The sequence below is a fragment of the Culex pipiens genome, chromosome 2 (genome assembly GCF_016801865.2).
Source record: "Culex pipiens pallens isolate TS chromosome 2, TS_CPP_V2, whole genome shotgun sequence".
Taxonomy (NCBI): Eukaryota; Metazoa; Arthropoda; class Insecta; order Diptera; family Culicidae; genus Culex; species Culex pipiens.
Window position 1 is genome coordinate 214,469,475 of NC_068938.1, and position 60,948 is coordinate 214,530,422.

Genomic DNA, 60,948 nt, shown 5'->3' on the forward strand with positions numbered 1-60,948 from the left:
CCCGGAGTGGCCATTGCCCTGCGGAAGGTTCTTCCGGGAGGACATTTACGGAACCATACAAATTTGGGCAATATGGGTATCAAAATTCATGGTTTTCGATACTGGTGATGAAAATGGCCATTTTGGCAGGATTGGCCACACCCGGAGTGGCCATTGCCCTGCGGAAGGTTCTTCCGGGAGGACATTTACGGAACCATACAAATTTGGGCAATATGGGTATCAAAATTCATGGTTTTTCATACTGGTGATGAAAATGGCCATTTTGACAGGATTGGCCACACCCGGAGTGGCCATTGCCCTGAGGGAAGGTTCTACCGGGAGGACATTTTCGGAGCCATACAAATTTGGGCAATATGGGTATCACAATTCATGGGTTTTGATACTGGTGATGAAAATGGCCATTTTGGCAGGATTGGCCACACCCGGAGTGGCCATTGCCCTGCGGAAGGTTCTTCCGGGAAGACATTTACGGAACCATACAAATTTGGGCAATATGGGTATCAAAATTCATGGTTTTCGATACTGGTGATGAAAATGGCCATTTTGGCAGGATTGGCCACACCCGGAGTGGCCGTTGCCCTGCGGAAGGTTCTTCCGGGAGGACATTTACGGAACCATACAAATTTGGGCAATATGGGTATCAAAATTCATGGTTTTTCATACTGGTGATGAAAATGGCCATTTTGACAGGATTGGCCACACCCGGAGTGGCCATTGCCCTGAGGGAAGGTTCTACCGGGAGGACATTTTCGGAGCCATACAAATTTGGGCAATATGGGTATCACAATTCATGGGTTTTGATACTGGTGATGAAAATGGCCATTTTGGCAGGATTGGCCACACCCGGAGTGGCCATTGCCCTGCGGAAGGTTCTTCCGGGAGGACATTTACGGAACCATACAAATTTGGGCAATATGGGTATCAAAATTCATGGTTTTCGATACTGGTGATGAAAATGGCCATTTTGGCAGGATTGGCCACACCCGGAGTGGCCAATGCCCTGCGGAAGGTTCTTCCGGGAGGACATTTACGGAACCATACAAATTTGGGCAATATGGGTATCAAAATTCATGGTTTTTGATACTGGTGATGAAAATGGCCATTTTGGCAGGATTGGCCACACCCGGAGTGGCCATTGCCCTGCGGAAGGTTCTTCCGGGAGGACATTTACGGAACCATACAAATTTGGGCAATATGGGTATCAAAATTCATGGTTTTCGATACTGGTGATGAAAATGGCCATTTTGGCAGGATTGGCCACACCCGGAGTGGCCATTGCCCTGCGGAAGGTTCTTCCGGGAGGACATTTACGGAACCATACAAATTTGGGCAATATGGGTATCAAAATTCATGGTTTTTGATACTGGTAATGAAAATGGCCATTTTGGCAGGATTGGCCACCTTTGGAGTGGCCAGTGCCCTGGGAAAGGTTCTCCAGGGAGGACATTTATGGAACCATACAAATTGGGGCAATATGGGTATCAAAATTCATGGTTTTTGATACTGGTAATGAAAATGGCCATTTTGACAGGATTGGCCACACCTGGAGTGGCCATTGCCCTGAGGGAAGGTTCTCCCGGGAGGACATATACGGAACCATTCAAATTGGGGCAATATGGGTATCAAAATTCATGATTTTTGATACTGATAATGAAAATGGCCATTTTGACAGGATTGGCCACACCCGGAGTTTTCCGAACCATACTTGATTTGGCAATATTTTCGTTTTTTGGTAATTTATTTCCACAGAGGTGCCAATTATTGAAAACATTAAATTAGAATTAATTATTTATGATTAAATAAATTGGCAAAGAATTAAAAATATAAATAAAAATGGATTTACTTTTTAGAGTTTTGTACAAAGTTCTTTGTCATATTGGTCATGTAGAACATAACCACCTGCACCTTTTTTTGTATCTATTCTACTTCAAAGTTTGGTTACAGCTTTCAACAGATTACCAACAGATGTCAAGCAATTAATAACATGATTGGCGGTTTGTAGGTAATTTCATTCAAACATTCCGATCGTAAATTTGTTTTAAATTGTGAAAATCGGCAAATTTAATGGGCATTGGTTTAAATCCTTAACCTGCCAATTATGCCTTATTTTGTGAAATCTACTTTGATTAAAATTCTAAAACTTAAACTTATACTTGCAATATTTCAAATAATGATGAGAAAATGATTCTTAAGATTAGTTTAGGCCTAAAATCAATCAAATTTGCTGAAATTTAAGTGTTATCTCAAGAAAAATCCAGATTTTTTTGAAAAAAAAAATATAAAAAGAATTTTCGAAATTTTCAAGCAAGCAGAAGCAATTATTTTAAAAACATCGTTACAGTTCTGCTAAATAATTTTAAACAAATAAAAGGCTGCCCTATTTTTCTGACCTGTTTCCTAAAAATAAAAATATTTTTTTTAAGATGATTTATTCACAATTCCTTGATTTTCTGGGATACCTTAATACATTTTGTTTCTGGGATACCTCATACAATTCTTCTTAAAAATAAGAAAAACATCTAAGCGTTATTCTCTAGATTAGTTTTTGTCGCATGACATAAAAAGATTTTTCTATCGGATGAAAATTTGCATAACATTTTTTTAATAATTTTTTTTAAGCGATTTGGCAAACTGATCAAGTAAATTAGCAAGAAATGAAATTCTTTTTTTAATTAATATATGGCATTCAAATTAAGGAAAATGTTTTATTTAATTATTTTTTTTTTTAATTAAACCATTTTAAAACAAAGTTTTATTTTTTTATCTCCATTGATAAAAGTTTCTGAGAATTTTTTTCAGCGTCACCATAAGTTATATTACCATAGGCAATTCATTACAAGTATAAGTACAAGTGAAATGAAATAATGTATAAAATAAGACAATAAAAACCTAGCAATTAATTACTATTAAATGAATAGTTTTTTTTATGCACTAATCTTATACTATATTATTTATTTAGACTAGACTTAATTAAGACTTTAAATTATCTGGCCTAAATTTTCAATATGTTTAATCTAAAAGGTACACAGATGGTAATATTCAAAAGGAAATGGTGACAAATTTTGTGTCAAAAAATGTGTGATATTACATCAGTAATTGGTGAATTTTCATCACATTCTGATGAATTTCCATCAGGTTCACATTTTAAAACATTTTTTGAGTAATATTTCTAAAAAAAGAAGTAATATTAAAAAAACCAAATTTTTAACTTTCCAAAATTCAACTTTTTTTGCTGTGTACCACGAAATACTTCGTTCAAAAAATGGAAAGTAATCAATGAATATATGAGCATATTTTTTCCTAAGGTTTGACGTCTTTTTTTAAACTGTTAACCCAAAAATCGAATTTTACAAAAGTGTTTTCTAAATATTTTACGATCGATTTTTCAAGTTGGTCAATGACATTTTAATAATAAATACATATACAAAATATTGGGAACGTTAGACATTAAATGATTATTTGTCCCGAATTATTTTTTTGATTGTTAGCAGGACTACAAAAAAGGCAAGTCATTTCACCATTCTCATTAAATACTGAATAATGAAGAGTTGAATTTTGTTTATCGAGGATTATTAAAAAAAAACGTTTCTATTTAAGAAAGTAACAGATATTCCTAAATAAAATTGAAAAACCACGTTAGATATATTATGGCAACGATTCCTGAATGCAATAAAAATGTCAAGGTTGTGCATAACTTGATGTGTTCCAAGTTTTTATCAAACAATACTATGCTTAAAGGGACAACATACAGGTTGTGTTCAGAAAAGTTTTGCCTCTTCTTCTAAACGCATTAGTTTCATTATTACTTTTCGCAAGAAAACGTAACGAAACAAACAAGAGTTGATAACCAGACATACAAAATTGAAAATAATAAATACTTTTGTAGTGAAAAGCAAAAATAGCAATTCACATTGCAGTCAGATGATTTTCCTCAGTTATCAAAATGATGTCACTATAAATACACTTCAAATGAGCAAAATTTCCATTATCTAAATCTTATGCATTCTTTAAAAAGCGACGATGAAAACTTTATCAAATATAAACCGCTATTAACAATCCCCAGCTCGACTGTGTTTTATGTAGGAGAAAATGTAACTTTAGATATCAACTAAATCGTTAAACTCAAATAAGCCAAAAAGTATTAAAAAAGCAAACCGCAATGAATCCAGATAACCACATGAAATCATAAGATCAAAACAAAGCCAACATTAAGGAAGCGTGATAATTTCTTCTAAATAAATATACAACAAAATGCTTCATTTCCACAGTTTTATTAAGTCATTATTTTTCGTGTTTGTCACACACACAGTTTAAAATGTCCACATTTATGTCTCGTTTATTGTCCTCGTCCGTCATTGTTTTTGTCCGTCCAAGCGCCTTAAAGCTAAGTTGGCTCCCGGGGCGGCTCGATCTCCCTCAAACCGGTACAGATTGCAGGAAACCACGCAGCCCCGGAACAGCCGGGGAACAGTTTAGAGCTCCATTACTCCGACCAGGCGAATCCTCCATGGTATGGTGAACGCGTCCAGCTTCGTAAAGATACCAACCACTGTAATTTCTATTAAATTTGTTGCCAGAAACGGGACGCTAACGCATCCGTTTTTGACAACAAATTGGGTCGGTTCTGTACAGCATGATGCCGTGGTTGGAAAACTGCATGGTTGTTAAGGGGTTCTGCAAGTAGAGAAGAGAAAAATAAGTGTTGATTAGATATTTATTACATATTTTGAACAATTCGATGAAAGGTTCTAAAATTTAAAAAAAAACAGTAGGAACTCAACCCAAATAGTACATAAATTTTAAGGTTATATCAAGACGATAGCATGAAGAACACATGCACAAACATGGCTTCTATGTATCGAAATTCCACTTCAAATTCACAATGTTTAGACAATTTGAATTGCTTTACAGTTTAATTCGTTAGCCAACTGGGACTTTTGTTCACACACCTTCCACAACTATAAAAATTACTAAGAATTTGACCATATTTGTTGCTTTATGTTTAAATTAACTACGACGCAATAACACACTATGGACGCCATTTTGAAATCAACAACAATAACTTTCAACAAAACACACATTAAATTATCCTTTAAACACTTTGAATTCCACTGTTTCAACCAAACGGCATAAATCACCACAAAATACTTACAGTTTTCCAACGCTGGACGGGGATGCCGGGACAGGCCCTCCTGGGTATCGATTACTTCCGGCAAAACACGGCCAGAAGAGAGCGAGTGTCAACACTCGTTGCCGGTACGCAGAGAAATGAGAAATAGCGAGAGCGGATGGGCAGTTTTATACTGCGCTGCTCACGAGAGAGCGATGACTACCTCCAAAGCAGAATCAGTGCAGTGTTGCCAGCCGCCTAGGAAGATGGGATTTTGGCTTGGACATAAAAATGTTCAATTTTCATTTTTTTTTCGCTGTGAATTGATGTTTGTTTTAATATTGACGATTTTTTAGTCATCAAAAATAAGCTTATTTTTTATAATTTGCTAATACAAATCTAGCGTTTTTTTTTTTTAAAGTCCTATAGGATTTTGTGATTCATAGGTTTATAGGGCCTTTAACAAAAACTCTAGAAATAATTCAATATATTACTTCATTATTTCATTTAACTTTTTACAAAATCAATGAAAAGAACAAACAAATGTCTAGATTCAAAGAAAAATACAGGTTTGGTGATTTTACTTGTTTTATGTGATGTTTGCAAATGTTTTGAGGAATAAGACATGATTAAGCTGTACAAAAGCCCACATACTATTGAAAACAAACAAAAATCAAGCAAAAAAAATTAAAAATGATTGAAGAAAGATATAAAGACGGGGAAATATTTTAAATCCAATAATTTAGATTAATGTTGATGCCAATTATTCAAAGATAACTACTTGTGAAGCATGTTTTTTGGTTCAACAATTTACCATTGCCATTATTTGAATAAAATTACTTAAATCACGTTTGGCAACACTGCCCAAGCAGACTCTCAGAGAATGTCATTCTCCAAGAAGAAGAGGTAGAGAAATTGAGTAGCATAAATGTTGGCTAACAATGTTCCAGTAGGTAGCCGCGGTTAATTTATACCAAATATTGCCATACTGCGATGGAATTAGACGAGATTAAAGACTATTGGGACGAATGGAAAACGAAACCATTAGATGAACTGTCTTTTTTTAGGAAACGTAAAGCACATAAAATGGAAATTCTAGTGTAAAGGCACATTTTTTAAAACTGAAACGACACATTTTCAAACTTGACACGTATTTTGAAACACACAATTTATGTTACCTTAACACCTGAACTCCCAAGCTCGAGAAAAAGAGGGAGTTTCCATACAAATTCGTCCTTTTTCTCGAGCATGGGAATTTAGGTGTTAAAGAAAACTGCTAATCTCAAAAGGGCAACAAGAGGTTTCGTTTAAAAAACGGATCTGAAATATGTAAAATTTCAGGTTACACCTAAAATAGATTAGATTATTTTGATCAAGACAAGATTGAAAAAATATCAATATTTGGTTAAGAATGAAAAAGAACTGATTTTTTTCATCACACCTTTTTAACTAAAAAAGTCAGAAAATTGGGAGCTCCATAATTGCTTAGTTATTATAAGATTTTGTTTTGTCTTATTTTTTGTAAATTTTTTAATATGTGCTGCTGAATATAAAAACTATTTATGCAGTCAATAATAGTCTAAACAAACACTTATCTAGAAGCAAAATAAGAGTTTGCCTATAAAACAATATTTTAGAGTTGGCCTTATTATTAAATTTTAAATAAATAAAACAAGTAACACGGAAATGTTATCCAATATTTTGAAAACTCAAATATCAAAATTTCGGTGCAAAATTGTTTTGCTTTTTTTTAATGTCGTTTAAAAAAATGAAGTATGTATTCTTTTACTCAAATCAAAAATTAAAAAAAAATGTCAAGGACATGAAAATCACATTCCTATTAAAAAGGTGTTTAAAAAATGTATTTAAAGTTGTCTGATTGCAATGAAATTTCGAGGCTTTTAGAACAAATATTTTTATGGCCCCTGATGTTTCGTACCGATTTTGAAGGGGGTTCAAAAAAAAAATTTGCAACGCCCCACTTCAAGCACTATTTCTAAGAAAAACTTCAAAAATCAACCTTAAATTGTGAACTAAGGCCGATGCAAATATTTTTCAAGGTTTTTCGACCTCGGCTCTGGTTTGGGTCGAGGGGGGGGGACAAAAAAATAAAAAAATATAAATATTTAAAGAACAAGCCATAATTTCAACATTCGCATCGAAAAAGTGTTTTAAAATGCATTTTACACTTGTACAGTTGTTTTGTAATCACAAGTTTCCAAAAAATGTAAGATTTGACGAAAACAAAAATTTTAGCGAAAAAAAAACTTTTTGCGATAATAAACATCGAAAATTTTCAAAAATTCTAAAGATTTTCAAATCAACCCAAACATGCTGAAAATGATTCTAAACGCAGGGGAATGCATTTTAAATTGATTTCAGCTGAAATTCCCTTAAATTCCCATTTAAATTTTCCAGTTTCTTGAAAAAACATTTTTTTTGCCCCCTGTTGCCCCAACATTGAAGGGGGGGGAGACAAAAACTTTAAATAAAATTTGTACCAGCCTAATTAAAAAAGAATATTTTTGTGCACGTAAATTTTTAACCTTCGCCAAAAAGGGTTCTGTTCCATTAACCTCAATATCTTTGATGACCAACAGCAATCGATTCCGAGCTGTAACGCCATTGACACAGCATTGTTTCGAAATGTTGCTGAAAATGTACAACGAGGAAAAAAATGAAACCCCTTCGATAAGCCCAAACCCAAACCAAACTCCCTCAAAACTTCCAGGTCACTGAACGGCACTCATTCGGCACCGAAATCGAACCCTTTGGGCCTTCTCATTGTTCGATTGCTGGGCTTTTCATTTTTATTCTGTTGTTGCTTCATTTTCAGTTCGATTAACATCATCAGGTTGGGAGGGGAAAATTCGTTTCCACTTAAATGGGCACTCCCGGCTTTTGGACTTTTCCGCTCCGGGTGATGTCGATATGATGGAAAAGATTTTTTTTTTTTGTTTTTGCTTGAGGGAAATTTTGTCGATACTGGTTTCATTGCCATTTAAAGTTTGTGTTTAAAATTACTAAATTTTATGTATGAATAACAGAATTATGCTGAAGCACCTATTTAACCCTCTTCACTTCAATATATCATACTCACATACCTTGTCAAGTGATAAATCAAGATCTAAAATTATCCTTTCAGAACCAACGGCATCCTTTGAAAAACGATCATTCCCTTTCTCGCTAACTCGCGAATAAGTGAGAAATGGTGCTCCATAAATATTACCCCACTTCCTCCCAAACTTTTGGAAAATTTTCCCGCCAAAAACTCGCCCTCAGCAATGAGTAATGTTCTCGTTTCTTGCCGAGACCTTCACTAACAAGAAACTTGTGCCTTTTGCTTCCTCGAGATACTACATTCACCGAGGTTCTGGCCCCCAAAATCTTCCATCCCCGGCCAAAATTTGCATCCGCCCCGGCAAGATTTCCAGCACACCAAAGAAAAAAAAGAAGAAATAAAAACTTATGGCTGCTGACAGTGGGACCATCCCATCCCCCTTCCTGACCTCACCCACAACGACTTCCCCAAAATGCGAATGCAGTTTTTCACTCAATAGGGCCACTCATCATAGCTTCTAGCTTTTTCGCTCTCCTCACAAAACGAAACAGCCACTTTGACCCTCCAGACCTCCCCAGCATATCCTACCCTTAACTTTTCATATTTATGTATGCGCGCATAAAAATATGCAAATTGGATACTTGTGAAAGACGGCCAAAGTGAATTCCTGCTTCTCCGGTTTCTTCTTCTTCTTCGTCTTATTTTCAACATTAACAGCCAGCATCCATTTGGCGCGTTGAGAGGACCAACTTTTGCCCTGGGTTCAAGAAATGCATCCCGTGAGGACGACCCCCTCGTGGTGGCCGGTGGAGGTCGAGGCGGGCCAAACTTTTCTGCTTAAGCAAATATTACACCAACTAAACTCGGGTAGGACTGCTGTCCTCTAAGGCAGCTGGGTTGGGAAAGCTTATTTTTACTAGATTTTCAATATTTATTTATTTTAACACTTTTTTTTAACTTAACATTGATTGTTTAACTGACACACAAACAAAAAATTATCTTCCCAGTTTCAGAAAATGAATTAAATAAGTTTTTGCTCAATGTACCACAGTTAGAGCGTCCAATTTGCTGGTGTTACACAAATATCGGGAAACGAGAATTTTTCAAAAAAGTTAGGTAAATCCCGACAAATTCCTATGAAATTTAAAATACATTGGAAATTGTTCAGATCCTGGTTCTAAATAATATTTTAAAACAAAATTGTATAGGGGTAATTCTCCGCCAACTCACACAGCAGTTGCCCCGACCCCTCTTCAATTTGCGTGAAACTTTGTCCTAAGGGGTAACTTTTGTCCCTGATCACGAATCCGAGGTCCGTTTTTTGATATCTCGTGACGGAGGGGCGGTACGACCCTTTCCATTTTTGAACATGCGAAAAAAGAGGTGTTTTTCAATAATTTGCAGCCTGAAACGGTGATGAGATAGAAATTTGGTGTCAAAGGGACTTTTATGTAAAATTAGACGCCCGATTTGATGGCGTACTCAGAATTCTGAAAAAAACGTATTTTTCATCGAAAAAAACACTAAAAAAGTTTTAAAAATTCTCCCATTTTCCGTTACTCGACTGTAAAAATTTTTGGAACATGTCATTTTATGGGAAATTTAATGTTCTTTTCGAATCTACATTGACCCAGAAGGGTCATTTTTTCATTTAGAACAAAAATTTTCAATTTAAAATTTCGTGTTTTTTCTAACTTTGCAGGGTTATTTTTTAGAGTGTAACAATGTTCTACAAAGTTGTAGAGCAGATAATTACAAAAATTTTGATATATAGACATAAGGGGTTTGCTTATAAACATCACGAGTTATCGCGATTTTACGAAAAAAAGTGTTTTTTTCGATGAAAAATACGTTTTTTCGGAATTCTGAGTACGCCATCAAATCGGGCGTCTAATTTTACATAAAAGTCCCTTTGACAAAAATTTCTATCTCATCACCGTTTCAGGCTGCAAATTATTGAAAAACACCTCTTTTTTCGCATGTTCAAAAATGGAAGGGGTCGTACCGCCCCTCCGTCACGAGATATCAAAAAACGGACCTCGGATTCGTGATCAGGGACAAAAGTTACCCCTTAGGACAAAGTTTCACGCAAATTGAAGAGGGGTCGGGGCAACTTTTCCCGATTTCGTGTGAGTTGGTAGAGAATTACCCATAGGACCGCATGTAAAAACTCATACACTTCAAGAAAATGTATATAAATTTTATATTTTTTTTTTATTTGTATCACAGTGTTTGAAGAATTAATTGGTACCGTAAAACGGGGTGACTTTTATAAGTTTGAGATTTTTCCGCAAAATGAAGATTAGAAATTAAATACGTACGAAATGGTAAGGAATCATACTGACCGTGCTAGAGAAGTGTTGAAAGTACTGCTAGAAGATGTTTTCATAAAATTTTGAAAAATTAGTTAACTATAATTAAGCAACTCTCTACGAAATCGGCCGATTTTGACCATTTTTATTTTTTGTATTTTTTTATTTGACTCAAACTTTGTGGGGGCCTTTCCTATGACCAAATAAGCTATTTTGCGTCATTGGTTCACCCATACAAGTCTCCATACAATTTTGGCTGCTTTCCAAACAAAAATGGTATGTAAATATTTAAACAGCTTTAACTTTAGAGTGAATTTTCTGATCAATTTGGTGTCTTCGGCAAAGTTGTAGGTATTGTTGAGGACTTTTGAGAAAACATTGGCACACGGTAAAAAAAATTGCAGATTTTTTAATCAACTTTTTTTTTCACTAAAACTCAATTTTCCAAAATAAGTATTTTTTGATTTTCGAGATTTTTTGATATGTTTTAGGGGACAAAAATCCGCATTTTTTGAGCCATAGAGAAACATGGTCAAAAAATCTGCCGTCGAGTTATGTATTTTTGAAAAAATATTGATTTTTGGAAAAAATCGAAGTTGCATGCAAAAACAAGTTTGACATTATTTTTCAATGCAAAATTGAATTTGCAATCTAAAAGTACTTTACAGATTTTTTGATAAAGAGCTCCGTTTTCAAAATTTAGCCACCGAAAGTTTGATTTTAGCGAAATATTTGCAGTTTTTCAATTTTTTAAAAAAGTGACCATGAGTGACCATTTCTAAAAATATTTTTTCTGAAAAGTTCAGAAAATTTGCTATAAAATTGTCTAAGAGACATTGAAGATTGGACCTCGGATTGCTGAGATAGAGCCGCTTTAAGAAAAAGAAACACGAAAATTGAAGTTTTCTTAATCTCACGAAATTAACCCACCATTTTCTAATGACGATATCTCAGCAACTAATGGTCCAATTTTCAATAATAATACATGAAACATTCGTGAAATTTTCCGATCTCTTCGAAAAAAATATTTTGAATTTTTTAAATCAAGACTAACATTTTAAAAGGGCCAAACATTGAATATTACGCCCATTTAAAATGCTAGTCTTGATTTAAAAATTTAAACAGCTGTAATTTATAACTCGGTGGCAGATTTTTTGACCATGTTTCTCTATAGCTCAAAAGTTGCGGATTTTTGTCCCCTAAAACATATCAAAAAATCTCGAAAATAAAAAAATACATATTTTGGGAAATTGAGTTTCAGTGAAAAAAAAGTTGATAAAAAAATCTGCAAATTTTTTTTTCCGTGTACCTATTTTTTTCTCAAAAGTCCTCAACAATACCTACAACTTTGCCGATTGATCAGAAAATTCACTCAAAAGTTATAGCTGTTTGAATATTTACATACCATTTTTGTATGGACAGCAGCCAAAATTGTATGGAGACTTGTATGGGTGAACCAATGACGCAAAAAAGCTTATTTCGACGCCAACATTTCAAAAAGCATCATGTACAAACCATGCGTTTTGAGAAAAACGCATTTGAATGTTGAGCATCTATTTTCAATTCCCATTTTAATATAAAAACAAAATAAGATGTTCTAATGATAACAAACAATGAAAAACGTTGCTTTTATTGATACTTGATCATCCATATTCAATAAAACATTATTTCCGTAATTTTATTTGAGAAAAACAAACATAACTTCTTTTGAAATCACCAACGTCTATATCACCCTGCTGTCATTGAGGGGGACGCTTTGTTATGATTCGTTTTTCTTCGCCGAATGTACATGGCGCTTTGTTCATGTTGCTTTTATTTCGTCACGAGGTTTATGTAGTCTTTTGTTTGACAGGTTGACAGGGCTATATAAACATGGACTGCTGATGGCACAGATTTTGTTAATGTTACTTTATTTAAAATCATGATTAAACAGACTTTACTGAAGTAACTTTTGCTCATTTTTGGTGGAGAGGTAGCTTATTAGGAGTACTTTCAGAATATGCAATAACCCAGAAAGTGTCAAAATGTACATGATGCCTTTTGAAATGTTACCGTCGATTTGGTCATAGGGAAGGCTCCCACAAAGTTTAAGCCAAATCAAAAAATACAAGTAAAATCCATTTCCGGTTTTGGTAGAGAATTGCTCAATTAAGAAAATGTTGATTAATAGCATTATTTTTATATTATTATTTAATATAGTGCCATGATTTTTTTTATCGTTTTGATGCATTTTCGGATTCTTTGGGCAACTTGTCACTAGGAGAAGGTAAAATAAGTTTGTAAATAATATATATTATGTGTTTTTGAAACATAATTCAAAAAAATCTTCATATTCAGAGGCATTTTCAGTAGAACAAATTTCATATCTTGACTTTTTTTTGATAAGGTCCTATAAACAAATGTAAACATTGAGTGTATCCCTTTCACACCTTATGTCAAAGTCCATCGGAGTAAGCGGGATACACTCAATGTTTACATTTGTTTATAGGACCTTATCAAAAAAAAAGTCAAGATATAAAATATGAAATTTTTTGGTTTGTGCTTCGAATCCTGTAATATAAATTGAATTTTGTATAAACAAAACTAGTTTCAACGAATTTCAAACGAAACTCTGACTTTTTAACATTTTTTACTAAAATTTATATGTATTTTGCTAAGAAAAGTTTATAAACATAGTTCTCTTTTTATCAAACTTTAGGGAGCGGCCGTGGCTGACTGGTTACGGTGTTCGCTTTGTAAGCGAATGGTCCTGGGTTCGATTCCCATCTGCTCCCAACGAAAAAGTATTGGAATTATAAATCTTGAAACTCTGAACATGAACGAAAAATCAAACGCGCTCGAGTCGGGGTTCGATCCCCCGTCCTTTGGATTGGTAAGCAAAAATGCTAACCACTAGGCCATCACGGCTTGGTGAGATATGACTGGAATTAGGAATACTGTTACTATCAACTATATACGCGCTGGGTCCTTGTCCATTTGGCAAGGGTTCGGAAGTTCTAAATAACGTTTGAACCCGATTGGTGCAAACGTTCTTCAGGGCGGGGCTTGTCGATAAAGCTGAAGTACCTCGCGCTCGGCAAGCCAGCGTAGAAATGGGTCACCGAAGCTCGACAGAGCTAACACCTTCCAAATGCCTATGCGAGTTATTTGCATGTATAGAGTGTAGATCTAAAAATACATGGAAACAACTCAATTTGTAAGAAGTGACCGCGTGGTCCCGTTTGGTTGGTTGTACACACACACATACACACACACAGTTCTCTTTTTATCAAACTTTGTTTTTTTTTTCTTATCAACTATATCAGCAATAGATGATACGTTTGACTTAAACATACAATTTTGAACACTTTAAATCTGATTTAACATGAAAAACTTTGACTATCATAGTCACCCCAGAATTCCAAATTAGAATTTTCAACGCAACTATTTTTAACACTTTTGAAAAAAAACTCTTTTTCAAAGAAAGTGCATGGACCTTGTGTGGCCTACCCCAGTACATGTTTTAAAGATAAAAGTCTTGAGAAAAACCTTACCAGTTGGAAAATATTCTAAAAATAAATTGAAATCTTATCAATGTCACCCCGGTTTACGGTACCACTATTTGTGGAGTGCTTTAAAGGGCAAAGGGCAACAAAAATTAAAAAAAATGTATGTTGAATTTGCCATAACAGTGCAAAAGTAAATATCCTTAACCTGTTTAGAAAAGATTTTGGATTTTTCCATATCTATTGAATCAATGTTAAAATAAGTGTTGAAATTGTTAATAAAAAATCAAAGTTTAATAAAATTTGATTTGCAAACTTTTCCCAAATGTCAACATATTAGTACCGATCCGTAACAAATGCATCGAAATATCTGCCAACATTGGAACCGGACAATTTTCTAAATATTTTATCATACAATACACGGTAAAAAAATGTGTAAATTTGGACGGTTTTAAATTGGAATTTGGAAGGTTTAGATTTGAAATTTTATGATGTAATATTACCACAATTTAGACTCAAAAAGGGGCATTATAACAGAAAAGTTGTAAATTTACATATTTTTAGATGGGAAGTTACACATTTCGAGACTTTTTAACCCCAGATTTTGTCAAACATAAAAGATGTACTCATTCCCAGATGTAATATTACCATGATTTTTTTTAACTGTGTAGGTGATTCAAAGGCTGGCTGAAGATACGTTTCTTAAATCATTCTTCAAGCACTGAAAAAAAGATAACAGTTTAAATCCTCAAAAACAATTGAATTTAGAATTCATTAAAATTAATTTTAATAAAAATTTCATTAAATTCAAAATTCCCGAGAAACAAAAGTAGTAGATATCTGCAAATTCCCGGGATATTTCACTCTGATTAAAACTTTTGAAGTATTAATTGTAAAATTTAAAATTGATTTCTTTGGAGACCAAATAAACTTTTCGGGGAGTGAATATGAAAGAAGAACTTTAAAAGAGCTTTCATAAATCAGAAATCAAAATTTGCTAACAATTTGTAAAATCAATACAGTCGACTGGACTGGACTGGATCCTGACTCGATATATTTTCTAAAACATATATTTTTTTTTCTTTGGCGAGATGGCGTCAAAAATGACTGCGATGAAATATTGAAAAAAAACGCATTTTGTACTTTGATAGGATCACAGCCGGGCGTCCAATTTTCCCGGGTTTTTAATTTCCCGGGAAACGGGAAAAGTATTTTTAAAATCCCGGGAATTTAGTGATTTAAAATTGTTATCGATTCCTAAGTATTAAAATATTCATCTATTTCCATAACCAAATCTGAATTTTCAGATCAAAATTTGTGTTTTTTTTTTCAATTCCTGGAAATCCCGGGACAAATTAAAAAAAATCCTGGTATTCTGGAATTCCCGGTTTTGGAAAAAAAACCGGGAATTTTGTCTCGGGGATTCCCGGGATGGACACACTAGATAACAGATAATCAACCATTCTCATTTGACTAAAGAAGAACTCGAATTTGACGATAAAAGTAAAAAAATACATAATATGGTCTGTATTAAGAGAAAAATAACAAAATAGATTGTTAGGGGAGGCTTCTTGTTAATAATTATTGAAATTCTTCTGGTTAAAATATAAGATTTTTATCTACAGATATTTAAATTTGAAAACTAATCAAACAACATTTCAGCTGAAGCTTCACGATATTTAAGCCAAATGACAAGCAAACGCATAGTTAAAAAAAATCTTCAAAATAACTGAATTCTTATGTGTTTGTCCCCAAAAAATAATTGTAATAACTAATTAAATTTTTTTAATCTTTCGCAAAAGAAATTTAAAAAAATCTCTCCTGAGAAAATCACTTCAGAACAACATCCCTGCTCACAACCGCGTAGAGAACTCGAACACGAAAAAAAAGGAGGTCTTATGCCAGCTGCAAAACTTGTTCGAGCTCGCTGGTCTAGTTTTTTGCTTTTTCTCTCTCTGGTAGCTGTTGGTGGCGTTGTTAATGAATAAATAAGCATAATATTTCATTTCTTGGCCGTTCCCCATTTCTCTGGAAGACGACAACGAAGACGTCGTCACCGGAAGTGGCAGGAATCGGTTGCTGCTGATGCTGCTGGCGATGAAGGGTTTTGAACCGAGCTGGGCTCTTTTTTGTCCTATTAGTTGAAGGGTTTGGAGAGAAATTACGGATTGTTGTTTGATTTTTTTAACGCTGAAATTTTCTTCCAACTCCGTCCAGCAATGTTAACTTGTGATGGATGTGACCCAATGGGCGGGAATGTGCTTTGCTAAGCAATGATTCCGCTCTACCCTGGCATCAAAAATGGCCAACTGAAACTTTGCAGTGATGTGCTGTGTTTGCACAAAAGTTACACCAAATAGGAGGTTGGCTCAAAGTGTTCGTCGACGCTCACTCCTCCCTCCATGCCCTGCCCATCGAACTTTCCATAAACAACAACTTTAGCAAAACATCATTGCAAATTTATTCAGCGTTCGTCGCTGCTGGTTTGCACAAAGTGATGGAACTGCTCTTTCAAGTCGCGATGGATGGTTGGCAACATTCATGTGACGGTGCATCGAGAATGCATGCAGGCAAACAGGGGTTGCGTTTGTTGATGTACCTCAGGACACGTCAACGTAGAACTTTGTCCAACCGTCTATGCAAAAACATCGAAACCTGTTCTATCAGCACAAAGGTGATTTGGAGGGGATCATATGGTAAAGTTTGTTTTATTCTGTTAGCAGCTTGTAAAGTGCCATGTATGGAAATTTCACTGACGGTGTTGTTATTTTAAATGACTTTCAGAGTAATATTATTATGTAATAGTTGATTTTTTGTTGATCAAAATGTGCTAATTCAACGTACCTTATTCAAATACCTAGATTTCAATTGAATCCAATGTCCTTTGAAAGGACTAAATTGAATCTATTCTGCTCCATTTTTCACGAGTTTTTTTCTTTTTCAAAAGTCACGTGAGTCTACATTGTTAAACCCTAAAGAGTTCCAGAATTATGAATCCTAGCTCAAGTATCATTTCACGGTAGAATGCTCCACAAGCTGCTGACTCGCGATGCCTTAATTATTCATGGGCTTTGATTGCACCATTCTTGGAAGAAGGAGTAACTTTGTAGATTTTTTTTCTCTCGCTCAGGACCTCCCAGGTGGCACACACGCCCCCACACCCCAACTTATGGCAAAACTGCTCCAGCAACTCGATTATGCAGATGAGTGTAATGTACATATTTATACGAGGAAGTCGAGCAGACCCAAAAAAGAAAGTATCATCAACGATAAATTTTTATTAAGTTCTCATATCGCGAAACCATTGCCACCGTCGACGACGACGTCTTCATCGTCGTTTGGAACGCGCCACAGCACGTGTGTACAGTTTTACGCTACCACGTGTAAAGTAATCTGGTTGCTGTTGCTGCTGCTTCTGCTCCCAGATAATAGACAATTTTCGACTTCGGGAGGGCGGAACGGTTTGCATAATTTTATCATCGCATGTGTGTTTGCCGAAAGTTGCCTAGACTTGAGAATGCGGAAAACAAAAAAAAACGGGAATACTTACGGGAATTGTGAAAAGTTTGAGGAGGATAAAAAATGAAGACTTAAAAATTATGAAATTATGCACGACAAGCCACATGGGAAAGGATAATGGAGAAGTTTTGGCGCTTTTCCAAAATTAGCTCAACAATGATGAAGACGTGGGTTCTGCTATGTGGAAAATTTATTCGGAAATCTAGCCTTTCCTCAGTTGAACCAAACTAGTGCGTCCATCCCGGGAATTCCCGGGACAAAATTCCCGGGATTTTTCCAAAACCGGGAATTCCCGAATCCCGGGATTTTTTTATAATTTGTCCCGGGAATTCCCGAAATAAAGAAAAAACAAATTTTGGTCTGGAAATTCAGATTTGGATGCGGAAATGGATGAACAGTTGAATACCTCATAATCGATAATAATTTTAAAGCATTATAATTTGTATTCGGCATACATCCGAATAAATTTGATGTATTAGGGAAAACTGTTAAAATTTTAGTTTACCGATCTGCAAAATGCCTAGCGCTTAAAATATTTCCTATCTGATTTTATATATTTTTAAAAGATTGAGATATCTACGTATATTTATGATTTAAAATTTGGAAAAAAATCAAACCAAATTATTTTTCATCAAACACTGGCATTTGGGGCAAATAAGGACAGGAAAAGAATTAAGACAGCTATTTAGCCATTTTTTTGCATGATGTTTTGAATGACTTTGGTTAAAACAGGAACAGAACAAAACAATTTCACAGAACACCGATTTTTTAAATTTATTGCTTTAAAATGTCCTTACCTATTCAGACTGTATTCCTGTTTTTCATAGTTGGCGGTAGTAATTTAAAGATAATTTGTAAAATGTATTTTTTGCATATGTTTTTTTGTGAAAGTTGAACTTTTCAGGATTAGTACCTTTTTTTTTCCAGCACTTGTCGTATTTCTAGATTACTTTTTTCAAAACAACCAATGCGCCAAGAGTTTCCTTTGTACATAGGACATTTTGAAAAAGTAATCGAGATTTATCCGATAAATGTACGACTCGTGCTGAAAAAATCTTCCTTTTGCCACTTGTTGCATAAACTATTATGATATTAAACATGAAACTCGTAACTTAGGTATCTAAAATTTAACATTGACTGGTGTCATTTTATTTGTTGTCGCCTCTTGTTTTTTAAAGATATTTTCAAAGAAATTGTTCAAGCTCTTCTAATCATGTCATATAAAAAATAAATATATTTAATAAATATTATTAAATAATAATATAATATAATATATAAATATTATTTGTATATGTTTATTTAATTTGAATCAAATTGAAGTTCTTTTAAAATCCAAAGTACAACAAAAAACAAAAAACTTGTTTCAATTTCGTTTAAGCTATTTAAAAACTGTCGTCCTTGTTTAGATCGAAGTGTAGATTATCACCAATTAAAATGATTGAGCTTATTCTATGATTTTATACTTGAAAACATAACAAATCTAATGAAAACATAGATTTTATGACTGTTTCAAAAATTTCCCGGGATCCCGGAAATTCCCGGGATTCCAAAAATATTTTTCCCATTTCCCGGGAAATTCAAAAACCGGGAAATTTGGACGCCCTAAACCAAACCTTGTTTGATTTAAAAACATAAAATGCAAGTAGATAGTACTCTGCAAAGTTTCTACGTAATATTAATATTTATCATTTATTCAATTAGTCCACTCGATCTACCGTCTAATATTATGGGAGAAAACAGATTGAGATTTTATTATAATGCAAACTATAAACAATTCAATTTAAGTGCAACATTTGGTTGAAATACAAGGGTAGAATCGAGTTGTATTGGGAAATTTTATATCAGAATATATCTAATAGAGTGTAACAAAAATGACTTTTTGGCGGGCATTCAAGGGTTTGTTCCGGTGGGCATACTGAGCCCAAATCCAAAATATGAGCTTGATTGGACGTAACAGGAGCTGGCGCTCCGCCCTTCAATTTTAAATGGGATTTAACCCGTAAAAAAAGATTTTTTCAAAAATGTCACTTTTTGAGGCATTTTGGCCATTGAAGCGTTTACCAAAAACATCACTGGCGTGTAGGCCAGATCCTTGCGCATCTTTTGGTGTATATATCATTGAAATTTGGAGCTCCCTGGAGCTCGGTACAGACCTTCAAAGTTTGGCATTTTTTCGAAAAATCGGCCCCGGCAAAATCAAATGGCGTCTAGGGCGTCGCGAGGCGCGACGCATATCTTTTTTGCCGGGACCGATTTTTCGAAAAAATGCCAAACTTTGAAGGTCTGTACCGAGCTCCAGGGTGCTCCAAATTTCAATGATATATACACCAAAAGATGCGCAAGGATCTGGCCTACACGCCAATGATGTTGAAAATAAACGCTTCAGTGGCCAAAATGCCTCAAAAAGTGCCATTTTTGAAAAAATCTTTTTTTACGGGTTAAATCCCATTTAAAATTGAAGGGCGGAGCGCCAGCTCCTGTTACGTCCAATCAAGCTCATATTTTGGATTTGGGCTCAGTATGCCCACCGGAACAAACCCTTGAATGCCCGCCAAAAAGTCATTTTTGTTACATCCTAATATCTAAACAACAGATCAAATCAGCATAACATTCTCGTGGTTCCTTGGCTAGTCCAAACTCATTGAAAATTAATAATTTTTACCACCAGTAAAAAAAAGTCTATATAACGTCATAAGACACCTGACACACCTGCCTATTAGACCTTATAAAAAGGTGAAAATTGGGGATTTTTGTTCAAAATTCCTTTAAAAAGTAAACAGCTAGAGGATTTTTTTGGGATTTCCCAAAAAAAAAATATTTCCCGTTTCCAGCGAATTTAACAAATTTCCGATATTCAAACGGAACTATACATTTTTTTTAAATAAAAAAAAGTGAATGAACTCAACTCACTGAAAAGTTCAATAAGAACAGTAAATTGTATCGAACAATTTTCTGTTCGATTTTCACAACTGTGAATAGATCTTGTTAATTTGTTGGGATGCACAAATAACGATAATTTGGAATGAAAATGAACTATTTTAATTTTAATAAGTTTTTTTTAATGCGAAAATTGTCTCAAAGAGGGTTGTGCTGAATTAAATAAATTTGTGTTCGTGGGATTACAGTTTAAATTTAATTTTTTGCCCACAATAAAAAAAGTTAATATCCACTTTTGTCAAAATCGAGATTATCCCTCCATGTGCTAGTTCCAATGCATCTTCTGAAATTTTAATTTTCTCTAAAATATTGTTTAGTTTTGACTGCCGATGCGAAAAACCGAAAAGCTAATGATCCATTCCCCTTTGAAATAGCCGTGGCGATGATTTGGTGACGAACACAAAAACGCGTTTTCTCTAGGAATACTTGATTTGGCATAATAGCCGATTCTCCAAAAGGCCGTCCCAAAAAAATGAAAAGTTGTCAAATCTTCGGTGCTCACCCCTAGAATGATAGATTAGGATGTCAGGAACAATGTTTTCATACAACAAAAAAATCCCAAAAATGGTTTACAACTCGCGCGCGGAGCTTGAATGAAAAAAAGTGCATTTTTCGAGTATTTTTCAGAAATGGAGTAACAATCATACTAAAGCCATTAAAATTTGGTCGCCTTTGGCTTCAAGTTATAGTTTAATGTCCCCTGAAAAAAATTCCTGTACAGACATAGTCAATAAAAGCTTGTGTTTGAGCATGGCAGGGCGTTTTAGGGAGAAAATATTGGATTTTTTAGATAAAAAATTTCAAAAATCGCTCCTCAAAACGAGCCAAAAAAATTGCAGCCAAAACAAATGCATTCAGCTTATAGGAAATTTTACGGAGATAATTTTGCTTTTTTAACATTCAATGTCCACGCAAAGCCGAGATACTTGCATTTTAGTGAACAAAAGGTGACGAATTTTCTAAATTCTTGGTATATAAGCGTTTTTAGCATAAAACATTGGCTACTATGATTACAAACGGAAGCGTATATATTTTGGATAATTTTGTTTTGCTCGCTCAAAAACGATATTTGTTAATAACATTTTATGAAAAAACATGAGATTTTCCCACAATGTGACGTAAACGACATATTTATAAGTACTGCTCTGTGCTCTTCTCGATATGAACAAATAAAGCTGGGAAACCTTTTTTGAAAAAAATATTTTTTTTAATAAATGAATTTGTTTTATTCGAATGTACATACATAAAAAAATCACGTTTACAGTTTGGAGGTATGAACTTTAATAAAATTAATTTTGATTTATAATTATTTGTCGTTTACGTCACATTATGAGAAAATCTCATGTTTTTTCATGAAATGTTATTTACAAATATCGTTTTTGAGCGAAAAAAATAAAAATATCAAAAATATATGCCTTTCCGTTTGTAATCATAGTAGCCAATGTTTTATTCTAAAAACGCTTATATACCAAGAATTTTAAAAATTCGTCGCTTTTTGTTCACTAAAATGCAAATATCTCGGCTTTGTGTGGACATAAATGGAATGTTAAAAAAAGCAAAATTATCTTCGTAAAATTTCCTATAAGCTGAATGCAATAGTTTTGGCTGCAATTTTTTTTGGCTCGTTTTGGGGAGTGATTTTTGAAATTTTTGGCTAAAAAATACATTTTTTTCTCCCTAAAACGCCCTGCCATGCACAAACACAAGCTTTTATTGACTATGTCTGTACAGGAATTTGTTCAAGGGACATTAAACTATAACTTGAAGCCCACGACGACCAAATTTTAATGACTTTAGTATGATTGTTACTAGCATTTCTGAAAAATACTCGAAAAATGCACATTTTCATTCAAGCTCCGCGCGCGAGTTGTAAACCATATTTGGGAATTTTTTGTTGTATGAAAACATTGTTCCTGACATCCTAATCTATCATTCTAGGGGTGAGCACCGAAGATTTGACAACTTTTCATTTTTTTTTTTTTTGGGACGGTCTAATGGGCAGTAGAGCTATTATGGTCGTAAGAGGTTTATATATGAAATTACTTAACTGCTTTTTTGCTATGAAAATTCATTTAACCGTAGTCATTTACATGGCTAAATCATTGAAAACCCACTTCATAACATATAAAAGGTGCCCTAAAAATGCTAAACATATTTCAAAAGCTTGCTACAAATTTATTTAAACTTTGAGTTGAGATTGTATAAAAATGGTATATCAAATGAAAAAGAAGGTAAATTGAATGCTTATCAAAATGCAATGCTTATCTATTTATTCATGAGATCAAACAAGTAAGATTAGTTATGGAAAAAATATTTGCCTTTGTTATTCACACAAACTTGGCACAAAAACAAACCTAAAAGCAATTTTATGGTTTTGGAGCATGGATTCATTTTACTCATTTTCCAAACAATGTGATTAAAAAATAATAATACCTACTTCTTAACAAAACAAAAAAAATACTTATAACTATTTTTTATAATTTGTACGAAGATAGCTTATAAATTTAGACCAATTAAATATTTTTTTAAAGTTGTATGTTTTTTTACAAGCAGTCAAGTCATCAATTGATCCTCTCACATATTTTAACCATTGCTGTTACTATTCTATACCATTTTGTTGCAAAATAGTAATTAGAATTAAGATCAGATAAATTTGCGAAAAAAAATCAAATTTCCCGAGATTCCTCGGAAAATTTGTTGAAAATTTCCTGTTTCCCGGGAATTTTGTAACCCCGGAAAATTGGACGCTGTATACACAGCCCTTTCAATTACCACTCTACTGCTATTTTCTTATTTTTCTAATGTTTTTTGGTAATTTTAAGAAACTTTTGATCTGTAAAAACTTTACTTCTGTTGATTAATTTTTGTACATCATTACAAACTTCCATCATTATCATATGCCTATTTCCCTTTTTTCATAATTTTTAATTAACTTTTAAATTTTTGAGTGTTTCGTTTTTTTTAATAAAAATTTCAAGCATTGAACTGCTGGGGCATGAAAAAATACTCCTCATTTATGTTGAAATAAAAAGGAGGGGATATTAGTTAAAAATACGTCCAAATTTTACCCAGGAAAAATACGTTTTTAAACATTGGCAAAGTCACATGAAAAAATAAAATCATCAAACCCAAAACTTCATACAATGTTTAGAGTTCTACTTTCCAGAGCTTTTCCAAGATTCAAATCTGGTTAGCGTCTAGAAGCGTTTTTCTTTTAATTTATTCTAAAATTCAGATTTTCACATACAAATTCACTTGAACTTCTGAATTTCTAAAGTATTGCAAAAATCATCTCTTTTCAATCTTCTTTAGGTTGCTTTCAGTACTTGCAAAAAATTTGAGATAAGCATTCTTGGTTATTTATATCGTCTTGACCTAAACATAAATATCTGAATCCCAATCCTCACAGCACTTCCATTATCTTGATTCACACATGGTTGAATCACTTGAAACGCAATCTCCACAATCCCCTTTATTGCCGATCTAATTTATGCGTGTCCCATTTCGAAATGGTCATCGAAGCTTAGAAATCCCGAAATGACCAACCCCGGGACTGGGTCACCCACCACTCTTGAAATGCATTAACCATTCTGGGACCTTAACCCATAACTAATCCTTTTTTCTGCTCACCACGCACAATACACACCACGTTAGAAAAAAATATTGCCAACCATCTATTTTATATCCCAACCGCTAGGATTCGCCTGGATTCCGGGGGAAAAACACTTTTCCGTGATTCACGGTTCCGATTTGTTCGACCGCCCCTCTTGAAGGTTGTATTTATGAGCGGCAACCCATCATTTATGCGACACTGCTTTATTTTTTTGGGAGCAGCACTTTTCCATCAGAGGACACTCGTAAGCATAACTTTGAAAATTATTTCCCCGTTACGGAATAAATTTGTCCCCGTGCTGGGCATCGTGTGCGAACGTGAATGATATTACCCGTAAAAAGGTAAATCGGGCAGGTTGTGACGAAAAAAAGGGGCACATATTAATGGCATATGATTCGTGCACGGAAAATGCTCTTTTAGTGCTGAATGTGGTGGCACTTATTTTTTGGGGGGAAGGTGAAGCTTGATACATATTTATGAGCTGTAATGGTAGGGAGTTCTAGGAGCACACACTTTTGGATCGTTGATGGGTTACTGTGCTAATGAAAGTTGAACCATTGCTGAAAGTTTTGAGATCAAACTTGCTTCAAAACGTAAAGTTTGACCATCATCATAAAAAACTCTTACATACATTAAAGTCAAGCATATGATCAAATATAGGGGAGAGTGGGGAGACTTGATCCCCGGGGACACTTGATCCCAAGCCTGTATCTCGTCAGCATGTGGGTAAGACAATTAGCTTTGTTCTAGAAAGTTGTGCGAAATTGACTAAAACTCATTGTAGAAAACAAAGAAAAAAAATAAAAAATGTTTAGATTGAGTTACACAAATTTTTCAAAAATGTGCTGCAAAAAACTTCCAAGAGATCTTTTTTCTTTATTTTGATAAGTGATCAGTTCTCTAGGATCACGGTCATTCGATTTTTTTATATTTTTTAATCCGACTGAAACTTTTTTGGTGCCTTCGGTATGCCCAAAGAAGCCATTTTGCATCATTAGTTTGTCCATATAATTTTCCATACAAATTTGGCAGCTGTCCATACAAAAATGATGTATGAAAATTCAAAAATCTGTATCTTTTGAAGGAATTTTTTGATCGATTTGGTGTCTTCGGCAAAGTTGTAGGTATGGATACGGACTACACTGGAAAAAAAAATACACGGTAAAAAAAATTTGGTGATTTTTTTATTTAACTTTTTATCACTAAAACTTGATTTGCAAAAAAACACTATTTTTAATTTTTTTTTATTTTTTGATATGTTTTAGAGGACATAAAATGTCAACTTTTCAGAAATTTCCAGGTTGTGCAAAAAATCATTGACCGAGTTATAATTTTTTTAATCAATACTGATTTTTTCAAAAAATCGAAATTTTGGTCGCAAAAATTATTCAACTTCATTTTTTGATGTAAAATCCAATTTGCAATCAAAAATTACTTTTGGGAAATTTTCATAAAGTGCACCGTTTTCAAGTTAAATCCATATTTAAGTGACTTTTTTGAAAACAGTCGCAGTTTTTCATTTTTTTAAATTAGTGCAAATGTTTGCCCACTTTTGAAAAAAATATTTTTGAAAAGCTGAGAAAATTCTCTATATTTTGCTTCTTCGGACTTTGTTGATACGACCTTTAGTTGCTGAGATATTGCAATGCAAAGATTTAAAAACAGGAAAATTGATGTTTTCTAAGTCTCACCCAAACAACCCACCATTTTTCAATGTCGATATCTCAGCAACTAATGGTCCGATTTTCAATGCTAAAATATGAAACATTTGTGAAATTTTCCGATCTTTTCGAAAACAATATTTTCAAAATTTTCAAATCAAGACTAACATTTTAAAAGGGCGTAATATTGAATGTTTGGCCTTTTTGAAATGATAGTCTCGATTTGAAAATTTTGAAAATATTGTTTTCGAAAAAATCGAAAAATTTCAAAAATATTTCATATTTTAACATTGAAAATCGGACCATTAGTTGCTGAGATATCGACATTGAAAAATGGTGGGCTGTTTGGGTGAGACTTAGAAAACATCAATTTTCCTGTTTTTAAACCTTTGCATTGCAATATCTCAGCAACTAAAGGTCGTATCAACCAAGTCCGAAGAAGCAAATATAGAGAATTTCCTCAGCTTTTCAAAAATATTTTTTTCAAAGGTGGGCAAACATGTGCACTAATTTTTAAAAATGAAAAACTGGGACTATTTTGAAAAAAGTTACATAAAAATGGCTATAACTTGAAAACTACACTAAAGTATTTTTTGATTGCAAATTCAATTTTACATCGAAAAATGAAGTTGAAAAATTTTTGCGACCTAAATTTCGATTTTTTGGAAAAATCAGTATTGATTAAAAAAATCATAACTCGGTCAATGATTTTTTGCACAACCTGGAAATTTCTAAAAAGTTGACATTTTTATGTCCTCTAAAACATATCAAAAAATAAAAAAAAATTAAAAATAGTGTTTTTTTGCAAATTAAGTTTTAGTGATAAAAAGTTAAATAAAAAAATCACCAAATTTTTTTTACCGTGTATTATTTTTTTCCAGTGTAGTCCGTATCCATACCTACAACTTTGCCGAAGACACCAAATCGATCAAAAAATTCCTTCAAAAGATACAGATTTTTGAATTTTCATACATCATTTTTGTATGGACAACTGCCAAATTTGTATGGAAAATTATATGGACAAACAAATGATGCAAAATGGCTTCTTTGGGCATACCGAAGGCACCAAAAAAGTTTCAGTCGGATAAAAAAATACAAAAATTAAAATTGAAGAAAAAATACCGATTTCGTAAAGAATTGCTCAAGTATATAAAACACTCAAAAATTATTCAAAAAAATATTTTTTATACATGAATTGTTTGATAAACATATGAACTCCAAAACCCTTACGCATTTGACGTTAAATTTATCGTCATACTATTTTTACAATCAATTGTTTAAAAAAGTGCGTTAACTTACTTGATCCCAGCATTTTTACAGTCACTAGATTAGCTTCAAGATTAATTAATTGGGCTGGGTTTTCATACATAGTTTCCTTTAGTATAGTTGTACATAACTTACTGCAGTTTGAACCATTTTTCAAAAATTTTGTAAACAAACATTACCAGCTTTTGTAAACATGCTCAATTTTGGTCTAAAAAAAAAATTAAGTTTCTAAATATTTTGCATGCTAAACTTGTTATATTTTGAACACAAACGTACAGGTTTAATGTGAAATTGCTGCAACTTATAGAAAATTAAAAGTTTGGATGAATAAGAAACATTTTGCTTAAGATTTCTTCAAAATGTTGAAAGGGGGATCAAATTACCCCCAACATTTTGAAAATGTCGGTTTAAAAATTATTTTTTTTAAACGCTTGGCATGATTCGAAGAGTTTATCTGATGAAATACCCTTATCAGCCAAACATAGTTGAATGTTTAAGCTTTCAATTCATGCAAAAAGTTCATAGTTTTGTAAGAAATTGACAGAGTTATGTGCGATACAAAAAAGGGGATCAAGTCTCCCCACTCTCCCCTACTGTTCACCTTTAATTTATTTACAGAAAAAAAAAGATGAATCAATCAAATTTATTGTTCAAAATTGCTAACAGCTCTCCTTTTATCCTGATTGATCTTCATCCCAAATGACACAAGAACAATCAATTTCCAATTAAGTCACTCAAATTGCCGCAACAACCAAAACTTGCATTTCTCAGACGTAGTCAAATGAAGCCAATTGAAAATTCATTTTCAATTATCGCCCCGACACAATCAATTAAACCTTTCCACCTGGATTAATTCATATTTCGCCGAAATAAAAAACTTTTTTCATTCAACCCTTACCTCTGGCGGCACTGACCGACCTGCCGACCTGGGAAAGAAAAGGAAGCAATTTTCACGGCTCGTTGATTGCAGAATCCTGCCTTTAGGGGCAATCTCAATGAAATGAAAAAAAAAATGATTTATTCTTCGATTCTTGTTTTATTATTAGTTTTTTATTATTACTTCAACCGATTGCTCCCAATCACTAACGCTAAAAACTCGACAATGGTACTTTTGTGTGAGTGTGTGTGTGTTTTTATTTCTTAAAAATTTAGACCCAAAACTTGTTCTTTTTCCTTATCATTAATTAATTAAATTCTCCACCCCTTCTCCTAAACCGAAGCCCGTCCGCGGCTCGGCTGAAAGTCAAACCCGAGGGGCCGTATCAGACCTTCGTCGTCCGTTTCCTCCAGGTCCACAAACTGGTCCCCGTGGTTCTGGTAGTGGAACCCGTGCGGCGATCGCAGTTCGGCCATTTCGCAGTCCATCATCATGACCTGCGTCGGGTAGCGATAGCTGGCGTCCATGATGTACCCCACGCCACTGGAGTTGTCCGCCGGCGGGGGAAGGTAGTCGATGAACTTGCCACCTCCTGAGCCACCACGCATGGTGGTACAGTTCCGGCTTGGGCCGGAAATCGACACCCGCTCGTAGCACTTGCGGTCCGAGTCGCTCGAGTTGCCCGTGATGATGTCGCCGTCCAGTTTGACCGCGATTTGCATGGCCTGTGTGCGAAAAAACAATATTTAAAAAAAATAACCCTTATAACTCTGCCTTGCCTGACCAGTATAACCAACTCACCTGAATCGCTTGCGCCTCATCCCGCTTCTCGTCCTCCGTGTTCATCGTGACGAACCGCAGCACGAGCAAATTCAACGACGCAGCCACCACCGCCAGCCCAAACAGGATGAAGATCAACGCAAACGCCACGTACTCCGGCTTCTGGTTCAGCGCGTTGTCCTTCTGCAGCGCCACCATGTCCCCGAACCCGATCGTTGTCAGCGTGATGAAGCAATAGTACACCGAATCAAAGTACGACCAATTCTCAAACTTGCTGAACGCGGCCGCTCCCCCCGCGATCGTCAACGAACTCAGCGTCGTAACGACCAAAATCAAATCGATCTCGGACGCGATCGCCTTCTTGCAGTTGAACGAAGTCTTGACCGCGTGCACGATGTAACTGCTCAGCCGGTTGACCCGTTCGCCGATGCTCTGGAACATGACCAGCCCCAGCGGGATCCCGATCGCGGCGTAGCACATCGTGAAGATCTTCCCGCTGACGGTGGACGGGGTCGAGTGGCCGTACCCGATCGTGGTCAGCACCGTCGTGGCGTAGTAGAACGCACCGGAAAACTTCCACTGCTGGCCGGCCTTGTGCGGTTCCGACTTCATGATGACCGTCTCGATCACCTTGAAGTCCTCCGCCGATATGTTGTAGCGCGAGATGAGCACGTTCTCGACCGCTGGAATCAGTGATTTAGGTTAGCAGGAATGTTTTACAGAGTTTTTAGAATTAAATCTACAATTTACTGTGAATCAATTTCATTTTGTGCAATTGGGTAGTAAAGCTCTATGTCAATTTTTATGTACAACGGTAAAAAACACGATCAAAAACCATTTCTGACCACTTTTTTTCATTTGAATGCAAAAAAAATGACAAGACAAGATTTTTTCGATGGATCAACTATGGTCCCCTTGGAACTAGCTGTCAAGTAGGACCTTTTCTGTCAAGGAGGACCGCGAGGTTAATTTTTCAAATTTGATTTAAAAATCCATTTTAAACTCTTTGTTGTCGTTCAAAGGGTCATTGTACTTAGAAAAATAAGCTTTATCGCAGTAAACAATAATATCAGCAATCTAGGCTTCATTTTAGGACCCAATTGTGATTAGGACGAAACCATCGAATTCTCAGCTCTCATGATCAAGTACAAATAAAAATTTTAAAATTTAAAAAACTGTAAAATAAAAACAGGGAAAAACATCCAGAATAGGTTCCAAACGTAAAATTAAACATGTCAAAAATAGTTGAATAAAAACTGAAACTGGATACTCTTCAAGAAGTTACTCTTCTCTAATTGAAAAGTTTTGTCAAAAAACGGGGTTGACATTGAATTCAATCTATTTTTTCAAATATTATTGAATCGATATGACTTGACTCAAGATTCAAATTTACAAATATGTCCACACAATGTCCATGAAATTCAAAACAGGATTTTCCAATAGTGCTTAAAAAAAGTCTCATCAAACATTGCTATTTTGAAATCCGATTAAAACTGTAAAATTAGACCATTACTTTAGCATTCCTGTTATTGTTTCAATTGAAAAACTCACAATTAAATATTTGTTAAAGAAAGTTTATTAAATTTTAATAAACTGATTATTAATTGAAAAAAAACTATATTAGGCAGGCTCAAATATTTTTAAAAGTTTTGGTCACCTTCCCCTCCCTCCAACCCCACTTCAGAATCATCCATTGAATAATGCAAAACAACTGTGTTAAATGTATTTTCAAAAAACTTTTTTAAATTCAAATGTTTTGACTATGGCTTGCAAGTTTTTTTTTTTGTATTTTTCTGCTTATCTTAATTTTTTAGAAAATTTCTGCTCTTTTCAATTAAAACCAATCCGAAACTTTAAAGTCACGATTAACTTATTTAAAGAGCTAAAAACATCTATTTTTGACATATTCAAATGTTGGTATATTTCAGCAACCAGCAAAAAAAGAAAAATTATAGGATTTTTTCAGCCTGTCAAACATATTTTTTGCAAGCCAGCTTTTCCTTCGTTAAGTATTTTTAAATTGCAAAAAACTAAACATTTTTCGAAAAATGTCGGCTTACACTTTAAACTTGAAAACGGTGGACTTCATCATTAAATGTGTAAAGTCTTTTGTATTGCAAACATAATTTTACATGTGAACATGATGTTTAAAATTTTATTGAATAGTTGTTTTTCACATTCTTTTTCAAAAATTTCTGACTCTGGTACCAGATTTTGCACCTCCCTAGACTCTAAAGCAAAAGATGGTTTTTTGTAAAACCCTGAAACTTTTCTATAAATCTTATTTTTTTAATTTTAAATTGAACTTTATGTGATTAAAAATCAAATGAAAAATCGGGATTTTTTTCAGGTTCCCATTTTCTGAAAAGTTCCATTCATAACCTACAACATTGCCGAACACACCATATCGATAAGAAAATTGCCCCTCAAAATTGTTTGGAGCGTTGTATGGAAAAACTAATGATGCAAAATGGCTCTTTTTGACATAGGGAATACATGGTTAAAGTTTCAAACGAGAAAATAATTTTAAAAATCACGGAAGATTAAAACAAGTAAATAAAATACTTGAAAATTGGAATGCTGTAAACTTAAAAAAAATCAAAAAAACGCTCAGGGAATAATAACAGGTATGCTACCGCCAAAAAAGATTCATGATATTAAGGAAATTGTGTCAGACTATAGAAAAAATGATGGTAATATTCATCAGGGAATTGTGAAAGATTTTGTGTGGTTTTTCATCTTTTTCATTTTCATCAGTTTCTGGTTAATTCTCATCAGGTTTACAATTTTACTCATTTTTCAACCAACCAAATTTTTAAAATCCCAAAATTCTTCTTTTTTTCTGTGAGCATAATTTCCTTATATGTTTGGATCTCATGCTTCAAAGTTCAAAATATTCCAAATGCTTTAAATTTATTTATTAAAGTTTGAAAATTAATCCTAAAAAAATTTGCATTTAGAACATCAATATTGTTGAAAAATATTGACTATTTTTTAGTCTTTAAAGTTCTAACTCAAATGATTATTTTTTTTGTTTCAAAAATTTTCATGTTATCATGTTTATGTTTTGAAAGTTATCTTTAAAAACTCCAGCATAAAAACAGCAAGATAACGTAAAATTAAGGAGTATTTCTGTAAAGGTAAATATAAAATGCTTCGAACCTAGGCCGACTAGGTGAGAGGCAACCACGCTTACCCCTACACCACGGGTCCCTGCACCCCTTAACATATTTAACAAATCAAGCTTCATAACTCATTTCACTTTATAGGATTTTCAGATCTCCAAAGTTTCTGGCTCATCGGCAAAATCTTTTGATAACGTATCCAACGATAATTCGCATGATAGATACTAACAATATTTTAATTGGGTCCTAAAATGAAGTTTAGATTGCTGATATTATTGTTTACAGCGATAAAGCTTATTTTTCTGAGTACAATGACCCTTTGTACGACCACAAAGAGTTTAAAATGGATTTTTAAATCAAATTTGAAAAATTTACCTCGTGGTCCTTCTTGACAGAAAAGGTCCTACTTGACAGCTCGTTCCAAGGGGACCATAGTTGATCCATCGAAAAAATGTTGTCTTGTCAATTTTTTTTTGCATTAAAATGAAAAAAAGTGATCAGAAATGGTTTTTGATCGTGTTTTTTACCGTTGTAGATAAAAATTGACATAGGGCTTTAGTACCCAATTGGCTTCAAAAAAGGCTATAACAAACACTAAAATCTTATAACTTGTGATAAGGTTGACAGATCTTCAACCCATTCAACGATAGTTTGCATGACAGAACCGGACAACACCCTTAAGTGCTTATAACTTTCGATAGGGTTGTTCAATCTTGTTGGAACGGTATTTTGAATACCTTCTAAAAAAAGTTAAAAATGTATACAAAATAAGTGCACATTTTTACAATTTTTCGGACTTGAAAATCCGAAAATCTTTTTTTAAGCATAACTTTTGAAGTACTTCAAAAGTGATTTTATAGCCCATACGCAGTAAGGTTAGGAAGGCAAAAAGCTAACATGATTTTACGAAAAAATCAAATTCCAAGTATAATGCAGATTTGTTTACCAAAATAAATAAAAATTAAACAAAAAGACATTATTTTTACATTGTTCTCCATTGTATTACAATTTTCACAAAGAAATAAGAATGAATGAGAAAAAATATGTATATGAGGATTTTTGTTATGGGACCATCCATAAACCACGTGGACACTTTTTTGGAAATCTCGACCCCCCCCCCCCCCCCTCGTGGACAATTGTCCATACAAAAAAAAAATTTTTTGTATGGAGCGTGGACAATCGCCATACCCCCCCCCCTCCTAAAGTGTCCACGTGGTTTATGGATGGTCCCTATCCGGGAAAACCGGAGCAAAATATTAAAAATCTCGGTTTGAGAAAAATCCAGTGATTTTCAATAATGTTCATTTTTTTCTTTTGAAAATTTTGCGATTTAGATCACTGATCTTTGCCCGGAGCTTGGAGCAAGACAGTAAGCGAGAGAGCAACTCTCCCAGATACCTTCCTTTTATCTACTTTGCTCCGGTTTTCATATGCTCCAAAATAACATAGATGAGAGCATTCTTCTCCTGTGATTTTAAGCCTTTAGCAGCATAATTTCTTCGGAAGAGAACTGGTTTTCTTAACCTCCTTGTGATTAAATATACTCGATAAAAAAAAACTACTCGCTTAAAATAAACACAACTGAATAAAAAAAGCATAAAACATAACTTACTTCCATTATGTTGGCAGATGAATCAAAGAAATTAAAAACTGAAAAGAAAGTCAAAACAAATTGAAACCAAAAATCATTCAAAAAGCTCACCACTAAGTGCCTTCCAGCGTTTCTTCTCCGTTTCCGACTCGAGCGCATCGAACACGGCGGCTCCAATCAGCAGGTACGTAAAGGTGCACACAATCAGTGAAATGGTCCGGACATTTTGCTTCTTCATTGCTTGATTTTTTTGGGGGTTTTGTTGACGACTAACTAAGATAGGTTCTAACTTTATCAATTATTGTGTGAACACACACGGAAGGAAACTGGAAGTTACCTAAAATGAGAGGATTCTATTGTTGTATGATTGCATACCTTCGGGCGTTTTGCCCACTCGAAAAGCGCTTACGTGATACAAAGAGCGATGACGACTAGATGACGAGGAGGACAAAAAATACACCGTCGGGGGAGGCAAATTCCACTCGCATTCAATATCCTTGGCCGCCTTGGATTGGGAACGTTCCGGAACGCGCGCGCCTCTGCGGTTCTCTCTAGCTGAGCATCGCGACGCGCGTGTTTGGCCCCACGGAGGTTGGCACACGCAAAAGTTGGAGCTGCTTTTCTCTGGCCCGAGGGAAGACACACGCAGCGAAAACGCTGGAAAATTTCCTTCTATTGCAGATAATTTATCGATCGATGCGAGGGTTTTTGACAGCTCGGCGCGTTTGACGTTTGTTCGCGTCATGCGAGTGTCAAGCAAAAGCAACAAGGATTCGCGCGCGGGACTCGTGTTGTGGTGCAAGGGCGCGTGCGCCACGTGGGCAACACGTGCACTGTCAAAAACAGCTGGAAGGGGTTCGATCGGTGAGTGGAAGCTGGCACTGTGCAAAGGATGTGAAGAAGTAAGCAAAACTGACGTTTCAATTACGGACGTCAAATTATAATTCGTTTCTAGGACTGCTCTGACAAAATTGAGCTGGTGGATCAATAAATGGTAAGTACATTTGGATACTGGTATGTACACATGTCAAACTGTCAATCTGTCAAACTGTCAATCTGTCATTCTGTCAATCTGTCATTCTGTCAATCTGTCAAGCTGTCAAAGTAATGTTAAGTAAATGTCAAGTAGGTTTTGTAGGAATTTCGGATTGTTTTGTTAGCCACAAAACTGAATCAGTTTTGTTTGTTATATGTTATCTCTTTTATTAGCCTATTAAAATAGTGTATAAATATAGGAGCTTCCGTTACGATATACGTCTTCCTTTTTTACATACTAACGCCATTAAATAAAAGCCACTTGAAGAGTGCGAAAGCTGGATCGTGCAAAGCACGCAATAAACAATTAGAGACAACTAGATCGCGTCTGCACTGTACGAATTAATAAAACTCTCGCATTCTACCACAATTTCCAAGTTTGAAGCCTCGATTCGCTTAGTCGCTAACTATTCTGTGAGTTTATTATTGTTTTGTATAACTTGTATATTGGTATCCGTTACAACTTAGCCCCGACTTCGAACGCAGAAAACTTTTTCCGATTGCACAGCCATGAAAAGCTTTCCGCCTCGTTTTGCGTGGAGCTTTGCTTGCATTTTTTTGTTTTTGTTTTTTGTTTCGATATCATCACATTCAGTTTGCTAAAATCAAATACGGTTTAAAAAACTGATAGTTTACTTAAAGGCTACGGGATATATTTGCAAGTTTGGGGGAGGGGGGATAAAAAATGTCATTTTCAATGGGGATATTTATTTTCGATAAGTCGATTAAAACTTTGTTTCGCTTTTTGGATAAAGAACACATTTTTCCCTTTTCGAATTGCTCACGCTTTCTTCCTTAATAAAAAAATCACACCAAAAACAAAACATTCGATCACACGCTCGCGCACGCTATGGTAACTACAAAGTTCCTGTTGATTGTAAAATATCATCATGGTTGGCTCTGCCACAAAACTGCACACAAACACACGCACACGCGCATCCGTCACGCACACACACACACTCAATTACATTTCCACAATCGAGTAGGCCGAAGCGGGTGCCTTGCCTAGCAACCGTGCAGCCGCTTCCGAAAGCAGGGCCTGCTGTTGGTCAGCTTCCGGCTGGAGATACGCATCGTCCGCGGGTAACTCCTCGATCTGCACGTGGTGGTGGTGATGCGTCTGCAGACAACCGTCGGTGAGCTGCTGGTGATGGTGGTGGTGGTGCCGGAACTGCTGCTGGTGATAGTGGGGAAAGTTCTGGTGGTTACTGTTGAGGTAAAGGCACGGATCCGCAATCAGCTCGTCCAGGTCGATCATTTCGTCGCCGCCACTGTGGTACGAGTCGGCGTAGAGGAAGTCTGAAAGGGGGGGAATTTGAAAGGTTAGATAAAATCTTGGGATATTTAGCTGAATTAGGCTAACAAACATTATGGACAACATGCAGTGGTGTTAGTATTAGTGAACAAAGTAGGCCGGTTTAATTTTCAATCGGCTGTAGACCGGCGGCATTGATTTGGTTATAAGTTGCGACCCGTAGATTGTAGATTAGAATCTGCAAGAGTAGAGCCGGTGAGTTGACGGATCAAGAGTCCACTAGCTCAGTCTACGCGTAGGCAGTTGTTAGCAGCTACTTTACATTATTTCTACGAAGTCATGAACAAGAATATCCGGATTGTTGAACTAACGTTACTAAGCAACGGCTTCTCAAATACGGACTTAAAAAAGAAAGTAGTTCCTTCAGCAAACACATTCGAAAGTTCTTGGTGCTGATTCTGGTTTAGGTAAGTACTCAATCTGTCATACTGTCAATCTGTCAATCTGTCAATTTGTCATACTGTCAATCTGTCATACTGTCAATCTGTCATTCTGTCAAGTTGTATTCCAACTGTCGATAGAATCTTTAAAATTTGACTAAACTGTAGGTTATAGTTCGTCTAAAGAAAGTTTCGAACGACAGCTGGAATAAACCGGATGTTAGCTAGCTACAGAAACCTCGAGCGACCATCTACAGAAAACCGCATGCAAGCATGAAAGTGTCTCCACCCAGGAAGGATGGCGCTTTGGGACATACACACTGCGGACTCAACGGCGAAACCCAACTGTGCTCTCCGAGCACCCGATCCACATCCATCAACATCTCATCCTCATCCGACGACGAGGAGCCCGGCGTACCTGGCTGTGTTGTGGCCGTCGATTCCCAGTCATCGTTGTCGAACTCCAGCTGCTGGTTCAGCTCGCGCTCCTGGGCCGTCTGCAACGCCGGATTGCCGTCGTCCGTCATGTCGAAGATTTCCGTCACCTTGACCTGTGCCGAAACGCTTTGATTAGATCCACAACAGCGACAACAACAACAACCACAAACACACAACCGGGATATCACCCTTTCAGCCCGTGGGGTTATTTAACGGGGTCGAGGTTTGACCCAGCGCACTTACCTTCTGGTTGTCATCCATGTAAAAGTACGCGTACATCGAGTCGTGGTGGGACGTGGCTTGCAGCACGTTGTCGAACGTGTCGTAGTCCGGGTGATCTTCACCGCCTTCGCCGCGATTCCGGTCATGCTCGCCGTGCGTCACCACCGCCACCAGGTCCGATCCGTTGTCGACCCGGACGTCCAAAAGCGATCCGCCGGCCGCCCGAGTGCTGACCCGGCGCGACACCAGCTGGGCACCGCCCTGGCCGGTCGTGTACTCCGTGTACGCCATCGTGCACTGGATTTTAGCGGCGATCTGTGCGTGAAGGTTTTGTGTGTGTGTGATCATGGAGTAGGTCGTGTGCGTGAATTTGTGTGATCAAGCAAGGATGGTAATGCGAGCGCGCGGGTGAGAGAAGTTAATGGTTTGGCATTAGTATCTTGCTACATTTCAGTGGTAATGATTGTAGTGAGCGGTACCTGCTGACCCCGTCGCACCCTGATCAACATCGCGTTCAGCGTCTTCAGCGCGAACTTGCTCACCGACCACAGCCCGCTTCCGATCGTCGGAGTTGCTACCATCAGTCTGGAAGAGAGCAGAACAATCGAGTTAGGATCTCCCGTTGACGGTCAGCTGCCGCAATCTCGATGGAATATATGTACACCGTACGATCCCAATGAACCAAAAAACCCCTGTTGTTATAAGAGTTACCACCACCACAGTCCCACCGGACCTAAGAGACAACACACTGCGGACAGATCAACACGGCACAGAGGAGGGAACACACCGTCTAGAAGGCTTCCGTCCTTACCGTTTCAGCCGTGTTTCGAGCGAGCGTACCATCGGGACGAGCTCGCGTGCCTCCTGATCGTTCAACCGTATTTGAACCGTGCCGGAACCACTGGACAGGGCACGCAGTCTTCGAGCGAGACATTTCTGACAGGAAGGGTTCATCGGTTCCGTGGAAGGGGACGTCGCCGGACAGATTATGTTGCCCAGCACTTTGTACTGAAACTGGCGCCGCTCAATGTCCGTGCCGACGCCGCTGGGTTTCGGGGTTCGAGGTTAGTAACGTTACTAGCAACTACTTGGGACACAGAGTTTGAGGGGGGTGAAGAAGGACACAAAATTTGGACTAACCCTTCGCCAACCAAAGAGACACGTATGGCTTCTATGTACACAAAGAACTCTACGAACAATACGAATACTCACTTGGTTAGGGTGGCGCAAACGATGTCCGCGGGAAGTGTGGCCGGTAGGGAGAGCGCCTTCAACAGCCGTGCCCCTCGGTGTTTGAACACCCAGTTCATCAGTCCTTTGTTGGCTTGATCGACCGCCGTCTGGAACACGGTCAACACCGTGTCGGGCATACTCCCGTCCAGCGCGTTCTGTCGGTGCTCGTTACAGTCCTTGCACTCGCTACACTCCGGATCGTACTCCTCCAGCAGCTGTTCCTCCAACTGTTTCGGCTGTTCCGACACGCAGAACGTCGACTGCACCGACAAGCACCGCGTACAGCTGATCAGATTGTTCCGGTGCAAAAAGTTCAACGCATCGTCGAATCCCTGCTGGCAGAACGAGGACAGAATCTCCGGCCGCGGCGGGAACAAAATCCGTCCAAACCGGTTCATGTTCTGCTTGGACAACTCAATGCTCGTATTCGCCCAGTTCACGTGGAACATCTGCGAGCTGTTGTCGCGCGGGCAAATGTCCGACTCGCCGCAGAACGGACTAACCGTCACCGTATTCTCGTCCAGCGTCGGCAGATTATCCGAAAATGCTCCGTCCATGTACCGCACACCGTGAAACCGTGGCGGCAAAATCCCCGAAAACACCGGAATGAAACAAGCGCACAGCAAAGCCTGAAAAAAAAGACGTACCGCTGTAACCAAACCCGACAGTACTAGAACGGCGCGGAGGTTCGCGTCCCCACTTACCTGCAGCAAATCCTCGCGGCTGTGGAACTGTGACACGATGACGTTCTTGCCGTCGTACACGCGCGTCAGCGAGATGTGCAGCTTGCCGTTGACGCGCTCGTGGGCATCGGCCGGCAGGAACTTCTGGAGGCCCTCGAGCAGGCACGTTTGGATGTTGAAGCGCGGGCTGAACGGACCCAGCGAGTGGCTGCGGGCTTCGTTGACCACGCGGAAAAAGTCCGACGTCATTTCACCTAAAAAGAGAGCAAGAAAACGCCGGATTTAAAAAGTGACTTCTCGATTACGGACGTCAAAGGTGAGGCCCTAGGGGCAAAATGCTGTTGAAAGTGATGTGTTGTTGATGAAATTGTTTTCTGGTAAGTACATAAAAGCTGTGATCGTCGATAAAATCTGGTAAGTACAAATCTGTCAACCTGTCAAAAATTTAACATTAAGGCACTCACAGAAAACAGAAATAACTTTTTCGTGAGTTCAACTTTCCACGATAATTTTTTTTTTGTTTTCTGTGCACCAAAGAAGCTTTCAGTCTAGGTTCGTGAAGTTAACATTGAGATAGATCAGTTCTGATTTCTTATCGGAAAGCTTGAACGCTATTTCTTAGTTAGAAGACGCCCAATAAGATTGGTAAAAATTTGCAATGCGAAATGCTTTTTAACACCAGAGAGTTATTGTAAACAGTGGAAAATTCCATTCAACTACCTGATCTAAACTAACAGGTGTCGTAAATTGAGTCAAGATTTGCTTTTGATGACTTTGAGGTGTCAACTTAAATTACATAATCAATCCAATAAAAATCTCTCGTGAAAGGAAATAATACCTTATTTTATTTAAATCTCAGTCATCAATCACGCGTGGGAAAGCTCCCAATATAGGGCTTGTGACGTCACACGACACACCTTTTTCTCTGACGAGCCTCCAAAAAGTGAACCGCTAGAGCATAAATGCAGCATATTTCCCAACATAAGCCCCGAAACCGACGAGGATTTCAACATAGCTCAAACAAAGTGTGTAGCAAAACAACATCGTACGATCTTTTCCTGGTTGGTATTGGTGTCTAACGAATTTGACTTTGACATACTCGTCTCTCTAATACATAGACAAATACTTGATGCTCTAAACATAGACCAACCGAAAAGTCAGCATAACACACATGACAAAGGGAAAAGGGCCCGTCCAAAAATGAAGAAGAAGAGAAAAAATTTGAACCACTCTAAAAATAGAGGGGAATCGAGCCAACGAGAGCGAGAGACAAGTTTTTGGAGGCCCGTCCCGGCGCGTTCGGCAATGTTCGGCTTTTCTAAGGGCATTTGCCGAACGAGACTCCGAACGACTAGAAATATGCGCGTAGGCCAACGCACGCATTTGTGCGTGCTGGCAAATCTAAATGCGCACTTTATTTGAGGTTTTGGGACAGGGAGGCACGTTTCGAGGTCAACGAGAATTTCCTGCTCGGGTCGGGTCGGTTGTTGTTGTCGTCTGTACAGATAAACAACATGCGTAGACGAGCCCTTTTGGGTGTTTACGTTCTCGAATGTTCGCCGAACTTCGGGAAGGACGGAAATAAGTTCATGGCGATATGACGACATTCCTAGTTATGAGGGTGCCGGAAATATGTTGTTTTTGAAAAAGGTTGGACTTGTTGCTGTTCGGATATGGTATGTCAAAACTTGATTTGTCTTAATGTATCTTGCCTTGTTTTCAAATAGCAGGTTGACTTTAGACTTCACCTCCCTTTTGATGACAAATGATTTGAAAATACAACTTTTTTCAAGACATCAACATGTCTCAAGACTACAACTTGTATCAAGTCTACAACTTGTCTCAAGACTACAACTTGTCTCATCACTACAACTTGTCTCAAGACTACAACTTGTCTCAACGCTACAACTTGTCTCAATACTACAACTTGTCTCAATACTACAACTTGTCTCAAGACTGCAACTTGTCCCACGACTGCAACTTGTCTTAAGACTACAACTTGTCTCAAGACTACAACTCATTTCAAGACTACAACTTGTCTCAAGACTACAACTTGTCTCAAGACTACAACTTGTCTCAAGACTACAACTTGTCTCAAGACTACAACCTGTCTCAAGACTACAACTTGTCTCAAGACTACAACTTGTCTCAAGACTACAACTTGTCTCAATACTACAACTTGTCTCAACACTACAACTTGTCTCAAGACTACAATTCGTCTCAAGACTGCAACTTGTCTCAAGACTACAACTTGTCTCAATACTACAACTTGTCTCAAGACTACAACTTGTCTCAAGACGACAACTTGTCTCAAGATTACAACTTGTCCCAAGACTACAACTTGTCTCAAGACTACAACTTGTCCTAAGACTACAAAATGTCTCAAGACTGCAACTTGTCCCAAGACTGCAACTTGTCAAAAGACTACAACTTGTCACAAGACTACAACTCATTTCAAGACTACGACGTGTCTAAAGACTACAACTTGTCTCAAGACTACAACTTGTTTCAATACTACAACTTGTCTCAATACTACAATTTGTCTCAAGACTGCAACTTGTCCCACGACTGCAACTTGTCTTAAGACTACAACTTGTCTCAAGACTACAACTCATTTCAAGACTACAACTTGTCTCAAGACTACAACTTGTCTCAGGACTACAACTTGTCTCAAGACTACAACTTGTCTCAAGACTACAACCTGTCTCAAGACTGCAACTTGTCTCAAGACTACAACTTGTCTCAAGACTACAACTTGTCCCAAGACTACAACTTGTCTCAAGACTACAACTTGTCTCATCACTACAACTTGTCTCACGACTGCAACTTGTCTCAACGCTACAACTTTTTTCAAGACTACAACTTGTCTCAAGGCTACAACTTGTCTCAAGACTACAACTTGCCTCAAGACTACAACTTGTCTCAAGACTACAACTTGTCTCAAAACTACAACTTGTCTCAAGACTACAACTTGTCTCAATACTACAACTTGTCTCAATACTACAACTTGTCTCAATACTACAATTTGTCTCAAGACTGCAACTTGTCCCACGACTGCAACTTGTCTTAAGACTACAACTTGTCTCAAGACTACAACTCATTTCAAGACTACAACTTGTCTCAAGACTACAACTTGTCTCAGGACTACAACTTGTCTCAAGACTACAACTTGTCTCAAGACTACAACCTGTCTCAAGACTGCAACTTGTCTCAAGACTACAACTTGTCTCAAGACTACAACTTGTCTCAATACTACAACTTGTCTCAACACTACAACTTGTCTCAAGACTACAATTTGTCTCAAGACTGCAACTTGTCTCAAGACTACAACTTGTCTCAATACTACAACTTGTCTCAAGACTACAACTTGTCTCAAGACGACAACTTGTCCCAAGATTACAACTTGTCCCAAGACTACAACTTGTCCCAAGACTACAACTTGTCCTAAGACTACAAAATGTCTCAAGACTGCAACTTGTCCCAAGACTGCAACTTGTCAAAAGACTACAACTTGTCACAAGACTACAACTCATTTGAAGACTACGACGTGTCTAAAGACTACAACTTGTCTCAAGACTACAACTTGTCTCAATACTACAACTTGTCAAAAGACTACAACTTGTCTCAAGACTACAACTTGTCTCAAGACTACAACTCATTTCAAGACTACGACGTGTCTAAAGACTACAACTTGTCTCAAGACTACAACTTGTTTCAAGACTATAAATTGTCTCAAGACTACAACTTGTCTGAAAACTGCAGATTCTGTTAGGGCTACAACTTTTCTTATGACCTCAACGTTCCTTTAGGTGGGTATACCTTCTTCTGAAACTACTACTTTTGTCTGGAAATCAAATTATTTTGTAGTTACAAAAGTTTTGATGTTTGGATGGTCGAAAAAAAACTAACAAAGTTGCTTGCATCATTCTCTACACGTGTCTCCAAGTGGAAAAACTTTCCAGAACCTCATTTAATCTCGCTTCAACAAATCTTGCCGCGAAAACAGTTTTGATTTCATGAATGAGTAATACCGCTTATTTCCAAAACAAACTCTGCCCACCCAGCTTTTACTACGCCACTCCTTAACGATGATGCCACCTCACGGAACCCTTAATCTTGAACTTGTTTTTGTTTACATTTTTCGCAAAGCGATTGCACTTTAATTGCCTGTTTTCGCGCGCGCGCGCGCGCCCACCATTACACTGAACCAAAAGTACGAGCTGGATTTTTGACCTTGCCTTGTGTGGTGTTACGCCGGCTGTTCAGTTGGTGTTGGTGAAATAGTTGCACATTCCAAGATACATTGTAGACACGTGAGTTCAATTGTTCCTCGCGACTAATTCGTTACATATTTACTCGAGCGGTAGTTAAGGGTGTAACTTTCATTTTTTTGCTCTCTTTGCTCAGTTCCTCTCTTTTCGTTTAAGCTGAGTTGGTCAAACGAATGCACCACAACTACTAACAACCTGTTGCATTTTAAACACAAAAATGCATTATGCAAGCGAAATCGGCGTCGCCACCATCTAGGTAGTAAATGGCTTAAACTCTTTTTTTTTTTGTCCATACTGACGACTTAATTTCAAAACAAAAAGCAAGTGACAGCCGGCCGTTGTGTCACTTGCAGAAAAAAATGTGTGAGGGCAGGTGTCACTGACTTTTTCGTTGTCGGAGGCAGGTAATTAAAATTTGTCGCCTTAATTGGGCAACCCCCAGCCAGCTGACATGCGGGTTTAACATAGGCAATGAAACCTGAGCAATTCGGAATTGCACGAGTTCTTGCTTTTTTCTCGTGTCGGCGCCACAAGTGGAGGTCAAGAGCGTCGTTGAGAAAATTGATCGGTGAAGAAATTGGGATTGCAAAAGATTGGCTGCTTGGCCGTGATTTTTATTTATGGACGTGGATGAAAACACAAATTTTACTCTTTTTTGAACCGGTTTGATGCTTTTTGATATTTTCCGTTTTTTTATTTATTTTAAAAATATACCGATATTATTCAATTCTTCAAAAAGTCCATTAAATATAATTTCCAATTAAAATAATTAAATTCCATGAGTCTAGCTGAAGTAACGATATTTAGCGTCAAGTTGGCCAGATTTTAAATTTTGAGAATCGAGAATTCAAAAATATTTTTTTTTTTAATTTCTGTCCAAAATTATACCGTAAGACGATTTAAGAAGTTTTTTTTTCAATTTCACAAAATATCAAAACTATAGGACAAAAATAAAGTTATTTTCCAAATGGTCATATTAACATAGGGAAATCTATGGCGCATAACACCTTTATTAAAGTAACCTAGATTTTTTTTCAAAATTTTCATTTCATTAGTTTTAAGAAACTTTAAAATGCATAAAGTAAATTGAATTCGAAATCCGAACAATATTTTACACTCTTGTTAAGTCAAAATTTGTACAAAATTGTTTTTTTTCGTTTTTCGTCTTAAAACTTCTACATTTTTTAAAAAGTTCTAAACTCCCCTTAAAACAGTTCGCTAAAATAGGTTTAATAAGGTTAAAAAAAATCAGTAACAAAATCATTATAAAAAACATATTCAAAATACTCAATCGAACGCGTGTAAACGGATATAAATAAGTTTTGCCATGTTTAATTTTTTTAACAGTCAAATTGCTACAGTATTCGAAATCAGTAAAAAAAATAAAAATATGTACATACCGCGAAAGAATAAAAAATATTTCATGCAAAAAAATTTGAAATACACGATGAAAAAAAAATACATTCATAAATTAATAGAAAACATGCAAATATTTCCTGAAATATTGCAGTAATGATGTTTTAAAAATCTCTGTAGTAAATGAGTGATAGAAAAAAACTATCATTTCATGATTCCTAGCCCACAATATCAGAGAGTATCAGATACTGTCACTGTAGCTCGTGAGATCTCTTCTTTTGTCTCGTGATTCCCAGCAAAGGTTTCCACTTTTTATCACTCCTCCTCTTTTAGCCGTCGATGATTCTTTTGTTTCGCTCTCATCAAAGATTATTTGGTTCTCTCAGGAAAGCGCAATAAAAGAACGCGAGAAGGGAGAAGTTTGATATTTTTACAAGCCTCCACTTATGCATCATTGAAATGCATGCAAATCAGGCAATCCATTAGAATATATTTTTCAACAATGTTTTATTGCAGATTTTAACGAATGAAAAAAATGTAATCATGGGACGAATTTAATGTACTGAAGAAAAAAAGTGAAATTTCATGTGTTTTAAGGGAAGTACCGTCATCAGGGGTGAGATTGAGTCTGGAGGGTGCTGACCGCTTACCGTAAAAATAACAATCTAAAAATAAATTATTATTTGTTCGAACCATCCGCTAACGAAACTTTTTATATTTAACAGAAATCTATGTTTTACAATTAGTTTTGAAGTGCTTAACTCAACTTCTTATATTGTATGTGAACCTGATTATATAATAATCGAAGAAGTTGTTCGAATTGTTCTCCAAAAGTAATTAAAAATTGATTCCGAAAAAAACACTTCTTGTTTCGCCTTAAAAACATGAAATGCCATCTTTTAAAATAAAATCAATCTTGCATTCAAAAAGTTCTTAAGTGAAATATTGATATTGTGTACCATTTTCAAGTAATAGCCATTTTTGAAAGTTATTTTGAAAAATTGTCACAGTTTTAATTATTTTAAATAGTTCCCATCAGGGATGGAATAATCGCAAAAAAAAATCAACTTCGCTTGCGAACATTCTCCACCCGCGAAAGAGAAAGGAGGCAAATCACGCCAAAGAGAATCGCTCCCAAAATTCTCCAAGAAAATCAATCTGCTGATGATTTTTTGTGAATTTCCTTGTCAGCACCACTTAATAATATTTATTTCACTTTGTTTACACACATTGCCCATCTACAAAATATGACAGGTCATTTTTCGACGTGTGAAGTTACACTTGCAAGTGTAGTAGTGAAAAAGATGTTCCGCTGAATAATCAAGATGATGATTTTTTTAGATTCTTTTTACCGATCTTTCGTGCGCGAGAGAGGAGAGCCATGCTCCCTTCGGATTTTTCTCTTGATGATCGTCTAGAGATTTTCTTTTGATGATGAGTATTCCTTCGCTGGTTCCTATAATTGCCGATTTTCGAAAAATAATTATTTCGAGATGTTATTTAAGAAAATTCCTTTAAATTTTGCTTTTTGGAACTATTAAGCCTTTGGTTTCTGAGACTGAAAAAACTGATCAAAGGAGACCTTCTTAGTGCTTTCCAATTAGACCTCTTTTTTACCACCGAAATCTCGGGAACTTTAAAAGTACTTATTAGGGTCTGATTTTTAACGTAAAAAAATGATGATTTTTCTGCTTCTTTCAACAAAATTTAAAAAAAATATAGAAAAATCATATTTAAAAAAATAACACAGATGTTTTGCTTAGTTCCTGAAAATACTCAAAAAAATAAAAAAAAGCTTTGTTTTGGAAATCAACTTTTTGTTACAAAAAGAGTTTTCAAATATCAAAAGAAAGATTGTATGTATATTTTCAAATTGATGTCGTTCTTATTTATACCTGAAACTTTTCCGAAGACACCAAATCGATAAAAAAATTCATTCAAAAGACACAGATTTTGATTTTTAACAACACATTTTTGTATGGACACCTGCCAAATTTGAATAAAAAATATAAAAATTGCAATTTTAAAAAAGCATATTTGGTAGAGAATTCAGATAAAACAAAAGTCTTTTGAAATGTCCAAATATCATACATATTCATCTGAAGATTTTTTATGAATTTCTATTTTTGCGTTAAAAAAAATTGTCTTAGCCAAGCCTCCAAGAACCAGATCATCCGAAAGCAAACCCTTCAACCACAAACAACCCCGTGCCCAAACAAGTGTGATCTCAAAAAACGGGACAGACAGATGTCTCCAAAGATCGTACTCTCCCCTGCACAAATTGCACAACTTCACGTTGCCACGCCACGACTTGTTTCAGTCGAGTTGACAACATATTACTTTAAGTCAATCAAGCCAAGTCGTCGCGACACGACAGCCACGTGTCTTCGCAGCTGATATCTGGCCCGCGACACGTTCCGCGTGGCGGTGGTCTGACGTGTGACGTCAGACTGCAAAGGGCTTCGTGTGGGGGAGGCGGTAGATATGCGTTCAAGGTGTTCAACTACCTTCGTGGGTTGTTGTTGTTCGAAAAACAGTATGATAACCGCGGGTGAGGTAGTCGACCTTAGCTTTAGGGTAGGCTAGATATCGCGGCTCTCACTTTTTTTAAGGGGTTGTTTATTACCCAGGAAGTCGTCGTTAAGAGAGCCATGTGACCTAGTCATCATCGTTCTCAACCAGCAACAAGGATTACCGCCGAAAGGTCACTAACGTTACACTGTCAGTCGTGACGATTGCGGTCACACAATTAGCCGGGAGATGTTTACAGTTACGGCGTACCCTCTCCTCCGGTGATAAGTAGAACATTAGAGGAGTAGCGTGCTTTGACGTCAGAACAGAAGAGGGTTGTTTACAACCAAGTCGCGTGTAACGCGCGATCGCGCCGCCTTAGGGTGGCTCTTCAAACTAGTTCCTCTCAAGTGGTCTAGACCCAGTTGGAGTCACCCCACCAATCACCAGGGCAACGCGACGCGATAAGGTTGGCCCTTTTTTTCGCTCCGACATCGACTGGACAGATTTTCTAATTGTTTCATCTTGTGAATCGCGCGATTCATTGATGACCTGCTCGCAACGGGGTAGGGGAAAAGGTTATCTGCTTCAGGAAAGTAGTCAGTCAGTCCCCAGCATAGTTTAAATTTAGCACGCCAGAGGTCACACCCAATCAGTGTGTGATTAGAGCAGCCGATGGCGAGAAGGAATCCAGGATCGTACGATGGAGGTTGGAGCTCTCTCATCGGTGTTATTGCTGAATTGTCAAAATGAGCGGCGGACGAGCCACTTTAGTTTTGAGCTAGGGGAATTGATAAGACGGTGATGGCCACACGAGGTTTGCGCCGGTTTGCGTCATCAATTAGAGCTGTGAACTAAAATTCAAGCATGGAACTCTTCAAACTATTGGAGACTAAAAATATCAGAAATGACCAAAATGACCAAAATGACCAAAATGACTAAAATGACCAAAATGACCAAAATTATCAAAATGATCAAAATGATCAAAATGATCAAAATGATCAAAATGATCAAAATGATCAAAATGATCAAAATGATCAAAATGATCAAAATGATCAAAATGATCAAAATGATCAAAATGATCAAAATGATCAAAATGATCAAAATGGTCAAAATGATCAAAATGATCAAAATGATCAAAATGATCAAAATGATCAAAATGATCAAAATGATCAAAATGATCAAAATGATCAAAATGATCAAAATGATCAAAATGATCAAAATGATCAAAATGATCAAAATGATCAAAATGATCAAAATGATCAAAATGATCAAAATGATCAAAATGATCAAAATGATCAAAATGATCAAAATGATCAAAATGATCAAAATGATCAAAATGATCAAAATGATCAAAATGATCAAAATGACCAAAATGACCAAAATGACCAAAATGACCAAAATGACCAAAATGACCAAAATGACCAAATTACCAAAATGACCAAAATGACCAAAATGATCAAAATGACCAAAATGATCAAAATGACCAAAATGACCAAAATGACCAAAATGACCAAAATGACCAAAATGACCAAAATGATCAAAATGATCAAAATGATCAAAATGATCAAAATGATCAAAATGATCAAAATGATCAAAATGATCAAAATGATCAAAATGATCAAAATGATCAAAATGATCAAAATGATCAAAATGATCAAAATGATCAAAATGATCAAAATGATCAAAATGATCAAAATGATCAAAATGATCAAAATGATCAAAATGATCAAAATGATCAAAATGATCAAAATGATCAAAATGATCAAAATGATTAAAATGATCAAAATGATCAAAATGATCAAAATGATCAAAATGATCAAAATGATCAAAACGACCAAAATGACCAAAATGGCCAAAATGACCAAATTATTAAAATGAGCAAAATTATCAAAATGACTGAAATGACCAAAATGACCAAAATGACAAAAATTACCAAATTACCAAAATGACCAAAATGACCAAAATGATCAAAATGACCAAAATTACCAAAATTACCAAAATTACCAAAATGAACAAAATGACCTAAATGACCAAAATGACCAAAATTACCATTATGACCAAAATGACCAAAATGGCCAAAACGACCAAATTACCCAAATTACCAAAATGATCAATATGACCGAAATGACAAATGACCAAAATGACCAAAATGGCCACAATGACCAAAATGACCAATATGACCAAAATGACCAAAACGATCAAAATGACCAAAATGACCAAAAATTACCTTAATGACCTAGATTACCTGAATGACCTAAATGACCAAAATGACCAAATTACCAAAGTGACCAAAATGATCAAAATGACGAAAATTACCAAAATGACCAAAATTACCAAAATGACCAAAATGACCAAAATGAACAAAATGACCAAAATGACCAAAATGACAAAAATGACCAAAATGACCAAAATGACCAAAATGACCAAAATGACCAAAATGACCAAAATGACCAAAATGACCAAAATGACCAAAATGACCAAAATGACCAAAATGAACAAAATGACCAAAATGAACAAAATGACCAAAATGACCAAAATTACCAAAATGACCAAAATGACCAAAATGACCAAAATGAACAAAATGACCAAAATGACCAAAATGACCAAAATGACCAAAATGACCAAAATGATCAAAATGACCAAAATGACCAAAATTACCAAAATTACCAAATGTCCAAAATGGCCAAAATTACCAAAATGGCCAAAATTATCAAAATTACCAAAATTATCAAAATGGCCAAAATGATCAAAATTACCTTAATGACCTAGATTACCTGAATGACCTAAATGACCAAAATAGCCAAAATGACCTAAATGACCTAAATGACCAAAAGGACCTAAATGACTAATATGACCATGGACCTAAAAGACCAAAGTGACTGAAATGAGTAATTTATTTGGATGATTTAAAAATATATGGATTAATGTTTTGTTAATAAAAATAAAAACAATAAAATTAATTTCTGAATCACTAATCGTTCATTATCATGACAAATCGCTAAAATGGCCTTGTGACATTCCATTACCACCTTATCGCTGAGTTTATCACTCGCGATAACAGAAAAAAAACGCAAAATGGGCTCGTCTGACAATGCGTTCCATGTGCGTCTTCCGCGAAATCATTTATCAAAGTTTATGTAATTAGCAGAAATATTCTTATCAGTGCCAAAAAAAATGGCGTCTCGCCCAAATCAAGTGATAAATCACTTCAAATTTCAACGGGAATTAACGCGTTCATTACGGGTGGGAATAACTGCCACACGTCACTAATGCGGCATTTGAACGAGCTTATCAACGCGGGAAAAACTCCGAATGTTATTGTTTTGCGCAATCGACTCAATTCTTGTATTGTTGTTTTGCGTTGATAACGCAGTTTGAAGCAACTCATGGTTGGACTTCAATTAATAAAGCATTTCTAAGATTTATTATTCGTCCAATGTCCATTTCGTCACCTGGATCAATCCTACATCCATTCATCTAAAAGTCAATTTGTTGACACAGATTTAGTCGCTCATCCATATTATTAGATCTCCGCCTCAAATGAATCCATTAAGAAAAAGGTTGCGCTGAGATCCCAATCGAACAAAGAAAGCTCGAATGAACCCATTATTGATTTCCTTTTCCCTATAGGTTTAAGTCTATTCTCTGACTTCGTGGAACACCTCGTAAAAGCTGATAACGAGGCCGCCGTCACAGAAGTCAACTGTTGACAATCTGGACATCTGGTCGAGATCAACAATTCAAAAGGGTTTATTTGAAATTCAAGCTTCTTTAAACATTGTTCTTGAATATTTATAAGCACATAACATGCATTACGCAGTTCACGGCTCCCCAGCAAGGCCCACAACGTGCCCTTGGCCACGCCGAGCCACGAGGAAGCCCTCCAAGGGAGAGACCACCGTTGTGCGGCGTCACCGTGACTGCCGCTGCCGCGAGACGACTTCCAGGTCGCGTGTGTTGACACTGCCCTATCAAAGTCAACAGCACTTCCCTTGAAGTGACCCAAATCGATTATCTTTACCTATAACAAGTTTATTCGGGAAGATCCGAGAGCACAACTCGAAAGTACAAAGTTCACCTCATCCGCCTTAACTCCAGACAATGATACGCGCGAGAGGGATTCTACGCAAATCCCGCTGGACTTTGGCCGTCCACAGCTCGTCAACCGGGGAAGCGCAGGTGGCGGGATTTAATTGGCGTGTGCTGATAAATGACGTTGATTGCTTCAAGCAATCAGCAGAGCAAAAAAAAACACAAATCATGACTAACATTCCGCATTTAACATGTGTGCATTCGCGAAACAAGTGATCGTGGGATGCACTTTGCAGCATTTCTTCAAACTTTGGACCCAGAGGATGAAGTCAGCCAGTGAGGTGAAATTGCTTATCTACGAAAGTGACCTATCCACCGTTGTATTGAATAAAAAAAAGTTTGGCTGTTATCTTCACGCGGTCATGCCTGTTTTAAGATAACGAAAATTTCATTGTTTACTTTGCTGATAAAGCGAAAATTCACCAGGATTTGCAATCTAAATGGTATCGTCAGCGACTGATATCGTTTTTGCAGCTTGAAGAAATGATTGAAAAATCAGGTGATTTAAGATTACCATGCGTCTCCACGATTTTTGAAGTCAATATTATGGAATATGGAGCCTCATGGTACTTATTTTTTTTCAAGTTGTTTTCAGTATAGATCACAGGGTTTTATAAAAAAGAGCAATTTATTGCTTATTTTTAAATTTTATGTCGATTTCATTCATCTATACAAACCAGATTAAACAAGTCATCATTTAAAAAAGAGTAGATTAAAGTTTAGTGCTCATTAGCAGCTATTTGGTGCCCTATATGTAAGATTTAGTGCCCACATAATTTCCATACAAATCACCCAACAAAATTTATAAAGACCAAAACCAAACCAATGGGTCAACATACAGTGCTGATTTTGTTCTGATTTTGTGCTATTTTATGCCTGATATTAAGATTTACTGCCCATAAAAATTTCTTTACTAATCCTCATACAAAAATTTTAAAAACAAACCAGATAACACATGTCGACATTTTGGAAAACCTATTATTTGAAATTTAGTGATATTTAGTGCCCTTTATTTCAGATTTTATAATTTTCCACACAAACCGCCAAACAAAATTTTTAGAACAAAAACAAACCATTAGGTCAAAATTAAATGCTAATTTAGTGCTATTTAGTGCCCTATATTGCAGATGCAGTGACCATATATTTTTCATACAAATCACCATATCAAGGTTTTAAATACAGACAAACCAATAGGTCATAATTTAGAGCGGTTTTCGTGCTAATTAGAACTCTTTATTTCTGATTAAGTGCCTTTATATTTCGATAATTGCCATACAAAAGTTTCAAAAGCAAGCCAGATCACACATGTCACTGTTTTGAAAAACCTGTCAAAATTTAGTGCCAATTAAGTGCTGTTTAGTAACCTATTTTTCAGATGTAGTGTCCACGATTAAGTTTACGATATAAATCTCTTTACAAATTTATATCAAAGAAAACAACAGACTGCAATACCAATATTAGTATAAAAAGGGAAAATCATTTGAACACACAATTAACCAATGTTTAAGCAAATTATATCAATTATTTACTACCATCAATTGAGTACAGGCATTTTACCGAAAATGTTTTTTCTTTTAATTTTCAGTTTTTTAAATTAAATTTCAAACTGCTATAATTTAGTGCCATTGATTGAGTTTAAGTATCGCCCTCAAATGAAAATTTCTTAATAATACGACGAGTGCTGAAAAAACAAGTTTTTTGTAATTCCGAAAAAACGCTTTTTGAATGGAATTTGATGTTGAACATCCAAGTGCTAAGTGAATTCACCGTTCATAACATAAAAATATTGTAAGATGTTACTTTTCGATAGCAGTTCTAGGTAGAGAAAAGTAAGCCCTTTTTTGCAAGAGAATGACAGGAAAAGTAAGCAGTTTCACGACGGAATTGCAAAAAATATTTTTTTCCAATAATTTTAACTTGTTTTCACTTATTTTCATATTAAATAGGGTAAGTAAGTTTTTTTTACTGCAGTGCCATCACATAAGTGCACTAATTGGATTTAAAACAATATTTTCTTGTAATTTTTAACCATTTTAACATAGTTCCATTCTCTTCTGATTTGATTTGATCGCACATCGCAATCAGACTCAAAATAAGGTTTCCTGATGTTTTTTGACAATTTGAACATATTTCTTTGTTCCTCTGATTTAGTGCCTTCGTCTTAGTGCCCACAGTGGATTAATTTTTTTTTTGCTTTTTATTTTTGACCATTTTAATTTTTTTCTGTGCTTCTGGGTTCAAAATAATAACATTCGATATTGTTTAGCTAATGTACTCAAATCACCTTTTGAATAAGAGATAGATTTTGAAGATCTCTTAAGTTTGCCACAAATTGTGAGTACCTAAATGATATTAAATAAATTTTCAAATGGTGTTTGTTGTAAATTCGGATAAATATGGCTTCGGGAAAAATATGAAATTTGTCCAATCCGGGTGCTGCAAATATGCTTTAAATTCATGTGAATCACCCTTTACTATTTAATGTTTTTGAATAAAAAAGACTGATTTTAAATGTTCAGTAAATTTTTGGATCGAGAGAGTTCAATATTTACGAGCACTTTTCTTGTTTCCCTAAATTTACCTAAAAAAAACATATCCCGCCATTCGTTACGCAATAGTAAATGAATAAACAAAAACATAAACATCCTCTTTCTTTCCAGTAATCACCAGACAATACCAGCAGCATAAGTGTAAAAAATCGAGTCGCAAAAAAACGGCGTCCGGAATAATTGCAAGGAGGCCTCCCCATCATAAAACGTGAATGGAACGACCCAAGGTTATCTGCTCCTTACTCCTATAAAGAGTAAGTTGTGAGAAGAGATTATTTCATGTTCCCGCCCGTTGACCCTCCGGACAAAATACGTAACTCAATATCACTGAGTTGATTCGCCGGAAAATGGGACGAAGTTTTTGATAATCAATTTGCGTAAACGTTGACCTCTAATTCAAATGCGCAGCATTTCAATTCAAAAGTCAACCAAAAGTGTCTAAACTTTTTTCCACCGCACTGTAACAGTGAAAATGTAATCAGACGAGCCTCTCTTTTCACCTTCTAGCCCCTAATGGCATCATTTCCTCGTTACCCAAAACTGTGCCGACCACAAAAGCAAAAGGGAACTCAGGTGGCCTGGGGGTGTAATTACAGAACGAACTCTCGGTAGCAGGTAACTATTTCGGCTACCTTGTCCAAAAGAGAACCGAAACATAGAACAGGAGGTGAACCAGAACGGATTTTTGAGGAAAAAAAAAAGTCTTGAATAAGTTGTCCAGTCACGTACACAGTTTCTTTGTTCTGAGTTTACAACAAATTCAGCATGAAATTTTGAATGAGAAACCATCAAAATGTAAATGTTTACAATAAATTCATGAAATTATAAAAAAAGACCTTAAAAACTTACCCAACGGCATATCGCACAGCAAACAGCAAGCGGCCAGGGCCCCGGCCGAAGCACCACTAATCCGGTGCAGCAGCAAGTGTGGGGCATACTTCTTGAAGCAAACGGCCACCCCGACGTGGTAGATTCCCAGGAAGCCGCACCCGGCAAAGGACAGGTTCATCTTGGTCGCCATTTAATCCACACTTTTTTTCTTGATTAAAACCTTTCAAACTTTGGCACTTCTACGAAATCGATTTTTTTCCTCTTTATTTCGTTGTTTGATAAATAAAACTTCACTTAAAACAAACACAAAAAAAGCACACACACACACGATAGAACGGCCGTCTGTTGCGGTAGCTTGACGAGTTTAATAGTTGTTTTTCTGTAAATAACTTCTGCTTTTTGTTTTTCTTCTCAACGAGTTAAATCACTTGACGCACGATGGAAGAGGTCCAAACTGTTTACATGATTTTCCTGGAAGAAAAAAGTAAGAAAGAGAGAAAAAGGTACGTTAAGATGCATTTGTTGGTCGTAAAGATTAGTTTTATGAGGGTTTAATTGGTAGGCTAATCTACCACCGATCGCTGTAGAACTGTGGAATGATGTTTCTCATGAGATAATTTTGTTTAAATTTTTGGTTGAATTTGCCTCTTTAAACATATTTAAAAATATGATTTCGTAAAATATATCTTGGCTTCTATAATTGGTTCATTTACAAAAAAACAAATGAAATAAGTTACTTCAGCATTCACCTTTTATTTATTTTATTTTATAAAAACAATGTGTTATGTATATTTTTGTTAAAAGTAGTAGATAATCATCGTTCACCATATATATATATATATATATATATATATATATATATATATATATATTATATATATATATATATATATATATATATATATATATATATATATATATATTTATATATATATATATATATATATGGCAAAAAAAACATTCAAAATTCCTTTATTTAAAATTTTGATAAATCAAAAAATAAATCATTTTTAGGATGTAAATTGAAATTTGTTATCAATCAGGAGCGATTAGTGTGGTATGTCCACGCATCCTTCCTCCCTTGTAGATTCTGTGAAATGTGATCCGTTCACAGAATTCTCTCTGCGGTTAATACAACGCAGTAGGCCTGGCCGCATTAATGATTCAAAAATTGTATGAAGACTTGCATGGACAAACTGATGATGTAAATTGCTCATTTTAGTCATAGGAAAAATACCCGCAAAGTTTCAAAATTTCAAAATAAATTTCCGAAAAAAATTGCGTTTACTCCCATTTGCTGAGGTAGCATAACTATGACAGTTGTTTTGTATAACTGTTTTGCTTTAAAATTAAACTCAAGCACTATTCCAAATTCTGTTTGCATCTTGCTGACATAAACACAAGCTCCAGCAAATGAATCGCTTTATTATTCTCAACACTTGAAAGCGCCCATCGTCGGCACCGCACCATAAACACAACCCAAGTATTTTTCAACAAACTGTTTACACAAACCTAGAACTTCGGCGTCCCAAAATATTAAGTTCTCTCAGCACTTTTCACCTTCTTATTGGCTGAAGCTGGAACAAACACTTTATTCTGTTTTTTTCGTAAAATCTCTCCCTTTTTCTAAACTTCACTGAACCGCCTCGATCAGCTGAACAAAGAAAGTGCGTTCTTCCTCTTTGGAATCGAAATTTACAACAAAAAAATCCCCTCACGGACCGAGATTGTGCGCGAAACCGAAGCCGGAGTAGCGATCGTTTCGAGCGTACAGAAATGGAAAGGAAGAGGTGGTCCGACCGCTTGACCAGCTGGAACTGAACTGAAAGTGCGCGCTGGCCAGACGGGCTCGTTTTATACTGATTCACGATGTGACGTTGTGCGGAGTTGTCTGTTTCTCTCTCACACAGTCGAGTTGAGTGAGTTTCGTTGGATGAGCCGATGTCGGCGCGGCGAGATTGATGACGGCTTCGACTCACAGTGTGATTAGCTGCTGACCGACGACTGCGGAGACGGAGGCGGTTTCAGCTGTTGTCATCGGGTCTAGGGATAGGGTTGATTGGGGAAGGGTTGCGGTTTCTTATGCTTCGGTTACAATTTCTTATTTTTCATCACAAAAAATAGTTGCATAGAATTTAACAGTTTTAATTGCAATTTCAATTTAAAGTCCTCTTTTAAAATTTGAGTATCAACACTTCCCGTCTTCCAAATCCGTTTCCAAATGGATCTGGTACGTTTCGCCGAATGGACATTTCACCGAATTAAAAAAAAAAGATTAAAATTAAAGGTACCGTCAACTGGGGCGAATTGGGACACATGGGGCGAATTGGGACATCAGTTTTAACCATGTTAGAGCACAATGTTTTGATTTTTCTGGTTGGTTTCAGATAGAACAGACTCAGACCAACAAAATGTAAACACTGCTGTCCCTATTCAGACTGTAGTCCCGATTCGCCCCAGATGACGGTAAACAAAAATATAAAAACACCAAAATTACCAAAAGCTATAACAAAGAACGATTCATGTTTGAAAGAATGCAAAAACTCACAGAAGTATTCTCAAACCGTTTTTTTAATTTGGCGAAATGTCCATTCGGCGAAATGTCCCGCACCCTCTAAAATCATCATCTCCAAGCGAAGTAGCATAATATTTTCAAATTTTTAATTAATTTGCTTTAATTCTAGAGTTTTTTTTTATTAGGTCCTTTAAACATATGAAACACAATTATAGGATCTTTTCAAAAAAAACTCGAGAATTTTAAATGTTACGATACGATAAATAAAAAAATTAAAATTTGTTAAAAGTTTACAATTCTTAAAAAAAACATTCTTGAACAAATTTAATGAATATTGCATCTAATTTTATTTATTTCAAAGATGGTACAAATTTTATTTAAAGATCCCCTCCCTTCCTCCCCATCCCTTCACAATCGACTCGAAAAATCAAGGGAGCGAAAAATTTTATTCAAAAATTTCAATTAAATTTTTTATTGGAAAATTAAGTGCACTCAACAGAAATTAATTAAGAATGCATTCCTCAGCGTTAACAATCATTTTAAGCATGTTTTGATTATTTCTCAAAATCATTTGAATTTTAGTGAATTTTCAATGTACAAAACCGCAAAAAGCTTTTTTTAGCAAAAACATTTTTTTACGTCAAATCTTCAACTGTACTGGTGTAAAATGCTTTTTTCCAGTTTTTTAAATTGAAATATTGAAATTGTGGCCCGCAAAATATTTTTTTGTTGAAAACTACTTTTTGAGGTATTTTGAACACTACCAAACTCAGTATGATTCCGTTCCATTCCATTCGCGTTAAATTCTTTTTTTTTCATTTTGAAAAAAAAATCAAGCCTTTCAATGTCACCCCGTTTTACTGAATCATTTTTCGAGAATTTTTCTAAAATTCCAGGAATTAAATATATAGATAATTCTTGCCAATTTCACAAAACCATAAATAATTTCATACCAAAAAAAAATAAAAATGCATAATACTGGTACATTTTTTTGAGTTTTGTCAATCGGCTAGATTTAAAAAAAAATGTGACTACCGTAATCAGGGGTGACATTGGGTCTGGGCTGGGGGTGCGATTGGGTCATACAAAATTGCTAAAATTTGTATGATTGAAATTTGTATGACTGAAATTTGTATAACTATTTACAACAATTTATTATTATTTAGCTCAAACTTTTGGGGGCCTTATACCTATGACCAAATTAGCTATTTTGTGTAATTGACTCCATACAATTTTTGAAGCTATCCATACAAAAATGGTATGTAAATATTCAAAAATCTGTAATTTTAATGGAATTTTCTGATCGTTTTTTTGTCTTCGGCAAATTTGTTGGTTTTGATTAGGACTATTCAGAAAAAAATGATACATGGAAAAAAATGCCGACTTTTTATACACCTTTGTCACACAAAAAAAAATGAATTATTTTGATTTTTTTTTTTGACAAAAACCGCAACTTTTGAACTATAGAAAAGTATGGACAAAGATTTTACTACCGCGTTCTGATTTTTGAGAAAAAAAAAATTAGTTTTTAATGTAAAATCAAATTTGCAATAGGCTGGTACCATACAGATTATTTGATAGGGTGCGCCGTTTTAAGATATAGCCTCTCAATGTTTTATTTTAACTAAAAAATCAAGTTTTTTATTTTTCAAGTTTTTTGGAAGTTTCCAATAAGAGACATTGAAATTGGACCTCTGGTTGCTGATATACAGCAAATAAAAGAAAATGGAACAAGAAAATTTTAGTTTTTTAAGTCTCATCCCAACAGCTTTTTATTTTCTAGTACCAATATTTCAGAAACTAATGATCTCGATTTCAATATTGCTCCCGCTGTCCCTTTATTTTTCAGTCCCTTCAAGTAGCATGCATTGATTTTCCGTTCTATAATTTTATACCTCCCGCTCTCGATAGTCCCTTCAATATCTACAACGAGAGAGTACACTGTATTTTCAATGTTCAAAAATGAAACATTTGAGAAATTTTTGGATCCCTTCGAAAAAAATATTTTAAATATTTTGAAATAAAGACTAACGTTTCCAAAGGGCATAAAATTGATTTTTTTCACTTTTTCCCTATGTTTCATAAAACTTTTGTTTTTAAAAAGTGGTATAAACATATGAAACACAATGGTTAACAGGACCCTTTAAAAAATATACTCTGGGTTTGAAAATACGTCAAACTTTGTTTTTACTCCCCAGCATCCCCTATCCACAAACCGAATCAAGCTGCGCACCATACTGCTACAGTAAACTGCTGCTGGAAAACAATCTTGTCGATTTAGTCATCTTCCTCGCCGAACAGAGTTGATAGACAGCGGTGTGAGTTTGATCGCCAGTCAACCACAACACAGAAAAATCGCCCGCTAGCGTGAAACCCTTATGAATTAAAAGACAATAACAGCAACCAAGCGTGAGTTGGCTTGCCGATAATCGAAACGTTTGTCAATGGAGAGGCCTTTATTTCTTTATCACTATAGTGGAATAGTTATTGAAGGACATTGCTTTGTTGGTTTTGAAAGTTGGTAAAGTCTTTGCAATTTATAGCTTACAAATAATAAAAAATATATATATATATATAATTAATAATTTGCCAAAACAATTAACACGCAAACACCACCATGAAAACTGACAGTGATAGTGACCATCAAATCGCTCTGGTCAGATTTTTTTATTTTGTTTGTGCCGTTTCTCTGCTTCTAAAAACCTTGCCTAGCTCTCGCGATGTGCTCTAGATTGTTGACACGACATGCATATCACATGCGAACTTTTACGAGTGTGTGCGAAGCTATCAAGCAATGTGCGAGCTTGACACCAACACTGAAACAAAACGGCACTTGTTGTTTTCGTACACTTTCGAAAAATAAATTATTTGCAAACACATGTGCACACCGCTAAAACTGATTAGGATCGGCTAATTTCCGCTTGAAGGTTTTGTTTTAGTCGTTCTAGTTGCTGATTTTGAGGAATGTAGCAATAAGTTGGTCGTCAATAAATAATTATTAACAGCAAAGTCGTAAGGCAAGGAAATCTGCACAAAAATACAAGTAAAACCTTTTAAAACGTTCCGCGAGCGATGCGAATGAGGCACAGACGAAAACACAACATCTGCTGATTTCCTCTCTCTTCCTTCCCTCTCCACACCCTCTTCTCAACGGTTTTGGTTATCATCGTTCGCACCTCGCACACACGCATTGTGTACACTTTATCGTGCCGCTATAAAGCCAGTGTTGCTTCTAAATAAATCTGATGGCAGTGTTGCCAGATGTCTGCTATCGATTGTAAAAGGTAAGTATTTTGCCTTTTTTATTTAAAAACAAACTTTAAAATGCTGAAAACTAGTTAAAATTGCAAAGTTGCTACACTTTTTCTCTGGCAACCCTTTCCAATTGTGATGCATCGGAAACATTACTCACTTGCCACCCCGAGCTCGATAACCCCGTTTTCCGTTAGGTAAACCCTACTCTGATGAATGCAGTTTAAAGGTCTGAACCGAGTATGTCGTCATGGCAACGCCAGACATCGTCGCCTGCCACCACTGACCTACTGCGCTTACATTACCATCCTGTATCTAACAAGAATTCCTTACTATTGCATAGCCTACTGTTTACCGTTGTATCTCCTTCATCATTTGACAGAAATACCCCAACTTTAAGGTGTACCTACCTCGAAATGCGGAAGTTCAGGCAGAATTAGCACTCTACAAATCGACCCCAAAACAAAACGGGCCTCAAACGTGACCTTTATTTTAGTTCTACCGCACCAACACGTGAAAAAGTTATCACTGTCCGAAAGTTACCACTACACGACGCCGTACGCAGTCACTCTATACTTTTACTCGAAAAAAAAAACACACAATATTTTCCTTTCTTTCTTTTTTCATCCCCACTCCACACTCGGAGAGAACGGGCGTGTATCAGGCTGCTTTTTCAAGAGAGTGTGCAGTTTTTGCTTGCTACGCGTACAACGGCTCAAATGTAACTGACAGAAACGATTGGGAAGAGAGCGTAGTTGGCTGGGTACGCTGACTGTGCGTTCGGGCAGTGTTGCCAGGCTATTCTCTCGCTCTCTTTACCTGTAGTAAATGAGAGATTCTTGTTGGGTTTGTGTGAGTCAGACACGTGCGTTGTATTGACCATATTGTGCGCATGTGTGGAGCTTTTGAAGCTACTTTAAGAGTA

General features: G+C 36.1%; 2 protein-coding genes and 1 long non-coding RNA gene across 9 annotated transcripts; all 3 read right to left on the bottom strand.

The window, feature by feature from the left end:
* Positions 1 to 4,255: 4,255 nt before the first annotated feature.
* Positions 4,256 to 5,306, bottom strand: LOC120428656 (uncharacterized). The gene is made up of 2 exons (XR_005607154.2): positions 5,153 to 5,306; positions 4,256 to 4,674 (listed from the first exon to the last, which is right to left on the bottom strand). It is a non-coding gene; the product is annotated as an uncharacterized LOC120428656 (long non-coding RNA).
* A 22,701-nt stretch (positions 5,307 to 28,007) lies between these two features.
* LOC120428654 (two pore potassium channel protein sup-9) lies at positions 28,008 to 34,046 on the bottom strand. Of its 2 annotated transcripts, none has more exons than XM_039593701.2 (4): positions 33,747 to 34,046; positions 33,449 to 33,674; positions 28,643 to 29,304; positions 28,008 to 28,566 (listed from the first exon to the last, which is right to left on the bottom strand). In XM_039593701.2, exons 2-4 carry the CDS (start codon positions 33,573 to 33,575, stop codon positions 28,174 to 28,176), a joined length of 1,182 nt encoding a protein of 393 aa, XP_039449635.1. In that variant the 5' UTR covers positions 33,576 to 33,674; positions 33,747 to 34,046; the 3' UTR covers positions 28,008 to 28,173. The 2 variants fall into 2 exon arrangements, with proteins under 2 accessions (XP_039449635.1, XP_052563499.1); XM_052707539.1 differs by having other exon boundaries at positions 33,732 to 34,046.
* A 484-nt stretch (positions 34,047 to 34,530) lies between these two features.
* LOC120428645 (1-acylglycerol-3-phosphate O-acyltransferase Pnpla3-like) lies at positions 34,531 to 60,739 on the bottom strand. Of its 6 annotated transcripts, XR_005607153.2 has the most exons (10): positions 60,434 to 60,739; positions 54,275 to 54,727; positions 38,665 to 38,897; positions 37,940 to 38,589; positions 37,539 to 37,772; positions 37,207 to 37,312; positions 36,749 to 37,042; positions 36,385 to 36,618; positions 35,740 to 35,865; positions 35,575 to 35,671 (listed from the first exon to the last, which is right to left on the bottom strand). XR_005607153.2 is itself a non-coding variant. In XM_039593687.2 (9 exons), the coding sequence occupies exons 2-9, from the start codon at positions 54,444 to 54,446 to the stop codon at positions 35,337 to 35,339; spliced, it is 2,157 nt and encodes a 718-aa protein (XP_039449621.1). In that variant the 5' UTR covers positions 54,447 to 54,727; positions 60,434 to 60,735; the 3' UTR covers positions 34,531 to 35,336. The 6 variants fall into 6 exon arrangements, 5 of the variants coding, with proteins under 5 accessions (XP_039449621.1, XP_039449622.1, XP_039449624.1 ...); XM_039593687.2 differs by lacking the exon at positions 35,740 to 35,865 and having other exon boundaries at positions 34,531 to 35,671; positions 36,486 to 36,618; positions 60,434 to 60,735; XM_039593688.2 differs by lacking the exons at positions 35,740 to 35,865; positions 60,434 to 60,739 and adding an exon at positions 55,769 to 56,074 and having other exon boundaries at positions 34,531 to 35,671; positions 36,486 to 36,618.
* Between the last annotated feature and the right edge of the window lie 209 nt (positions 60,740 to 60,948).

Coding starts and splice junctions, on each gene's coding strand:
- LOC120428645 (XM_039593687.2), bottom strand. CDS start 54,446: ATGGCGACCAAGATGAACCTGTCCTTTGCCGGGTGCGGCTTCCTGGGA. Junction 37,773..37,939: donor GTTTGCGCCACCCTAACCAA/GTGAGTATTCGT, acceptor CCCGAAACCCAG/CGGCGTCGGCACGGACATTG. Junction 37,313..37,538: donor CTCGAAACACGGCTGAAACG/GTAAGGACGGAA, acceptor GCTCTCTTCCAG/ACTGATGGTAGCAACTCCGA.
- LOC120428654 (XM_039593701.2), bottom strand. CDS start 33,575: ATGAAGAAGCAAAATGTCCGGACCATTTCACTGATTGTGTGCACCTTT. Junction 29,305..33,448: donor ACGCTGGAAGGCACTTAGTG/GTGAGCTTTTTG, acceptor CACTGATTCCAG/CGGTCGAGAACGTGCTCATC. Junction 28,567..28,642: donor ATGAGGCGCAAGCGATTCAG/GTGAGTTGGTTA, acceptor TTTCGCACACAG/GCCATGCAAATCGCGGTCAA.